We start from the raw sequence: 72,089 nt of genomic DNA, 5'->3' as shown, positions 1-72,089 counted from the left end.
AATTTTGTGTTGCACATAAGGGCATATTCTATGTCTCTTATAGCCTCAGCACCTAAGATTTCTTACGCAGTGAAGCCTCACAGTCCTTGGTTTCTGGCTGGCTGGCTGAGAAAGAAGAGGTCAAAGCTTAATATCTCTAATCTATATAGGAGGGTTTTTCTTCACTAAAGTAAAGGGAGATCATGTATTTTCTGATTTTATTTTTTTTAGTTTTGCTCCCTATGGTCCAGAGGAAGAAACTTAGTGATAGAAAAAAGATTATATTAAGAATAAGATCAAATAGGGACCCTTGAGATGGGCAACAGGGTAAAATGATGAGGATAAGCAGGGCAAGGAAGTTTGTCATGATGACCAGTTAGAAGGGCTATAATGCATTCAAAGTTCACTTCCAAGAGCTATAATAGAGTGATATTGTTTGTGACTGTTTAGTACTGTAGTCCGCTTTTGCTTTTGCTTCTGTGCAAAACCTGTGAAATATCAGACCTTGTACAAAGTGCTTATTTCTTAGCATCTGCAGTTTCTTTTCTTACGGAGTACAAAGATCAGATTGTGTTTATTTTTATCTTAACCAACAGTGGGAATTTAGCTTAGGGAAGTGTGCAAAAATAATAAAACAAAGTGCTGATTGAGTATAGTATTTCCTTTACAGAAGCTTTTTAAAAATGAGCCCTTTCCCTCTTCCATCTGAGGCTTCTAACCTTAACTGGAGAACTTTCAATTGTATGGATGCTGCAACATTTATCTGCTTTGAAAAAATGGAGGTTGGGGGTGGTGGGAGAGACAGACAAGAATAGCGGCTTCTGCCTCACTCACATGCCAAAGAAAGATGAGCTTCTCGAGAGCCTGTTGATACCGTCCTCTTGGTGTTAGATGCCAGATTGTACCACTTTGTTATTTTAATTGGAGTTTTTAGGTCATATTTCTGGGAATAAAAAAAAAAAACCCTATTCATTAGGACTTGTAAATAATCATAATAAATATAATCCTATTAAACCATTAATACTGGGGTGTCATGGAACCACAAATTGTCAGATTAGATATCAGGTATTTACCAGGTATTATGATGACCTTGCTGGTCATCATAAGAGCTGAGTCCGTGGATGCACCAGGAGGTGGTTGACATAGCCATGGTACCGAGAGATGTGGCTCCTGGGAATGGAAGCCCTGCTGCTAGACAGTGGATAGTAGCACTGAGTACCTTTATGAACCAAGATCTGAGAGAAGATGAGACAGGCTGAGGAGAAAGGGAACTGGTGGATCCAGAAAGAGGTGAATAAAGGTGGGTGAAGGCTGGATGAAGTAGATTATTAGTTGTATCTTAGGATGCAGTGAGGAGTAAAGAGTTGTGGAGATGATTATTCAGTCATGTACTTGGTCATTCAAACACATTACTTCACTGATTATTTCTCTCACCCCAAGAGGTGAGTGCTATCACTATTCATCAGTAAGTCAAACACTTAGTGGAAGAAACTGAATTTAAATTCACCTCTACTGGGCTCCAAAGGCTACATTCTTTCTACTGTGATGTGTTAGGGAAATACTAGATTAGATTAAAAAGTTTGAAAGCAGGCCAAGTATGGTGGCTCACTCCTGTAATGCCAGAAATTGGGAGACAGTAGGATCACTGGAACCCAGGAGTTCAAGACCAGCCTGGGCAATGCAGTGAGATCCCATCTCTCAAAAATCAATTTTAAAATAGCTGGGTATAATGGTGCACACATGTAGTGCCAGCTACCTGAGAGGATCACTTGAGCCCAGGTGGTTGAGGCTGCTATGAGATGTGATTGCACCACTGCACTCCAGCCTGGGTAACAGAGTAAGACCATGTCTAAAAACAAAAACAAAAACATTTGGAAACTGCATACACACCATCTGGGATTTTGTAGATGGAAATAAATTGTGATTCTTGACTGTCTAACTTGAAAGAACCCAAAGAAGAATAGCATTTGATTAACTGCCCTAAAACCAGGTTATCATCTCTTATTTGAACCAAGATCCAAAAGCCTTTGAATTCCAAAAGTTTTGTCCTAAGTTTGGGGAATAGTTGTTTGGCAGCAAAACCTAATCAGAACTGACATGAGGCTATTATAATCTTTACGAATCTCATTACATGTGATATTCATACATTTTGCTGCAGAAAGTGGATATGTTATAGCAAACAGTCTTACCCCAGACCCTGCTTGGAACATTATGATAAATGGTCTAGAATGTGCATATACCTATATAAAATTGGAAAATTCTGAATTCAGAAGCATAACTAGCCCCAAGGTTTCTGATGGACCCATGCAGCTTTGTGTTCTTCATCTTCATTTCTTGGAGGTAGCTACACTAGCCAATTGTTAGGACAGCCGTATCAGTGAAGAAAAATGAGAAGATTTTACCAGAAGAGCAAGCTATGACCCTAGAAGACTTGTCAGAAAATAGTACATGTTGCAAGAGGCTAGAGGTTGGGAAGGGGAGAGAAAGCAGAAGAGATGGGGGCACAGAGAGAGAGAGAAAAAAAGTGGGTTTATGAGTGGGAGAAAATTGCTTTGAGATTTTAATACTTTACACTTTTAATAGGTAAGAGTCTATTTATTTTTTTCCTTTAGATGGTACAGGAACAGACATTAGGAATCCTTCAAGTCCTGTAATTTTATAGGCCTGTATCTCTTTTATACACTTAAAATAAAATATGTTTTAAGTGTATGAAGGAGTTTTTGAAAGTTTAAGTGTATGAAAGTTTTTAAATGTATCTTTTTAAAAGCTTTATCTCAGTTTTGTTTGTATGATTGTATGGCATGACTCAATATAGTACTTAAGCATTAAATACAGCAAACATCTCTCCAAATCTTCTTCTCCTTGGAATTTGAGACTTTTTTTAAAGAAAATGAAGTAAGTTATTTTCTTTGTTTTATTTAACAGAAGTTTCATCTGCTCCTTTTCTTTATACTTCTAGAGTTTGATGTTCTTGCATCAGCAGCTGCAGACGAGTCTGAATAGTTTATATGTGTGATGAGGGCATTATTTTCATTGGTATTTCCCACGTCCTATGAGGTCTTTCTCCTAGCTGCATCTGAGCATGCCTCTGGAGATCTAAAAAGTGACAAATGATGACAGATGAGATAAATTCATCTCATTAGAGGGTTGGTCCATGTAGGACAGTTCTCCTGCACATGTGTGTAAGCATTTTCCCCCAGAGCAGTTTTGAAAATTAAGACCCATACATATTTATTAAATTATTTTATTCCACTAGGATATTTACACTTCGTTATGAGAAAATGCATCTTAATTATTATTATTTTTTTTTTGCCTCTTTAACCTTGAATGGTCAATGCTAAAACAGGGTTCTATTGCTATCTGAATCGCATCTTTTCCTGTTATTAAAGTTAGGGTAGTTTTTTTGTAACCTTTATTAAATGATTCATGAATTGTTTGCTCTGTCTGCTTTATAAGCTATTGGATAAAGGTCAGTACTGCATTTGCTTGTAGGAAATACCTTTCAGATCTAGCCTTAAGGTTTGCAAGTGTGAACTTTGGTTAGACAACAACCCTTGGTGTTACATATTTAACAAGAGAGATTGGGGATAGTTGATGACTGTGATAGCTCATGGATTGGGTGATGATGGTGTTTTGGGTATGGAGGTGAGGGACGTGTTAGGCAGCTCTCCAGACTTTTTTATGCACCATCTCTTGTTGGAGACTGTCCATTGCTCTCTAGTTGCATTAACTAGGACTAGCGGTTAATGGACAAGCAAGAAGGAGAAAAGGGAGTTAGATAAAATTGGGTGAATATGGATTAAGATGTGACTATTATTATTATTATTATTATTATTATTATTATTATTATTATTATTATTTGAGATGGAGTTTTGCTCTAGTTGCCCAAGATGGAGTGCAATGGCATGATCTTGGCTCACTGCAACCTCCACCTCCTGGGTTCAAGCAATTCTCCAGCCTTAGCCTCCCAAGTAGCTGGGATTACAGGTGTGCGCCACCACGTCCAGCTAATTTTTTGTATTTTTAGTAGAAACAAGGTTTCACCATGTTACCAGGCTGGTTTCAAACTCCTGATCACAGGTAATCTGCCCGCCTCAGCCTCCCAAAGTGCTGGGATTATAGGCATGATGTAATACCTCATCTGGCCAATGAATTTTAAATTATATGGGAGAATAAGAAAGAACAGGTCATTTGTGGTTATAGTTGTGGTCTCATCTCTTTTTAGTTAATCTTTTACCTGATGCCACTTAATCTTTTTTTTTTTTTTTTTTTTTTTTTGAGATGGAGACTCACTCTGTCACCCAGGCTTGAGTGCAGTGGTGTCATCTCGGCTCACTACAACCTCCTCATCCCACGTTCAAGTGATTCTCCTGCCTCTGCCTTCTGAGTAGCTGGGATTACAGGCTTCTGCCACCATGCCCACCTACTTTTTGTGTTTTTAGTAGATATGGGGTTTCACCATGTTGGCGAGGCTGGTCTTGAACTTCTGACCTCAAGTGATCCACCTGCTTTGGCCTCCCAAAGTGCTGGGATTACAGGCATGAGCCACTGCACCCAGCCTCACTTAATCTTGATAACACTCTTTTCAAGCAGTTGCTTTACCTATTGAGAAACTAAGACATGGATTTGATTCTTGTTGCTGTTTTTTGGTTTTTGATATGGAGTTTCGCTCTTGTTGCCCAGACTAGAGTGCAGTGGCATGATCTTGGCTCACTGCAACCTCTGCCTCTTAGGTTCAAGCGATTCTCCTGCCTCAGGTTCCCAAGTAGCTGGGATTACAGCTATGCACCGCCATGCCCAGCTAATTTTGTGTTTTTAGTACAGATGGGGTTTCACCATGTTGGTCAGGTTGGTCTCGAGCTCCTGGCCTGAGGTGATCCACCCACCTCAGCTTCCCAAAGTACTGGGATTATAGACGTGAGCCACTATGCCTGGCCTCTCTTAATTTTGATAACGCTCTTTTCAAGCAATTGCTTTACATATTGAGAAACTAAGACATGGATTTGATATCTTTGGTAAGCGCACACAACCACTAGATAGTTGAGAGAGAATGCAGCAATTTATCCAGAGCTGAGGAAAGACTATCCCCACTCTTAGGCATTTAAAGTTGACTCGGAAACACCAAACTGAAGAGCCACAGAGATGGGTGGTCCAGGGCCTGCTGTAGTTGAGGCATATCTCAGAAAGATAACATGTTGACATAGGCATGGATTGGAATGTATAGAAAAGGAGAATGGCGAGGCTTGTGTGCACTTGAAGTCCGGAGGTTGTGCATGGAAGGATGAGTGGCAGATGAGAGGAGGCCGCACAAGTGGGTGGAGAGCAGTAAAAAGAATTTATGGGTGATTGGTACTAACCAAAGCCTTGGTGGGTGAGGATGGACCATGATGAAAGATGTGTGAGGAACTGTAGATTCTTTGGTGAGGAAAGGAGAGAGGAAGAGTTTATTGGTGCTGAATTGGGAATGTTCTAGAGGTTTGTAATTTTTTTCCTACTCCAGTTTAAAGATGAAACAATGAGGAGCTTTTGAGTCAAGTGGATCTATACTGAATCTTCCAGTTTGCTACCTAAAGATCAAGTTACTTGATAATTCTGAGCTAAAAAAGTAAAGAATACTTTTAGAGAGTAGAGCCGGAAGTCAATCACATACACAGCCAGTGCCAGAATTCTCTTTTCCTTTTTTTCCTACTGCAAATAGCTTTGCTAGTATATTTTTATGGCAGGGGAATAAATAGGTTTATGTCCATTAGATGTAAATGAAAAGACTAGGATATACAAAGTTATGTTCAACTTTGAGGAAAAAGGTAGGGAAAGATAAAACTTGACCATTTTTAGGAGTGTCAGGCCACCTTTTGTTTTTATTGATGTTTAGCTGTAGGACACACACTCTATCAACAGAGCAATGGTGGCCTTTCATTTTTTACTCTCCCAGTGACAGAGAAAGGATGTAATTGTTCAAAGTCTTTCAGTGCAACTTTAACTCTACTGTAAAAGGGCTGTAAGTATTGGTGCAGTGTCATGTATAGCAGAGAGTTCTTGGCAACCACTTTGTCAATCAGCTGCTTTTCCTAACTGCGGTCCTCATAATTTTCTTATTGTTTGCCCAAAGCTGAAAGGCTCTTTCAGGTAGGTTGTCAAGTTGACTTAGGAGTAAAAGCCCATGGATGATAATGGTGGTTCAAGGCAGAGTGGCACAGATGGTCAGTTTCAGCCAATAGTTGTTTCAGAGACAGCAACTCAATGTGTCAGGCAAAGTCCTTAGAGTATGAATTCTGATTCCTGTTTTACCAGCATTGTGTTGTGACTTTGGGAAGATAAAGAATTTTGGTTGGCCTGTGATGATCTTCTTTAAGTGCTCTAATATATAGATATATGTTCTCTAGCAGCTATTCTTCTCAATTGTTGTGGTTTATTTTTTGTTCATCACCAAGAGCTGTGTTGTGGGTACGAGGGTAATGTCCAACTGTGACTGCATTATTGCTGCTCCTTTTCATCAAGCTTTTTGTCCTGTCTGCTCCCTGGTACCCAAATCTAAATGTATTCTCTAAGGAATTTGTGAATCTTATTTATTTATTTTTTTTTTTTTTTGTATTTTATGTATTCCCTAAGGAATTTGTGAATCTTATTTGTGAATCTTATTTGTTAAATCATGATCTTATGTATTGAGGAAAATAATTATTAAGCTTATTTTATTTGACTGTCAAAAATATAAAGCTATTCTAGGATTACTGATTAGTTGAAAATCTTAGTAATCTTTACCAATTGTGGGAAAAACGGTGGTTTCATTTGAGTACAGTATGACTAGCGGCTTTTAAAAATGAGGAATACATGGGAATTCTCGGGGCATTATATTTTACCCATGAAATAATTCTGTTTTTAGTAATAGCTACTTAAATTAATTTAATCTAAGTTTTGTTCTCACCTGATCTGTTTCTTAAGCTTTTTATTTAACATTATATTTTACACATGAAATAATTATGTTTTTAGTAATAGCTACTTAAATTAATTTCATCTAGGTTTTGTTCTCACGTGATCTGTTTCTTAAACTTTTTGTTGATTTGACATCGAATTCTAAGTACTACAGAAAGTACAAAAGGTATAAATGTGAAGCAATGGAGAGATGATGGCTGTAAATATAGAACAGTGTACGTACGAAAACACCACAGAGGCATATTCTATTTGTATAGGATTATTTTATTTTTAGAGGATTTGGTTTTTACCAAAATTCAAGCTAGGCTCCTCTACTTTTTATAGCATATTAGATTATCTGTGGAATCCAGTACCCTAGCCCTGTTTGTCATCATGGAAATAGTCACAGGGCAATGAACTGTGTACACCCACGTGTTTCTGGGCAGAAATGGGTTGGCTGCCTACTGGGTTGTGTCTTACCTGATTAGGAGCTTCTTCAGTATCAGGAAGCAAAGTTGTACTTGAGCAATTTAGAATGTGCATTTTGCCTTTTCCACTTCTGCACAAAACTATAAATGTTGGGATATGAGTTTTACAGATTTGGGTGCATGTAGGCATTGATGTTTCTCTGATGACTCTCCTGGCAACTTTGGTTCTCCCCAGTGTTGTTTTTGTTTGACTTTTATGTACAGAACAGATTTTAGTCTTATTTGGACACATCTATACCCGATTGGTTTTCCAAGGCTCATGCCTGAGCCCAACCGAAGTCCATACTCCTATTTGACCACTGAGTATTCTCATGGACACTGGAAAAACAATAATACAAAGCCATGCTAAGCACGCTGGCTACAAGGTTTATTGAAAGGTTTTCCAGCCACAGTGTTTCCATATTTTTATAGGATAGTGTATTTTGTGAGACACTTTTAAAAGTATTAAAATACATGGGGGAAACATTATGCCATCTGGATATTTTGCCACAAAAGGTAAGTGAAATGTGAAAATGCTATTTTTGACCACTGGAGTTATACTTTCTGGTATGTTGGCTGGCTTCACAGGAGCATATTCTTCTACTGCTTTCCCCTTTCCCCTCCCACCTACTCCTTCTGTGCCCATGGTAGGGACTAGATGTGTAGCCAAATCAAACATCAATTACCTGTATAGCCCTCTGTAACTCATCACCAGTAGTGCAGAAAGAGGAGGCATCACATGTAGAATCAACTTTAGTTACTGGTCCCTTTCTTAGAAAACTCAAACAATGTCATAACTGTCATAAGAAAACTGTTTACTTATCCCTGTCTTATCCTTTTGACATTGGTTGATCTATGACTTGAACAAATAATTCATGGAACCCATTGTGAGCAGGAAAGGAGTTACCTGAAAGACTTTAAACGACACTGATGTCAGGTTTTCCTGCCAGTGATGATAGCTGGAGATATGCTCAGATGCTGGCTGCTTTCTTGCCTTAGTGTGTTCTGCTGAATACACGATGCATGCACTTGTGAATACATGTACATACATGGGTGTAGCTGCTTGAAAGGCTGGATCTTTCATGGGACAGCACATTAGGCTTTTTTTTCCAAACAAGGTCTCATAATGTCATCCGGGCTGGAGTACAGTGATGTGATTATGGCTCACCGTAGCCTCAAACCTCTGGGCTCAAGCAGTTGTCCCACCTTAATCTCCCAAGCAGTTAGGATCACAGGTACATGCCACCAAGACTGGTTATTTTCTTTTATATTTATTTTGTAAAGATAACATCTCCCTATGTTGTCCATGCTGATCTCAAACTCCTGAGCTCAAGGCACATTGGACGTTATGTTGCTATGTTGAAACATACTTCCTGCTTCCTCGTATTGATACCTGCTTACCATACCTGTACACATGGATAATGCACAGCTCCTGTATCTCTCTGCTGTGGGGAATTAACTCATGCAACTTCCTGTGCACTCTCCATCTTACAGTAGAAGTGGTTTAGTTAAAAAATAGGAGAACTGTTTTTAAATATCCCTTTGGAACTGTGTAAATGTTGAATTAAAGTGTCCTTAAAAAGCAGTGGTTTCTTTAACTTTTGAGCATGTGTGATGTCCCCTGTGAGGTAAAACATTCTGCTTGCTTCCATTCACCAGTGGCTGATTTGCTGGCTTGTGCACTCTGTGGCTTACGCTGTTCTCTCTAAGGATGATTATGAGGAGTGGCTGAAAGGCTATCAAGAAGCCAGCACTACGTTGAAAAATGGAGCTCAGTGGTTGGAAGAGTGTGGTCAGATGATTGAGAAGTTAAACACACATGATAGTCTTTACAGGTCCGAGAAGGACTTAAGCAGCTACTGAACAAAATCTTTGAACAGGCATCCCTATACTATATAGTGACGTTCTCTTCTTGTTCTCTGTGTTTCCTGTTCTTTTCCTCTTCTTGTTCTGTTTCTTGTTCTTCTCCTATTCTCTTCTCTTGTTCTCTGAGACATTTCTTTGTTTGCTTTAAGAAGCACTTAATTTTCATGGCTATCTGAAATATCTAGCCACCCTCAACTAAGAATGATAGCTTAAGAACTCTCAGTCCAAAAACAGCATCAGTGACTTTCTGGCTTTGCTTAGGATTAGGCTTAATGAGATTAGCTCACCGTGTTGAGTTACATGAGCAATTAGAATTCTGTGGGCTGATTAGACAATGTACACACTAAGCATTCTCAGACTTACTTATGCTAATAATATTTAAGCTTTGCCATTGCTACTCTGTATTGCCTACTTCATTTTGTTGTTGTTGTTGTTGTTATGGTGGCTCTCTTCACTCTACCCCAAGGCATTAGGTAGCTTTCTTTTATGGGAGTCCCTCAAGTCTGAGAGCTGGATTTCAACTTTTTCTGTTTTATGTCAGCAACAATTAGACCATCCATTTTCCAATTTCTATAACTTTGAAGCCATCATCTGTTTGCTTTTTTCATTCCTTTTTTATTTTTTAATTCCTTTTAGTATTTTATGCTCAGTTTTTGTGTTTCTTATTCAATTGTTTATATTTAGTTATTTTCATGGAATTTGGGTAGGAATAGAACTGAATTCAAGTGTTCATTTGCCTTGATTTAGTGGAACTACCCAAAATTACTTTTAGAATCTGAAAACAGTGATTATATAGACTGGGCAACTTACAAAAAGAAAGAGGCTCATTGGACTTACAGTTCCATGTGGCTGGGGAGACCTCACAATCATGGCAGAAGATGAAAGGCACATCTCACATGATAGCAGACAAGAAAAGAGAACTTGTACAGGGAAATTCCCCTTTTTAAAAGCATCAGATATCGTGAGACTTATTCGCTATCATGAGAACAGCAAAGGCAAGACCTGTCCCCATGATTCGATTAGCTCCCACCGACTCCCTCCAATGACATGTGAGAATTCAAGATGAGATTTGGATGGGTACACAATCAAACCATATCAGCATTTTACTTGCAAATTGTATTTTAAAATTATATTAAGTTACTATGTTGCTAGTCAGTCACAAAACATTTAAACAAATTGCGATGCCAGAACTCATATATTGACATGAAGTGACTCCTGGAAATCAGTAGAGAAATGTATTAGAAAAAAAGTTCTGGCAAAGACCAGGCTGATTGTTGGCCTTATCACCCAACCTCAGGCATTGGTCACATTGGCTCACAGAGCTAAGAAAAATCAAGTACTAACCTTGTTACTCAAGACTTTAGGTACTATTGCTTTAGATAGATAAAAGATTTATTACAAAGTTATCCTGAAGAATATGTCCCTCATCCAGAGGACCCAGGAGGTTATGATAATCCCTGGAAAGCCTGACCAGTAGTAAGAGTAAAAAATTACATAGGGATGTGAGTGTATAAATATTATCTCTACTGAAAATAAGTTTTATACTAGGCAAGAGTTACAGAGTATATGTAAAACTTTAGCACACGGAGTCAAATCAGATGTATAAGTTCTATACGGTTTATGGTAAATCCACTATGTGTATGAGAAGTGAATTAGCACAAATGATTGGAATAGCAAATAACTCCAGGGTTCAAGATGAGTTAATTGCTAGAGCACAAAATAACCAAGACATCTCTGACTTATGATAGGGACGGGTAGCAGCAGTTTGGATGAGACAATACCCAAACATCATTCCCAGGTTAATCTAAACTAAAAAATGGAAGATTTTAGAAGAAGCCATTAAAATATCTCAAGAATATGGAAGATTATTATTAATGTCTGATGGGACAGTACTTTATAGAATACCTGGGAAATTTCCCATCAAAAATGACTTTTTAAAAAGTCAAGTTATTATATCCAAGATAAATCCAATTACTCACAACATACACATAATATACCATACTGAGGTGGGAAATTAAAGAAAAATAAAATTAAAAAGAAAGAGAAATAAGCTTTCCTGTAATAGGCTGACTTGCCCCAGAGGCAGCACCAGGCACAGCCCAGACCCAGGAAAAGTCTTGATAATATTATCTAATGTACTCTGGAGACTCTCCCAGCACTCCCTCAACTTAGGCAGAAGAAAAACAAATTTTCCTTTGTTTTAGGGTATGAGTTTATAGATTCTTGTTCTCTGAATTAGTAACGTCAAGTATTCTGTTTTATCTAAAAAGTACAGCGAAGGTCATGAGAAGCCTGAGCAGGCCTGAACTACAGCTGTCTAGGCACCATAATGAAGGATATGGGACAAGCCTAGGCAAATCTAGATAACAAACATCTGGGTTACACAGCAATGGTTATGTGCAATCCTGAGTTATGAACTTGTTACAATTTGATTAACTGTCTTTGTCCTGCCTCTGTATCCTGCTTTCACACCACTGTAATCTTGCTTCAAGCTAGCCTACCCCCTTTTGTAAAGCATGTATAAAAGTCAAGTGCTGTCTTTGTTTTGGGCCCAGTCTTTGGATGTGAGTCTGCTGGGCCTGAGTGCAGTCAATAAAAGATTCTCCTGTTTTAACTGGAGGTCTCTCTTGTCCTCCTAAATCCCACAACAATATAACACTGATCTTTTGACTGCCATAAAATCTTTCTTGCCTCTAAACCAACACTTCATTCTATAGTTTAATCTTCTTTCCACTTTTTCTGTTCTCTTAGCTTAAGAAAAGATTATGACAAACTCTTTGTATGTTTTTCATATGCACTTGCAAAAGATTATACAATTTTATTGTGATTATTCTTGCTTTAGGCTGAAACTTCCCTAATCTTCCCTTAGAGATTGTGGCATAGCATGCTAGTTTCGTTTTCATAGCCAATTGTTTCTTCTGCATTTATCACCCTAGCTATGTGATTATGTTTTCTGAGCTTCCCTGCAGCTTGTTATGGCTATTCAACTAAGCTTTAAGCCAGTGATTTGTAAGCACTGTGCTATGAGTACCTTCTAAAATCCTTCCGCCTTCTTCTCTTCATCTACCAAGCAATCTGGAATGAAAATAGAATAGCTGGACATCAGTAGCCCTCCTAGGTAATGCAGGCAGGAGTGATGGCAACACAGTCTGTTAACTCCTTTGCTAGAAGATAAGTTTCAGAACAATAAGAATCTTGTTTATGTTGGTCAAAGCAATATCCCCAGCACTCACACAAAGTGTATGGCATGTGCTAAGGGCTCAGGTATCAAATGAGTATTGAATGAATGAATAAATTAATTAGTTGACTCTGGAGTCATGAGTAAACAAGGTCTCAGCTTATTTCGCATAATCAAACTCCTGATTATTTCAAATCACATCACTCTATTATTTTTCTCTTTACTGCCTCAGCCTTGCCAATGTTATAGAAATATAAGATTTTTTAAAAATGTACATCAATATTCCTTTCCATTAAAATGTTTTGAAAGCTATTTTCATAACAATGCTTTCCAATATGTTCCTGCTTAGCAAGTTTAAAATTCTAGGACTTCAGACAATATTATTCTTAACACAGAATGTAGCCACTGGATCCTGAGGATTTCACTAGACATTAGTTACTGAAACTGAACTTTCTTGAATTCTTTTCCTTCCACTGTGGCCTCCCGCATTTCAACGTATCACCTATACTTGTCCTCAAATTTTATTTAAATTTTTCAACAGAATTAAATTAAATATTAATCATCACTCCTTCCCTGTTTTTTGAAGTGATCCTTTTCTTCCTATGATAACAATTCCTCTGGGTCCTTTTCATGGCCACTTTTGTGGTTATAGGGTTGGAAATACATTTTTTTGCAAATGCGTATAATTTTCTTAATTATTTTTTACTCTTCCTCCAAAGTTGTTGCTATTTAACTCTTCGTGAGAAAAATTAACTCGTGTTTTACTTTTGTTATATACTTATTTATACTTGAGCTCCTTGATTTTTGCTCACATTGCTTTTCAAGTTACTTTCCTTTTAGAGAAGACATCATTTGGTTTTCATTAGGTGTATCAAGTTTTTCTTGATAGGTGTATCAACAAGTGTAGACTTCTCTGTACATAATTTTCTTTTTCTGGAGTAGATTTTTGAAAAGTCTATTAAAATAGAGAAAAATAGAAGTCTTCAAAAGAACTCTTCCTAAACCTCCCCTCTACCAGAACTATTTCTATAGTCACATGGTCCTTTCTCCCTTCTTGCTTTTGTCTGAGTCCAAAACTAATCTGTCCTTGATCTGCAATTCATGCACTTGTGCCTTCTCAGGGTTGTTTTGTGTTTTTTCTTCTCTCTTGACTTCAAAAATGAGGTTTCTGTATTGGCTCTTACCCTTAAACATAGAACTATACCCACCCTTCTAAAAACTCTCAGAATAAAAAGGCTTGCTTTACCATATATCTCCTTTACTACCTCATCTCTCTTCTCAGTGAAATATTTGGGAAGAGAAGTCCTCAGTTTATGTCATCATTTTCTCACCTCCAGTTCACTTTCCCCACTGCCTGACATCCAGCTCACTCACACACATCCCTTGTCACTAACTTGCCATAGACAATATTTAGCTTTCTTGTCCTCCTGGCAAAATTTGACTCTGTGCATTGGGATATTATGTATTCAGTACCTATTGACCAGGCACTGTGTCAAGTCCTGCTGTTATAGAAATGAGAAGCAGGCATCCTCTCCATTCTGATGAGACTCAATGGAGCAGCTATTCCTGATTCACATACAGGTCCCTTGACTTGGCCTAGCTTTTGCAAGCTTTACTTAATGCTATGTCAATCTCCCTATTCTCCAAGTCTTTCTTTCCAATTCCCCTTACTATACACAACTTCTCAAGGCAATTATCTCCATGCTCATGGCTTCAGTTGTTTTCTCTATTCTCTGAGGACAATACAATTATAAATGTTTTCATTTAATAGCTTTATTTTATACAAGATGCCTCATTTGCTATAAACACAGATTCAAAGTTCCTCCATAAAAGTAATCGCTAAAATACGGTGATATTTTTAGCGTGCAAATTTTAGGGAATTTCCCAAATTACTCTTAATGGTTTGATTTAATATGTGTATTATTTTTGAAAACACATGTTGGGATGTCACAAATGGACTTAGCTTACAGAGATTTATATCCAACTCTTGACTAGAGAGCTCCATTTTAATGTGATGCTGAGACTAAAATCCTATGTTTTCTTTCTTACCTATTTTTCTTCCTACATTCTCTGCTAGGAGAAAGGCACCACTGTTTCCCCAGTCCCCTACACCAGAGCTTTAGCAGCTCTGTTTTCCCTCTATCTCCCCTCTTCACATATAATTACCAAACATTACCTGTTCTATCTCCCAAATGATCACAAAACTTTTCCCTTCGCTTTAATCACTGCCACTGCCTTTAACATTACTATTCTTTAAGATGAAGCCTGTTAGTTGGTCCTGTTGTTTCCCGCAATCCCTTGTTATTGTTCAGAGTGACCACACTGCACACACATCTGACAGTGATGCCTCACCAGTGATGGTTCGAAGATTCTCATGTTTTCAGAATAAAATTAAAACCACTCCAACACCAAATTTGGAATCAAATAGACCTGGGTTTGTATCCCAGGTTCATGCACTGTCCAGAAGTGTGGTCTCAGAAACTGAACTCTGTAAGCCTTTGTTTGCTTCTCTGCCTAAACTCACTGACAGTGGGGACTGTTTCACATATACAGTTCCTGGCATGTAGAAGGGACTTAATCAATTATTATTATGTCAAAGGATAATAAACAGAGACACAAACAGGAAGAGGCACAAAGTGGTGGATCCCATGCCAGCCTGGAAGAATGAGATGAGAGAGCAAGAGCTGGGCATTTAGGGAGGGAGGAAAGAATCTGACTGGACCCTATGGGGAAAAACTAAGGGGTGGGAATGCAAGGCAGAGCCAATCTTTGTTCCTGGTGCCCAGCCCTGGGAAAGCTGGCTACAGGCGTGAAGGAGGCCGATGTGGAGGATACCTCCCAGGGGACCCTGGAGACAGTGGCAGCCACTGAATGAAGAATGAAGGGGAGACATTTTAAAATCCAGATGAAAAAATCGTTGTTCTTCTAAAAATTATACTAACCTACAATATCACTTCCTCTAAAAGCTTGACTTCCACCTTCACTTTCTGATAATCAGGCTGGGGGAATTGGGGAATATAGACTACCTGGGATCAAATCCTGGCCACCCCTGGGCAGTCATGTGACTTTGGGGAGCTTACTTCTTCATCTCAAATTCTTCTGTAAAATTTGTAAAATGCAATTATTTCTGAGGGTTAAATGAGCATACCACAGTTGGAACACTGAAAGGTACCTGCTGCTTGCCAGTTGTTGACTATTCATCTTTATTGAATTAGGACTATGGTCCTAAGAGTAATAAGGACTACTTTATGGTTCTCAAGTTTGTATGAGAAAATCATGCTTAGTGCATTGTTAATCAAAGAAAGGAAATCAGAAAATCCCTGCCATGGAAGGAAGAAACATAGCGGGAGAAGGGATTTGGCTTGTTTCAGTATTTCAGAGCTTGTGGGGACAAGTTAGGTCCCTATGTTATAAATAAGGAAGTGGAAGCAGTATGTGTCCGAGGATCTCATGCAAGATACACAGCAATAACTCTTTATTAAGAGTAGAACTAGGGTCCCAGGAATTGATATGGACAAAGTTCTGACAAAAATTACCCCTTGGAAGACAGGAGGGGAGTGTTTAGATACAAAAACATTCAACAATTTAGGCATATCTAAATTCAGTGAGCGAATGAAAAATGTTCTACTTGGCAAAACGGACTTGCTAATGGGACCCATTCTACTAACTGGGACTTCCTGCAGAACTCACAGAGGAGGATGACTTCGAGTAACAAATTGGCCTGTGCTTTCCTTAGGACCCAAAAGCTCAGAAAGCCTATGATGAATGAAAGCCTTAGCCCCAACAGCACTGCACCAAGGGGCCAGGAAAGCAGCAGCATCATAAGTCACAGGGTGGGGTAGCCCAGGCTGGGACACTGTGAGCTGCGGGGCAGGGCATCACAATGCCCTGTGGGATGGGGCAGCCGGGTGGGGCATTGTGAGTCACATGCCTGGGCTCCCCCTGGGTCAGTGGGTTTCAGTCTGGAGGTGATTGCAGAAGGAGGAGCAGCTCACTCTGTAGTCTCTTCAGGCAGTAGTTGTGTCTCTTCAGCGTTTGTTGGGTTCACAACCTATTTAAAAACCACTGGTCTTCACCCTCCCAGACAAGTCAGCTCAGGGGAGGCGGTGGGGTGCGGGCCTTGGCCTGAGCCCCACCTGGGGCTGAGCTGTGGGGCAGGCAGGAGAGCAGCAGGCAAGACCATCTCTGTAGGTGCAGCAAAGCCCTGGCCTAGAACAGCTGGTGTGAGAGGCCAAACCTTCAAGCTAAGGCACAGGTAGGGGCAGAGAGGAGTAGAGGCACCCCATGGGGAACACATTGAACTGTTGTGTGTGCCCCAAGTGGAGGTGGCACCGGAGACGTGTGTGGCCCTGTGAGTCTGAGATCTGTGAGGTAGCAACTGGGAACACAGCGCCAGTAGCACCAGTGCCTGCTGCTGTAGAGCCTAGCGAATTTGCTTTTGAAGCTGTTGAGAGCCTCCATGTACACCACATCCATGACAGAGAGATACCAGAAGGTAAGGAGGTGATGGATGACATCTGCCCTTGGCACACCTTTGGCTGCCACCGTCCCCAGTGTCCCCTGGGAGGTATCCTTCACATCGGCCTCCTTCATGCCTGTAGCCAGCTTTCCCAGGTCTGGGCACAAGGAACAAAGACTGGCTCTGCCTTGCATTCCCACTCCTTCATTCTTCCCCACAGGGTCCAGTCAATTTCTTTCCTCCCTCCCTAAATGTTCTTGCTCTCTCATCTCATTCTTCCAGGCTGGCATGGGACGCTCCATTTGGTGCCTCTTCCTGTTTGCGTCTCTATTTATTATCCTTTGGCATAATAAGCATTATTTGAGGCTTTTTTTTTTTTGGTATATTCTTTCCTGTTTCTAAATAATGTCTCAAATACCCCAGTGTTCCAGTACCTATCACATTCTCTCTCTTTACCTATTCAGATGGTATCTAAATAAAGGAACCAGGTAAGTGCCCAAGTGTTCCCTTCCTTCCATTTATTAGAGTATGGAAGAAATAATACTAATACTCAGGACAATTCATACCCAAATATTTTGGAATTTCTTATTTAAATTCAAAATAGAGGTTGCCATGGTATTCTTAATAGGTTGTTTTAAGTCACCTTGATAGAAGCTGCTAATTCCTTCTAACTATAATTTGAACACAGAAGGAAAGAAGTGTGTGCTTAAAATAATTAGGAAAGATGTGAAATGTTACTGCCAGGGCTGCAGAAAAATTAGCGTGTTTTTCCCTCCAAAGGAATTTACTCATGAAGTTCTGTTTACTTTAAAATTCCCAGTTTATGCTGGGTGTGGTGGCTCATGCCTATAATCCCAGCACTTTGGGAGGCCTAGGCAGGTGGATCACCTGAGGTCCAGAGTTTGAGACCAGCCTAGTCAGCACGAGAAGACCACGTCTCTACTAAACATAAATAAATAAATATTAGCTAGGCATGGTGGTGGGCACCTGTAATCCCAACTACTTGGGAGACTGAGGCAGGAGAATCGCTTGAACCTGGAAGGGAGAGGTTACCATGAGCTGAAATGTGCCTTTGGATTCTAGCCTGGGTGACAGAGCGAGACTCTGTCTCAAGAAGGAAAGAAAGAAAATTCCCAGTTTAACACAAAATGCATCTCCAGATTTATTCTGGTGACTTAACAAACTTTGTTTACCTCCTTGTTCTAAAAGAGAGGTGAGGTGGTTCATGGTCAAAAGTTTCAAAGAGATGAAACATAAGGTGAGACTTCAATTTGTAATGTAAAGATTGAAAGTTAAAATGCCAGACCTTAACTATGCGACAGTGTTTGTTGCCATGGTTCCTCCTTCCGCCTCCTGCCAGAAGCATCTTGTTCAAAGATAAGAGAGTTGAAGTTCTTCAGACTTTAAACTGCTGGGAGAGGCAGGGGGATGGGAGGAGGTAGAAGAGAGGAAACATTTGAAATTTGCCTCTAAAATTTTGGAAAGAGATAAATCTAGGTAAAAATAATTCTGGGTAACAATATGTCTTGAATAAAAAGTAAATCTTCCAAAATAGAAAACACTGTATCATAAAGATATTTAAATCCAGTTGGTTCATTGGTTTCATTTAAATGTCAGAGATTTCATTAATTTAGAGGAAATGTCTTACAACTCTTCTATATAAACTTTGGTTGGGCTCTTAAGTTTTTATAAAGGTAGAATAATCAAGACTCATCATGAATGTGACTTTGTAACTGGGATGTACCATACTCACTTTTCAGGATATTTCAGAATTGTCTTAAAATAAATAAATACGTTATGTGAATTAATTGATTATACCTTTATCTGCAAAGCATGTAAGTACTTGTGTAACTTCTGCTTGGTTTGGAGGTGTAAGGTTAGACTCTGAGTGATTTTACACACGAGTTAGTAAATGGGTAGTTTTGGGTAGTTTTGGGTGAGAGCCCAAAATAGGCTCTCTCTTTTCATTCTTTAAGATTTACAACCCTTTCTTTTTTTTTTTTTTTTTTTTTTTGAGATGGAATCTCACTCTGCTACCAGGCTGGAGTGCAGTGGTGAGATCTCGGCTCTCTGCAACCTCCACCACCTCCCGGGTTCAAGCGATTCTTCTGCCTTGGCCTTCCAAGTAGCTGGGACTACAGGCACCTTGCCAACACGCCTAGCTAATTTTTGCATTTTTTAGTAGATATGGGGTTTCGCCATGTTGGCCAGGATGGTCTCGATCTCTTGACCTCATGATCCGCCCACCTCAGCCTCCCAAAGGGCCGGATTACAGGCATGAGCCACCTCACCTGGTCTACAACACATTTTACGTATGTCTCATTTGACCCCTCCAAATACAGATAAGGCCTGTGTATGTTCTCCCTATATGGCTAATGAAGAAACAAAAAGATCTTAAATGACTAGTAAGACAGCTACTAAACAGAACTAAGGTTTTTAAGTCCTGAGAATGACATGGAAATGATAGATATGCTGAATTTAGTTCTTTAAAGTTTTTAAAACTCCAGAATACATCTTATATTTACCTGTAAAGTAGACCTGTCTTTTAAAATGATTTTTTAAATGATTTATTCCATTTACACTTCATTTTACACAACTCAAAGACAACATTTACCTCTTCATTTTTTTTTTTTTTTTTTCTAAATAAAGGAGAGTCTGACTATGTTACCCATGCTAGCCTCAAATTGCTGACCTGGGCTCAATATATTTTTCCACCACAGCCTCCTGAGTTGCTGGGACTACAGGCATCTGTCACCTTGCCTGGCCCTATCTCATGTCTATACATTTATTTCAATGGGTAAGAATAAAAGTAGAGGTAGTGAAATAGCCCAGGTTTGTCATTCAAATAAACAAGTTGATAAATTCTAAAGAATTTCTCTTGGTTACTATGAATTGAAGCTGAGGGTGCATAGGACAGGAGAAGGTGGCAAGAGGCAGGTAAGGGACCAGGCATTAAGCATAGGGTGATAAGGAGTGTTACAGCAGAATAGCTCTTAAAAAAAGTTTGATCACGGAATTTCTCATTTTGTGTTGATTACCATGACCATTAAATTTTTATTTCAATTTGTCTTTTTAATTGTATTTGTGTGGAATTCGATAAAACAATAAGCGAAATCTCAATTTCAGCATTTGCCTATTAACTTTTCATAGAAACACAGCTGAACACCAAATGATAAAAGTATAGACACATTGAAAGGTTGCTTTTAAAATCTTTATTTGAGACAATTTTATATTGGTATTCCTGGAAACTGAGAAATTTCTACTTAGATGTGAAACATCTTGGTTTTTTATAATGAGGAATTGAATTATTTCGGTTGTTTAGGAAAAAAATAGACACAAATTATGCTCTACTTTTGTCTTCTCTCCTGAAACATTTCAGAAGAACATGATTTATTTAAGGCATTTCAAACAGCTGTTTCTAAGAACTCAGAAGTGTTTTTTACTATCTTACCTTCATTTAGCAGCATAGGTAATGTAACTCAAGGTAGTAACCGTAACACAAAATAAGGTACTGTGATCTTATTATCCAGTTTCACTATTACTCACCAATTTTTCATACAGCCTTTTATGTTCTGACTTTAGAAGCATTACTAATTTGGGGGGTAAAGGTGCTCTCCAGTGACCCATTTCTTTCCCCTACCCTGTGGGTGAGCGAAGGAAAGAATGGACAATATGAAGTGAAAAAGCCTCTGAGCAACAGACTTGTCCTCTTTTTGGTAGCTATTTTAAGCACTCCTTTCCATTGTGTTTAATGGAAAACATGCAGAAAATACAGAAAAGTAATTTGTTATACTCAGAATACTCAAAGCTAACATTCATTATGATTCTGGTATTAATTCTTTCTTAATCTTTATGCATGTGAATATACCATTTCTTCAAAAACAAGATTACTGTAGATGTGCTGCTTCCTAACTTTACCTAACATGGTGAAGTAATGACATAAGTTCCTGAAACAATGCTTGACACCTAGAGAGCACTCCAGGATATCTTTCCATGCCTGTGCACCTGCACCCTGTTCTACCTCATGCCTTCTAATAGAATCTTGGTATACCATGGACTGGTTGGAACATTACTTATTTACCTGTCATTTATGATTGGACATCGTTTATAGTAACATCATACACAGTTCCATTTTTTTTTATCCTGGGGACACAAATAAAAAATGTACTTTGATAATTGTTGCATTGTACTTCCCTATAAAATTCAGATGTACGTTTTTGTCTCAGAACATGAATCAATGGGATGAGTCATTTTGTAGTTAAGGTAGTTTAGTATTAAATGTTCCTTTGCCAAACTGAAGTTAACCATTGACTTTTCACTGGACATTAGAAATTCTCATTAAAGTTTTTGTGATTCTTGGTAGCTCTTTTGTGGTTCTTGGACGTTCTGAATAGCTGCCCCTTTAAGAGTTCTGATGCTGTCTTAGATGACCAATCAAGAGACAGCACTAGAAGAAATCTTAGAAGATGTAGGAAAACTGGGAGAAGCTTAACTAGTTTTAGGTACGCTGAAATATATCTAATGAGCATATGTGTTTCAGATGCAGGGCAAATGGTACTACACAAGACAGACTCCCCATCCTAACTCTGAACCTTACATTCTAGAGGGAGCTAGGAATCAATAGCACATGAATAATCAAGAATGTGAGGTGGTGAAATGTTTAGAAGAAAGTAAAACAGAGCAATAGATTGAGGAGGAGGGCAGTTTTACACAAGGGAAGGAGGCGGATGTTGGCTGCTTTCCTTAGGTGACATGTGATCAGTTCTAAAAGTGAGGGGAACCTTGTGAGGATGTGGGGAGCTTTCACACAGAGAAAAAACTGCTTTTGAGGTCCTTACATGGAAGCAAACTTGGTTTGACCAAAGGACAGAAAAACACAAGGGTGGCTGCAGCAGATTGAAAGACAGGCCAGGTGGTTAAGACCTTACAGAAAGACACAAGGATGGCTGCAGCTGAGTGAAAGGCAGGCCAGGTGGGTTAAGACCTTGTATGCAATGTGAGCCCTGACAAAGATTATAGACTTTGTGATGAGAATCCATAGGAGGAATATAGCCCAGGGAATACTGCTAGTTCTTTAAGAAAAAGATCAGATTAGCTGCTTTGTGAGAATATGCTGGGATGCAGGTGAAGGTGGAAGCAGGGAGACCAACTAGGAGGCTGATGGAGTGGTTCAGATGAGAGTCAACAGTGAACAGAAAAATAAGAAGCACCTAAAATAGGCTGACTTGAAGAAATTAAGTGAATCCAGAAGTAGGTAACAAAGTGATCAATAGGCAAGTCACAAAAAAATGCAGATGATCTTTAAATTCATATTAACACATAAGAGAAAGGCAAATGAAAACTATGTTGCAGTTTCTCTCTTATTGGGAGAAATTTCAGAAACTTTCCAATACATTCTTTGGTGTGGCTGTGAAGGAAGTTGTGTCTATATGTTGCTGGTGGAAATGCAAAGTGGTTTGGCTCCATGAAGAAAAATTTGACATAATCTTACAGCATTGTAAATGCATTTATTTATTTATTTTATTATACTTTAAGTTCTAGGGTACATGTGCACATATGCGGGTTTGATACATAGGTATACATGTGCCATGTTGGTTTGCTGCACCCATCAACTCATCATTTACTTAGGTATTTCTCCTAATGCTATCTGTCCCCCAGTCCCAACAGGCCCCAGTGTGTGATGTTCCCCATCCTGTGTCCAAGTGTTCTCATTGGTCACTTCCCACCTATGAGTGAGTAATGTGGTGTTTGGTTTTCTCATTTTGTGATAGGTTGCTGAGAATAATGGTTTCCAGCCTCATCCATGTACATACAAAGAACATGAACTCATCCTTTTTTATGGCTGCATTAGTATTCCATGGTTATATGTGCCACATTTTCTTAATCCAGTCTATCATTGATGGACATTTGGGTTGGTTCCAAATCTTTGCTATTGTGAATAGTGCTGCAATAAACATACATGTGCCTATGTCTTTATAGTAGAATGATTTATAATCCTTTGGGTATATACCCAGGAATGGGATTGCTGGGTCAAATGGTATTACTAGTTTTAGATCCTTGAGGAATGGCCACCAGTGGAGGCTGCAGAACAACAAAGATTGTCTGCCACAATGGTTGAACTAATTTACACTCTCACCAGCAGTGTAAAAACGTTCCTATTTCTCCACATCGTCTCCAGCATCTGTTGTTTCCTGACTTTTTAATGATTGCCATTCTAACTGGTGTGTGATGGTATCTCATTGTGGTTTTGATTTGCATTTCTCTGATGGCCAGTGATGATGAGCATTTTTTCATGTGTCTGTTGGCTGCCTAAATGTCTTCTTTTGAGAAATGTCTATTCATATCCTTTGCCCACTTTTTGATGGGGTTGTTTTTTTCTTGTAAATGTGTTTGAGTTCTTTGTAGATTCTGGATATTAGCCTTTGACAGATGGGTAGATTGCAAAAATTTTCTTCCATTCTGTAGGTTGCCTGTTCACTCTGTTGGTAGTTTCTTTTGCTGTGCAGAAGCTCTTTAGTATAATTAGATCCCATTTGTCAATTTTGGCTTCTGTTGTCATTGCTTTTGGTGATTCAGTTATGAAGTCCTTGCCCATGCCTATGTCCTGAATGGTATCACCTAGGTTTTCTTCTAGGGTTTTTATGGTTTTAGGTCTAATATTTTTGTTTTTAATCCATCTTGAATTAACTTTTGTGTAAGGTGTAAGGAAGGGATCCAGTTTCAGTTTTCTACATATGTCTAGCCAGTTTTCCCAGCACCATTTATTAAATAGGGAATCCTTTCCCCATTTCTTGTTTCTGTCAGGTTTGTCAAAGATCAGATGGTTGTAGATGTGTGGTGTTATTTCTGAGGCGTCTGTTCTGTTCCATTGATCTATATATCTGTTTTGGTACCAATACCATGCTGTTTTGGTTACCGTAGCCTTGTAGTATAGTTTGAAGTCAGGTAGCATGTTCTTTTTTGGTTCCATATGAACTTTAAAGTAGTTTTTTTTCCAATTCTGTGAAGAAATTCATTGGTAGTTTGATGAGAATGGCATTGAGTCTATAAATTACTTTGGGCAGTATGGACATTTTCACTATATTGATTCTTCCTATCCAAGAGCATGGAATGTTCTTCTGTTGCAGGAAGTCAGGGACCCCGAATGGAGGGACTGGCTGGAGCCATGGCAGAGGAACATAAATTGTGAAGATTTCATCTTAATATGGACATTTATCAGTTCCCAAATAATACTTTTATAATTTCTTATGCCTGTCTTTAATCTCTTAATCCTGTTATCTGGAGCCATGACAGAGGAACATAAATTGTGAAGATTTCATCTTAATATGGACATTTATCAGTTCCCAAATAATACTTTTATAATTTCTTATGCCTGTCTTTAATCTCTTAATCCTGTTATCTTCATAAGCTGAAGATGTACATCACCTAAAGACCACTGTGTTAATTGGGTTAACTGTAAAAATTGATTGTAAATCGTGTGTGTTTGCTGTAGTACCAGCTACTCAGGAGGCTGAGGCAGGAGAATGGTGTGAACCCTGGAGGCAGAGCTTGCAGTGAGCCAAGATCGCACCACTGCACTCCCGCCTGGGCAATAGAGCGATACTCCATCTCAAAAAAAAAAAAAAAAAGTGTGTTTGAACAATATGAAATCAGTGCACCTTGGAAAAGAACAGAGTAACAGCAATTTTTGTGGAACAAGGGAAGACAACCATAAGGTCTGACTGCTTGCAAGGTCGGGCAAAAAGAGCCATATTTTTCTTCTTGCAGAGAGCCCATAAACTGACGTGCAAGTAGGAAAGATATTGCTAAATTCTTTTCCTAGCAAGGAATATTAATATTAATACCCTGGGAAAGGAATGTGTTCCTGGGGGGAGGTCTATAAATGGCCGCTCTGGGAATGTCTGTCTTGTGCAGTTGAGATAAGGACTGAGATACATCCTGGTCTCCTGCAGAACCCTCAGGCTTACTAGGGTTGGGAAAACCCTAAGGCTTACTAGGGTTGGGAAAACTCTGCTCTGGTAAATTTGTGATCAGACCAGTTCTCTGCTCTTGAACCCTGTTCTCTGTTGTTTAAGATGTTTATCAAGATAATATGTGCAGTGCTGAACATAGATCCTTATCAGTGGTTCTGCTTTTTGCCCTTTGAAGCTTGTGATCTTTGTACGTACTCCCTGTTCTTACAGCCCTCCCCTTTTGAAATCCTTAATAAAAGCTTGCTGGTCTGAGACTCAGGTGGGCATCATGGTCCTACTGATATATGATGTCACCCCTGGGAGCCCAGCTGTAAAATTCCTCTCTTTCTACTGTCTCTCTTTATTTCTCAGCTGGCCGACACTTATGGAAAATAGAAAGGACCTATGTTAAAATATTGGGGGTAGGTTCCCCCAATATTCTTCCATTTGTTTGTGTCCTCTTTTATTTCATTGAGCAGTGGATTGTAGTTCTCCTTGAAGAGATTCTTCACATCCCTTATAAGTTGGATTCCTAGGTATTCTATTCTCTTTGTAGCAATTGTGAATGGGAATTCAATAATGATTGGCTCTCTGTTTGTCTGTTCTTGGTGTATAGGAATGCTTGCGATTTTTGAACACTGATTTTGTATCCTGAGACTTTGCTGAAGTTGCTTATCAGCTTAAGGAGATTTGGGGCTGAGACAATGAGGTTTTTGAAATATATAAGCATGTCATCTTCAAACAGGGACAATTTGACTTCCTCCTTTCCTAATTGAATACCCTTTATTTCTTTCTCTTGCCTGATTGCCCTGGCCAGAACTTCCAACACTGTTGAATAGGAGTGGTGAGAGAGGGCATCCTTGTCTTGTGCCAGTTTTCAAAGGGAATGCTTCCAGTTTTTGCCCATTCAGTATGATATTGGCTGTGGGTTTGTCATAAATAACTTTTATTATTTTGTGGTACATTCCACCAATATCTAGTTTACTGAGAGTTTTTAGCACGAAGGGCTGTTGAATTTTGTCAAAGGCCTTTTCTGGATCTATTGAGATAATCATGTGGTTTTTGTCATTGGTTCTGCTTATGTGATGGATTATATTTATTGATTTGCATATGTTGAACCAGCCTTGCATCCCAGGGACGAAGCCAACTTGATTGTGGTGGATAAGCTTTTTGATGTGCTGCTGGATTTGGTTTGCCAGTATTTTATTGAGGATTTTTGCATCCATGTTCATCAGGGATATTGGTCTGAAATTCTCTTTTTCTGTTGTGTCTCTGCCAGACTTTGGTATCAGGATGATGCTAGCCTCATAAAATGAGTTACAGAGGACTCCCTCCTTTTCTATTGATTGGAGTAGTTTCAGAGGAATGGTACCACCTCCTCTTTGTACCTCTGGTAGAATTCGGCTATGAATCCATGTGGTCCTGGAGTTTTTTTTGTTGGTACACGATTAATTATTGCCTCAATTTCAGAGCCTGTTATTGGTCTATTCAGGGATTCAATTTCTTCCTGGTTTTGTCTTGGGAAGGTGTATGTGTCCAGGAATTTACCCATCTCTTCCAGATTTTCTAGTTTATTTGTGTAGAGGTGTTTATAGTATTCTCTGATGGTAGTTTGTATTTCTGTGGGATCAATGGTGATATCCCCTTTATCATTTTTTATTGCATCTTTGATTCTTCTCTCTTTTCTTCTTTATTAGTCTTGTTGGGGTCTATCAATTTTGTTGATCTTTTCAAAAACCAACTCCTGGATTCATTGACTTTTTGAAGGGTTTTTTGTCTCTTTCTCTTTCAGTTCTCCTTTGATCTTAGTTATTTCTTGCCTTCTGCCAGCTTTTGAATTTGTTTGCTCTTGCTTCTCTAGTTCTTGATGTTAGGGTGTCAATTTTAGATCTTTCCTGCTTTCTCTTGTGGGCATTTTGTGCTATAAATTTCCCTGTATACACTGCTTTAAGTGTGTCCCAGATATTCTGGCACATTGTGTCTTTGTTCTCATTGGTTTCAAAGAACATCTTTATTTCTGCCTTCATTTCATTATTTACTCAGTAGTCATTCAGGAGCAGTTTGTTCAGTTTCCATGTAGTTGTGTGGTTTTGATTGAGTTTCTCAATCCTGAGTTCTAATTTGATTGAACTGTGGTGTGAGAGAGTTTGTTGTGATTTCTGTTCTTTTACATTTGCTGAGGAATGCTTTACTTCCAATTATGGGGTCAATTTTAGAATAAGTGCCATGTGGTGCTGAGAAAGATGTATGTTCTGTTGATTTGGGGTGGAAAGTTCTGTAGATGTCTATTAGGTCTGCTTGGTGCAGAGCTGAGTTCAAGACCTGGATATCCTTGTTAACCTTCTATCTTGTTGATCTGTCTTATATTGACAGTGGTCTGTTAAAGTCTCCCATTATTATTGTGTGGGAGTCTAAGTCTCTTTGTGGGTCTCTAAGGACTTGCTTTATGAGTCTGGGTGCTCCTGTATTGGATGCATATATAGGATAGTTAGCTCTTCTTGTTGAATTGATCCCTTTAACATTATGTAATGGCCTTGTTTGTCTCTTTTGATCTTTGTTGGTTTAAAGTCTATTTTATCAGAGACTAGGATTGCAACCCCTGCTTTTTTTGCTTTTCATTTTTTTGGTGTCTTTCTCCATCCCCTTATTTTGAGCCTTTGTGTGTCTCTGCATGTGAGATGGGTCTCCTGAATACAGCACACTGATGGGTCTTGACTCTTTATCCAATTTTGACAGTCTGTGTCTTTTAATTGGGGCATTTAGCCTATTTACATTCAAGGTTAATATTGTTACATGTGAATTTGTTCCTGTCATTATGATGTTAGCTGGTTTATTTTGCCCATTAGTTGATGCAGTTTCTTCAATGGTCTTTATAATTTGGCATGTTTTTTCCATAGGCGGTACCAGATGATTCTTTCCATGTTTAGTGCTTCCTTCAGGAGCTCTTGTAAGGCAGGCCCAGTGGTGACAAAATCTCTCAGCACCTGCTTGTCTGTAAAGGATGTTATTTCTCCTTCACTTATGAAACTTAGTTTGACTGGATATGAAATTCTGGGTTGAAAATTCTTTTCAAGAATGTTGAATATTGGCCCCCACTCTCTTCTGACTTGTAGAGTTTCTGCCGAGAGATCCACTGTTAGTCTGATGGGTTCCCTTTGTGGGTAACCTGATCTTTCTCTCTGGCTGCCCTTAACATTTTTTCATTCATTTCAACTTTGGTGAATCTGATAATTATGTATCTTGGGGTTGCACTTCTGGAGGAGTATCTTTGTGGTGTTCCAGTATTTCTTGAATTTGAATGTTGGCCTGCCTTGCCAGGTTGGGGAAGTTCTTCTGGATGATATGCTGAAGAGTGTTTTCCAAGTTGGTTTCATACTCCCCATCCTTTCAGGTACACCTATCAAACATAGATTTGGTATTTTCACATAGTCCCATATTTCTTGAAGGCTTTGTTCATTTCTTTTTACTCTTTTTATCTAACCTTGTCTTCTCTCTTTATTTCATTAATTTGATCTTCAGTCACTGATACCCTTCCATCCTCTTGATCAAATTGGCTGTTGAAGCATGTGCATGTGTTATGAAGTGCTCGTGCCATGTTTTTCAGCTCCATCAGGTCATTAAAGTCTTCTCTACACTGTTTATTCTAGTTAGCCATTCGCCTAACCTTTTTTCAAGCTTTTCATCTTCCTTGCAATGGGTTTGAACATGCTCCTTTAGCTCAGAGAAGTTTGTTATTACCGACCTTCTGAAGTCTACTTCTGTCAACTCATCAAAGTCATTCTCCATCCAGCTTTGTTCCATTGCTGGCAAGGAGCAGCAATCCTTTGGAAGATAAGAGGCACTCTGGTTTTTAGAATTCTCAGCTTTTCTGTTCTGGTTTCTCCCCATCTTTGTGGTTTTATCTTCCTTTGATGTTTGATGCTGGTGACCTACAGGTAAGGTTTTGGTGTAGCTATCCTTTTTGTTTATGTTGGTGCTATTCCTTTCTCTGTGTTAGTTTTCCTTGTAATAGACAGTTCCCTCAGCTTCAGGTCTGTTGGAGTTTGCTGGAGGTCCACTCCAGACCCTGTTTGCCTCGGTATCACCAGCAGAGGCTGCAGAACAGCAAATATTGCAGAGCGGCAAATACTGCTGCCTAATCTTTCTTCTGGAAGCTTCATCTCAGAGGGGCATCCAGCTGTATGAGGTGTCGGTCAGCCCCTACCGGCAGGGGTCTCCAAGTTAGGCTACACAGGGGTCATGGACCCACTTGAGGAAGCAGTCTGCCCATTCTCAGAGCACAAACGCCCATACTGGGAGAACCACTGCTATATTCAGAACTGTCAAATAGGGACATTTAAGCCTGCAGAATCTGTCTGCTGCCTTTTGTTCAGCTATGCCCTGCCCACAGAGATGGAGTCTATAGAGGTAGTAGGCCTTGCTGAGCTGCGGTGGGCTCCGCCCAATTCGAGCTTCCTGGTCACTTGTTTAGGTACTCAAGCTCTCAATGGCAGATGCCCCTCCCCTAGCCACACTGCTGCCTCGCCATTCGCCATTGGATCTCAGACTGCTGTGCTAGCAGTGAGCAAGGCTCCATGGGTGTGGGACCCACTACGCCAGGCATGGGAGAGCATCTCCTTGTCTGCCAGTTGCTATGAACTTGGGAAAAGCACAGTATTTGGGCAAAAGTGTCCCATTTTTCCAGGTACAGTCTGTCATGGCTTCCCTTGGCTAGGAAAGGGAAAGCCCCCGGGCCCTTGAGCTTCCCCGGTGAGGCAATACCCCACCCTGTTTCGGCTCTCCTTCCGTGGGCTGCACCCACTGTCCAACCAGTCCCAGTGAGATGAACCAGGTACCTCAGTTGGAAATGCAGAAATCACCCATCTTCTGCATCAATCACACTGGGAGCTGCAGCCCGGAGCTGTTCCTATTCTACCATTTTGGAATGGATCCCCTGTAAACGCATTTAAATCCAGAAATTGTACTGTGAATAATTTTTCCTGAAGGTGTACCCATGAATATAAAATAACATAAACACAAAATTTTTGTTCTATTATTTTCAATAGCAAAATATTGGAAATAACTCAAATGTCTAGAAAGGGACTGGCAAAATAAACTGATAAAACCATGCAGAGGAGAACTATGGAGCTGTAAAAAGAAAGAAGTCTCTCTTTACTGCTATGGAGTGATTTCCAGGTTATATTATGTAAAAAAAGGCAGGAGGGACTGGGTACGGTGGCTCATGCCTGTAATCTCGCACTTTGGGAGGCCAAGGTGGGTGGATCACGAGGTTAGGATATCAAGACCATCCTGGCTAACAAAGTGAAACCCCATCTTTACTAAAACTACAAAAAATTAGCTGGACGTGGTGGCAGGCAAGTGTAATGCCAGCTACTTGGTAGGCTGGGGCAGGAGAATGGTGTGAACCCAATAGGTAGAGCGTGCAGTGAGCTGAGATTGCACCATTGTACTCCAGCCTGGGCGACAGAGCGAGACTCCATCTCAAACAAGACAAACAAACAAAAAGCAAGGAGGAAAATGTACAGTGATATACATAAAAGCAGGCAGGGAAGATATATATTTGCTTATTGTTAAAAAAAAAAAAAAACAAAAACAACACTGGAAGGGATTCTTGATGATGATGTGTGACAGTTTTTCCCTTAACTTCAGTGGGTAGACAAAGTACATATTTGCTCAAGATGTTATTTTGGCATTGGTTTTCCAGTGAATGCTAACCATTCATTTTTTGCTTTTGAGTTAATTTGTGAAAGCTTTTCTTTTTTTTTTTTTTTTGAAACGGAGTCTCGCTCTGCCACCCAGGCTGGAGTGCAGTGGGCGGATCTCAGCTCACTGCAAGCTCCACCTCCCGGTTTTACTCCATTCTCCTGTCTCAGCATCCCGAGTAGCTGGGACTACAGGTGCCCGCCACCTCACCCGGCTAGTTTTTTGTATTTTTTTTAGTAGAGACAGGGTTTCACCGTGTTAGCCAGGATGGTCTCGATCTCCTGACCTCATGATCCGCCAGTCTCGTCCTCCCAAAGTGCTGGGATTACAGGCTTGAGCCACCGCGCCCGGCCGTGAAAGCTTTTCTTTTTAATATATTGTGCATTTTTTAGTATATAGATTGCTCTTTCATTTCATTTGATCCTCATAAAGTTTTGAATTTGTTTGATATAAGAATTATACTTGTTTTACATGTTAGGACAAGGCCTTTGAGAAGTACAAATCAGATTTTTCAAGGTTTGGATATATAAGACTTGGTAAACCAAGAGTGTAAATTCTACGTAAGACTAGATAGAATGATTCATATGAATTTAATTGAATACCCTTTTTATTTTACCTTCTTAACGTTTATTAAAGTAATTAGGCTTTAGAGTTAAAACTGTAACATTCAGTGGTGAGAAATGAAAAGGAAGTACTTATAAACCAGAAGTGTTCTTTTTCTTTTAAAGACAGATTATTGCTCTCACACAAGCTGGAGTGCAGTGGCATGATCGTAGCTCACTGCAGCCTTGAACTCCTGGGCTCAATCTATTCTCCCACCTCAAAGCATCTGAAGTAGGTACGACTATAAGCGTGTACCACTATGCCTGGCTAATTTTCAAAATATGTTATATAGAGATGAGGGTCTCACTGTGTTGTCCTGGCTGGTCTCAAACTCCTGGTGTAAAGCAATTCTCCCACATTGACTTCCCAAAGTGTTGGGATTACAGGCATAAGTCACCACACCTGGCCCAGAAATGTTCTTAAATGCATAAGAAGTAGAGTTAAGTGCTCTTAAGACATATATAGGCCAGGTGCCGTGGCTCATGCCTGTAATCCCAGCACTTTGGGAGGCCGAGGCAGGCGGATCACGAGGTCAGGAGATCGAGACCATCCTGGCTAACACCCGTCTCTACTAAAAATACAAAAAATTAGCCAGGCGTAGTGGTGGGTGCCTTTAATCCCAGCTACTGGGGTAAGGCTGAAGCAGGAGAATGGGGTGAACCTGGGAGGCGGAGCTTGCAGTGAGCCGAAATCGCGCCGCTACACTCCAGCGTGGGTGACAGTGCAAGACTCTGAAAAATAAAAATAAAGAAATACATAAAGGGGGAAAGTATACTACCTAATATGAAATGCCACAGCTCAGTCACAGTCACTAAAACAGATCGAGGAGTTAAAAAGATATGGCAAGACTGAGAACTGACATGGAGGAACTGCAGTGGTTAGGAAGCCGGAGGTGGGTTTGTCCAACCTGGGAAAGCAGAATCAAGGCATGAATGAGCCTGAGACCGGCACAGAGGAGCTCCACGTGTGCCCTCAGGTGATACAGGCAGGCCAGCTCAAGGCTATCAGGTAGATAGCATCTGAAGTGAGAAAAGTCTGGCATTAGATAAAATCTCAAACTGCATCATAATTGAGAGTCTTGGAATGTTTTTATGGGCCATAAAACTAATACCAGGTACAGTATAGGGATGATAGAGCAGGTCGGTAAATGCAGTAAGCCTTTACATAAACAGATGCCCAGCAGTTGGCTAGAAAGTGTTGATGTATTTTATTTAATTTGGATACATGAAAGTAATATGTTGAAATTAACCTCTTTCTCTGAATAGTCTCCTTCTGTCAGTCAATTCCTTAATTACTGCCCTCTCCCTTTAATATTTTGACAAGAAAAATTATTTCTTGCCAGTTTTCAGTTGCATAATTTTAACACCTTTGGCCTTTAATAATGCATTTTACTTATTCTAATTGCATACATTGTTTGTTACATTTTTAACATCTTTACAATTGAGATAGATCTTATGATTAATAGAATCTTAGAGAAAAACCAGTACTCAGGGTCAGTGGGTCTACAGATTCCTTCTTCTGAGGGATGTTTACATTTAGACCTGAGCATAACTTTTTTAAGTCATACATTTCCCCATCATTCTATTATGCTGCCAGATTACATTGTAATTTAAATTGATAATACAAAAATGCTGGGTCTTAAAATACAGTGATAGTTATAATCCCTAATCATGAGATCAAAAATATTTTCCTAGTTTCAAACATTTTAGGAGGTTACAAAAATAATTTTTGAAGGCATTCACATGTAAGTTGTGTAGTTATTGTGTTTTCATCCTCTGGATGTCTCTAAATCTCTACATGTGCCTGTTTATGGGGTCTAATATTTTATTTAATGGTTGGCCACCTTTTGTGACAATGAAAAACGGGTAGTGTGATTTCTCAGAGTCTTCTTAGGCTATTGGGAAAAGAGTTAATGGAGAATGCAGAAATAACAGTGTATGTGTATAAGTTTACTGTCTAATGACTCAAGTGTCCGTTCTATAAAATAGCAATATGTGGTATTTGCCATCAGCAGAAATTACAAGTTATATAGAAAATTGTGGTAGGCTATAGACATAAAATGAATATTTTCTGTAAACCCCATACAAATAAACACTAGTAAATTCCTAGTGAATTCAGTACATACAGTATGTACAAATGATATGAAACTCATCAAAGTTGAAATAACATTGTTAACTATGGAAAAATGGTCAAAGTGTATAATCTAATAAACAAATACAAGCTAGAGCCCCAATAGTGTTCCTCCTTCACATCAGTAAGAATTTTTTTTAAGTATCCGCAGCTGAACTAGAAGCTAAAACTGGTGTGATTTGTAATCCCCTAATATGCCCATATCTTCTTTAGAAAGCAACTTAGCGCTGTATATTGATTCATGAAAACAACGTCACCTTTGTTCTAGTCATTCCACTTTTGAAAATCTTTCCTAAGGATCTCTAAGAAAAGTACAAGATACTATACATGAAGGTTTTCCTCATAAGAACAAAACTTTGTAAATGCCTAAATCACCAACAATAGGGCATTGGCTAAGGAAAGTATAGGAATAACACTTGATGAGCCAATATTTTCCAAAGGGGTCGAGGTCATTTGTAAGAAAACAAAACATAAAGGGTGTACTGATTAGAGCTATTTTTTTACCATGCATAAGGAAAACAAAAAGTAACGGTTGTGAGTTTTAAACAAGGAATTATCTTGGCTCTTGCAAATTTCTGTTCTTGATAAGACATTTCTTAAAGAAGTAGGCAAGAGACTTTTGCCTATTCCTACCTTTAGTGTAACCATCAATACTATCAATAGTGCTGACTAACCAGGTCTGTTACAGTTGCCAGTTGCAGAAAATCCACCTCACAATAGTTAAAAATGTTTATTGAAAAATTAACTTGTATAGCCAGGGAGTTAACAGGAGTCAGTGAGGCACTACTTGACCAAGGAATCAAATGATATCCTCAGAACCTTCTCAGTTATGCTCTTTTCTGTTGATCTCTCCTGAAAATGCCCTTCTCTTGATGGCAGTGGAGCCACTGGCAAGTCCTGGTCAGCTACCAGTCCTGTGAGTCAGTTCTTCCTTTTTCCTCTAGTTCTTGGGAAGTCCCAGATGAACTGTGATTGACTGGCCAACCCCTTGGTCAGATGCCCAGCATAAAACCCCAGGAATGGGGGTTGTTACTTGGGTGATCTTATTTTATTTCCTGTATGTTCTCATTTCTTCTTGATTTTCATATTGAAATACACAGTAGCACGTCTTGGTTTTATGTGCGGGGTATATGTGTATGGGCATAAGCCTGCTACTTTTGGAATCTTGTACATAATTTTCCTGGGCTTCCATGGAAAATTCCAAATTAAACATTATGACACAGGTACTGAAACATAATATGAATCCTGCAAACTTTACTTGTTATGTTTCACACTGAAATGATAATATATTTGCTTTTTTGATAGAAAGTAGTCATGGACTCTTTCAGAAGCTTTAGGTTAGGGACAGGTATACAAGTTTCTTTCTGTCATGTTGTGCACAAACAATTTTTATTTTTCCACATAGCTAACATTATATCATCAGATTTTCAAATATGTGGGAAAAAGCTTGAAAATGACTTTTGTGTAAATTTTTTACATAAGAATAGTTTTCTCCCAATGAACTTCAAATCATGGAGAAAAAACGGATTTTTTAGCTATGTAATATGCTTGTGAGATGGCAGTATTATTAAAATGGATGATTCGGATTTCTGCTAAATCAGAAACTCCCAAATTATTTTTATACTAGATTCTAACCACTTTAGTTGGAGGGAAGAAAAGGATCCTGGGTAGATAAATTTGTGAATTGCTGAGTTGGACAGTATTCACTAATAGACTGATTAGTTTTTACTATATCACTGTGCACTTTGATTCTGTAAAAGCAAGGGATAGAGTGGATTGCAATTTGCCCACTAAACCCCTTTTTAAAAAGTAGAACAGTTATTAATATGTGATTTGGAAAATATTGCCTTAACTATTACTCTGTGTGGCTCTTCACCTAGTTTCTTACAAGATTGCTTAAGATAAGTGGGTTGAGATGGACAGTGCTGAGAAGTGTCATAGGTTTGTATTGTTTTCCTTTATTACAACTTGTGTTATGTGATGACAAAGTTTGTGTAATAAAAATTCAGAATATTATTTTTAGTCTTGCTTAAATGGATTATCTCACATTGGTGCAAGGTGGACTATAAACAGACCTACCTTGACATATGTAGGGCCAACATTTTTTAGAAGCAGGTCTAAGTAAGATCTGTTTCAAAAGTACTCTTGATGAAGTCCCAAATGAATCATGCTGTTGGAAAGAAGTGAGATTTTAGCTTTGGAAATTTAGGGCAAAAGTTAAAAATCATTTTCTGACATGAAAGTGTCCTTGTAGATTAGAGCATTGAACTTTTCATGCAGTCCACTTAAATCTACCTTGATGAATTGCCCCTGAATAAATCACAGCTAAGTAAATGAATTAGCCATGTTATTTTCGGAGGGATATTGGCCAAAAAACAGTTCTCTTTATTTTACCATATTTTATATATTTAACTAGTTTCTGACAGTAATTTTTCCACAGCATCACTTACTGCTTGAGACTATTCCTAAAATGTACTGCAAATATCAGTAGAGAGGCAAGTGATTATATTTTTATTTGATAAGTAGAAGTGGTAGATGCAGGAGGCAGATGAGCGGCAGGGTCCCTGGAGAATCTGTGACCTGCCTATGCACTGGCAGAATGGGGTGGGGTCATGGGAAGTTTGCATCTTGTGCAGTGGGGAGGAGCCTGGCCTTTTCAGCTTGCGTGTGGTGGCCTGGTATTCAGTCTGTGAGTTGGGAGCCCGCTGGAAGGATCCCCTCTCGCTTTTCTGAGATTATTTTTTTTCCTTTTTGCCAAATAAATTCTGTTCTACTCATCCTTCAATGTGTCCTTGAGCCTAATCTTTCTTGGTCATGTGACAAGAACCTGGTTTTAGCTGAACTAAGGAGCAGAGTTTTGCAGCAGCAGGAGTAGGGCATATCATATGACTTCTCTTTTGCATTAGATTATTTAGTTTTAGTCTCTTTGAAAGTCCTTGACATAGCTCAGTTTTATTCCATATATATACAGAGACTATAATTTTGCATTCCCAAGTAGAATTATTATATTTTTGCCTTTATTTCCTTCATATTTATTACTAGAAACTTTTTTCAGGACTATTTAAAGTGATTAAAATGAATATGTAGCTATTTTAAAAATCATTTTTTCTGTTCACATAAATTACCACATTTTTTTTCTCTGTAGATAGAGCTTTGGAGCCAAACCCTTCTGATGATCCAAGGGCAAGCACAATCTTCCTGCGAAAATATCAAACAGATGGTGAGACGACTTTGTTTTTCCACCAAGAAGACAACTGAAAACTCTCTGTCATAATGAGTGTATTACAGAAAGTATTTAGAAAAACTTACACTGGTTTAAATTTTTCAACTTTTCATATATTCAATTGTCCTGTTTTAATGTGTGATGTACTTTAGTTGTTACTGTGTGAGTGAAAACATGTAAACTCTCTGTTCACACATTTTGCTACCTTTTAGCAATACCATTTGTTGTGATTTAAGAGTAGTCATAGATTTATCTATATTCACAATTTTATATGATTTATCATATTTATAATTTTATGATATGAGTTTATCACATCCAAGTTTATGCTACTCAAAACTTTTAAGCTATTAAACTTTTCCTGTTAATGTAATATAAATTTAAACATCCAGTACTACTGCTTATTTTTAAAATGTTATGTTAAATTCTAGTTTATTTGATTAAAAAGCCATACACAACCAAGTTTTTTAGTTGATTTCAACAGCAAGAATATACATGAGGGTTCCATAATAATATTTGAAGTAATGCAGCACAATAAAATATGGGTTTCTAATTGTGTTTTTATGGTTTGTGTAGATTTTGCCTGACTTAAGTCAGTCATTTCTGGTCAGGACTTGTGTTTGTTCATTTTTGCATTGCTGTAAAGACATACCTGAGTCTGGGTAATTTATTTTTTAAAAAAGTTTAATTGTCTCCTAGTTCTGCAGGTTTTACTAGCATAGCTTCAACACCTGCTTCTGCTGAGGGCCTCACCAAGCTTACAATTATAATGGAAGGCAAAGGGACAGCAAGTGGTTTCACATGAGAGAGGGAGCAAAGGAGGGGGAAGGGGGAAGGTGCCACACTCTTAACTAGCTCTTATGTAAATGAGAATGAGAATTTGCTCATTATTGTGAGGATGGCACCAAGCCATTCATAAGGAATCCACTGCCATTACCCAAACACCTCCCAGGAGGCTCTGTCTCCAACATTGAGGGTCGCATTCTCATATGAGATCTGGAGGGGGGAAAATACCTAAACTATATCAGAATTGTATTTATCAGTTTCTTCCAGAGCCATGGGCTTCTCACAGAGTGTGTGGAAGCAGTGAAGTCTATTTCATGTCCCTCAAGTCTTCAGTGGTAGGAATGTTTGCCTTCAAGGCCTTCCAGCATCAAAGGAGGAGGCAGTGTAGGAAACAAAGCATGGCCCAAGTCCCTCTTGGAGCTTTTATTATTCTGGCCTTTGTTAGAAAAAAAAATGACTTCCTTTGCTGCAGATACTATGTCAAATTAAGTTTTGCAAACTCATTTTAAAATTTAAATGTAAGATAGGTTACTTTCCAGTTGTGCAAAGACACATTTTTTTTGTTAGTGACATATTAGTAGATGACCAATAAGTGGTCTGAGATGCTTATAGGGATTCTGGTGCATCTACAGATTTGTACCTGGCCAGGAACTAGTTCTTAGAGACGCTAGCTCTTAGATTCTGGTAATTAAAGTAAGCCATGTGTAAACGCAGAGTGAGAAAATACCAATGAATCGTGGCTCATATATGCAACAGTTAAACTTATTTATTAATTAAATTTCTCATCTGGCTTCATTTGTTATGCCCATTTTTTTCTACATGAGTGTTATTTCATTTGACTGTAGAATATATACATATATAATTATATAATATATATATATTTCGCCCCCCTCCCTGAGACGGAGTCTTGCTCTGTCGCCCACAGCTGGAGTGCAGTGGTGCAATCTTGACTCACTGCAACCTCCGCCTCCTGGTTCAAGCAATTCTCCTGCCTCAGCCTCCCAAGTAGCTGGAATAACAGGCGCGTGACACCATGCCTAGTTGTGAATGTAATAGAACATCTGTTAGGACAAAAAGTAAAGCCAAGTTTTAAGATTTTACTTTATGAGATTTATTATGCCCTATAATTTAAATTATAAATAGTTGGAAATTATTTTTAAATGGAATTTTGTCTCATTTTGCATAGGGATAATCAATCAGATGCTAGCAACTATTTTATTTTGTGATATTTTTATCAGAACTAACTTTTTTTATTCTTAGTTCAAGAAAAGAGAAAGAGCAGCTGCACAAACCATGTAAGTAAATAGTCACAAAGTTAAGAAATTCATAGTTTGAAGTAAAATATGTCTATCTTGATTCCTTAAAAATAAAATGGGGACCCAGTGCTATTAGCATGGAACTCTCTTTGTGGACTTTGTAAATGTCTTCTATCTTTCCAAGTATCAGATTTATGCAGAAAAGTCTTTTGCTTAGTGTGTCCACCTTTTAAAGGATGTGACATGCAAGTTAAATTTTAAGAATCTGGTTGTGGTATAAAGATCTTTATTTAATCTTAAAATAAATCAAACAACAAAGTTAGAATAGCTAAGTTAATTTTCCACACTATCTATTGACTTTCTGGTATAGCAGGTAAAAGCACAGCTTTCTGGGTACACCATGATGTTATTTTTTTCCCACTGTTTTTTCCAATTGTAGCACATTTTTTATTAAATCAGTAATATTTACATGATTCTGCTTATGCCAGTATTATTTACTGCTAAGTCATATGGTGTTTCAGCTGTGCATCTGCATTACATATCCTTCATTCATTTAAATGGTTCTGACATCTGAGCACTTCTGCACTTCTCCCAGATAATCCTTTTCCTCGCCTACATTAGTTTACCCAGCCAAATGCTGGATGTTAATGTAATATAAATTTAAACATCCAGTATTACTGCTTATTTTTAAAATGTTATGTTAAATCCTAGTTTATCTGATTAAAAAGCCATACACAACCATGTTTTTTAGTTGATTTCAACAGCAAGAATATAAATGAGGGTTCTATAATAATATTATAGTAATCATAGTAATAAGAGTAAGTAGCCCTGGGCTGGTCTCTCTGCTTTCACATCCTGTAATTTTTAGCATAGAATTAATTGTCTGACTATATTCATTTGCCTGTTCTCTAACAGTTATTCTTACCCCAAGTGTTGTAACATTTGTCACATGCATATCAAAAATATTCATCAGCTCAAATACATCTGTTTTATATTTCTCTTAGGGCAACTTTCCTTGGCCTTTTGTCATCATAGTTCAATGTAGAGTGGCTTTCCTAGATATGCTACATGCTTACTTTTCTAAGGTATCTCTTGATGTCTCTTTCTAAGACATCTCTTGAAAGTCTTCTGAGATCTCACATGACTGCCCTCCTCTGAGAGATTCCCTGAGTCCTAGATTCTGTGTTTCCTTCTGCCTTGTTACCGTCTCTAGTTGTACTAGAGCACATTTTCCTGGGAAAAGGCACGTGGGAATATGTTTAGAGACCCAGCCAGTCTTAAAACTCTTCCTCGTTGATACAGAATAAAATTTTAGGTTGAAACTAAATGTTACAGTTCTAAAGGTATTTTGTAATTCTGATCTCATTATAGTATTGTTTTTTAATCTGTTACCATTGTGTGATACATTATTTGTAACTGGGTTTTACATATCTCTAGAAGCTTTTTAGGACCTTCTTTCTCTCTGGGATTCTGAAATTTTAAAATACAGCTTAGTGTGGGGATCTTTTCCCTTTACTGGAGCTACTAAGTCTTCAGATTATCTCTTCAAGAGAATTTCTTTTCTTCTCTATTTTCTCTATTAATTTTTTTGATATTCTTGTTATTCAGATGCTGGGCTGCTTAGACTCGTGTATCCACATTGGTTTTTAATCCCCCCACTCCCTCCTACTTTCCAGTTTGTCTTTTCATTCTACTTCTTGGATATTTTTTACTTTACACTTTAATATTTCTATTGTTACTCTTGTTGAGGGTATTTTTTTTTAAGTTTTGCTTCTGAATTTTTACTGGTCCCATGAATTATTTTTTCCTGTTGTTTTGATCTCTCTTGTATGGTGGTCCTTGACTTTCACTGGAAGCAGGACTTCTGTTCACTAAGGAGAGTCTGTGAGATTTTGGAAATGAAGCCAGCATTTCATCTGGGGGACTTCAGTGTATTATCTGGGGATCTTTACTCTGGGACCATTCAGTTCCTTCTGAGAAGGATCTCCCAGTTTTCTGCCTGGGATATAAAAGCATGGCTACTTGCTTTCCAGAAGCAGAGGTGGAGTTCTGCTTCTTGATGTACAGTTTTTTTCCATCTCTCGGGTTTTAGCTATGGTATCTCTGAGCCCAGAAATTTCAGCTTTTATATATCCGGAGAACACACAGTTAAATTCCTTGTAAGATGGAAGGACAGGTGGACTTGGGGCTCTAACCACAGATTTTTCAATTGACCTTGCTGGCTTTTATTTTATGTTTCACCCTACTTTCAAAGGTGCCATTTCCCTCTAAGTTGAAGTCTGCCTTGGGTTCTGGAAGACAAACTGGCTTGCTTGTTTCTGTTCCAGTCACTTCTTGTAGGCACCAAAGTTGTGCTACCATGCCAGACACCACTCCATTATCTACTTTTTAAAATTCAGCATTTATTAAAAATCATCACTGTCAATCTTCTCTATTGGTCCTGCATATAACTTTTATGAGTAATTCTAATGAGATTTCAGGAGGGAGAGAGAATAAATTTATTGTCAATCTATTATATTTAACTCAAATTTATGACCTATATTTAAAGTGTAAATTATGATTTAATTTCAGTATAATTAATATTAATCCAGAGAATTTAACATATATATTTACAATAAACTTATTACACTTTTCTACCAAGGCCTTTTTTAATTTTCTTTTTATTTCTGAGACAAGGTCTCACTCTTTCATTCAGGCTGAAGTGCAGTGGTGCAATCTCACCTCACTGCAACCTCTATGTCCCAGGTTCAAGTGATTCTCCCACCTCAGTCTCCTGAGTAACTGGGATTACAGGCGCCCACCACCATACCTGGCTAAATTTTAGTAGAGACAGGGTTTCACCATGTTAGCCAGGCAGTCTCTGATTCCTGACCTTGAGGATCTGCCTGCCTTGGCCTCTCAAAGTGTTGGGATTATAGGTGTGAGCCACTGTGGCAGGCCCTTGTTTAGTATTCCTATCCAAATTTTATACCCTCTCATATTGTTTCATCACTTCACACTATAAATGGAGCTGTTTTCATTAATGTCCAAAGTGTTGGAAATATTAAATTAAAATGTGTTCATTTTTAGCCTGATCAGCATAGCAAGACTTCATGTCTACAAAAACATTAAAAAAACAAATTAGCCAGGCATGGTGGCATGTGCCTGTTGTCTTACCTACTCAGCAGGCTAAGGCAGAGGATTACTTGAGTCCAGGAGTTTGAGGCTGCTGTTAGCTCTGATTGTGCCATTGCACTCCAGCCTGGGCAGCAAAGTGAGACATTGTCTCAAAAAAAAAAAAAAAAAGGTTAATTCTTTAAAAACGTACCTAAAATTTGTCCTCCCAAAAAGGAGAGAGACAAAAGTAAACTTCAGAATTTTCAATGGGCTAAAATAAAAGGCAACAGGTACAACGACAAAAATGTCAGTATAGGAGTTCAACAGATACTGGACCTTTGATGGTAATGTTTTGGTTTTGGCTTACTAAACTATGAGGTATGATGATTTTCTAGTCTTTGTTATTCAACCTTAAGACTACTAAGTAACACCTTCCATTTTGTGTTAAAGTTTGCAAAATTTTACATTCTTGGTATTTATGCTGACTGAATAAAGATAATTTGTTCCTTTCTAGTTTTGACTACCTGAAATAATACCTATAAATAGTAAACTGTTAGTGTTTTTGATATAGTAAGATTTATTTTCCAAATTGGAATTGATTTAATTAATTTGTCAAGCACTTGTTGAACTTTTAAACTTGTCCAAAATTCTGTGCTCAGCATCTCCAGGTAAAGAAGAAAGGACTCTTCCTTCCTTGGAAAGACCTATTTTCTTATGAGGAGAGTACTCTCTAAGAATTGGTATCATGTAACGAGTCGTGAATTAGACTGAGTAGTTTACAAAAATGGAAATATTTTGTGGTGTGGTTGCTGGCAAAGGAATCTCAGAGGGTAAATGGGGTCATGCTTGCTGGGACAAAGAAAAAGAATCCTAGGCAGAGAGCACCAGGAAAATGTGTGGCAGGAAAATGTGTACCAGCAGGTCAAATGACTTGTAGAATAAAATGAATCAACTTTTGAAAGAGTATTATTTGTTTATCCATTCATGAGAGTGATGTCCTGGCAGTCTTATTGAAACATGAAGTGAAAGTTAAATTCCTAGAGTTGTTTTTGTTATCTGTTTTCAGAGTGTGAGATAATATTAAAGTCATAGTCTTTTTATCTTCCATGTAAGAAAACAGGACTTGAGAATCCTATGACTTTCTCTATTGTTGGTTATGGAGCAGCCCTGGCACACAGAGCTTCTGAATCTAAAACACTTATTTTGTCCTGCTGTCTCCTGGAAGATTACATTTAGGATTAGTAACTTAGTAATGTAGCATTAATCTTCATTCATTGGCATAAAATGCTCTTGTGCCAATATTATTTAATGTATTACAGCTTATTGTAGTAAGTAAATAATAGAAAATCTCAGCTGCTTTATATTGCTTTAAAAACACTGAAATCTTAGACCTTTCTCATTATTTATAAAGGGGAATTCACAATAGATGCTTGCCAGGTCTGATGATAGGTACCATATTAAGGGCAGCCTTTTATAACCCATTTCTCAAACATCCTCTGTTGAATTTAAGAGCCTCCAATGGGTTTCCCATGGAGTGCACATGATTCCACACTCAGTTCATGAAGTATAAGAAGTACCTTAGTACTTTGTCATTTTACATTTTAATCAATGGGAAAAAATACACTTTTATCGGTTTAACTTACTGTGATGTTTTCTTCTATTTCCCTTCCCCTTCAGGTACCTACTAAGCATTTTACTAAAAAGTACAGCTCGTGTTCAACCATATACCTAGATGACAGCACAGTCAGCAAGCCTCATTTTACAACCACAGTAAAATCGTGAGTACAACTATGATGTCAAGGGACACAGCCCCTTTTTCTAAAATCATCCCAGCCATCCTCAGTTATTTCAGTCATTTGATTGTGTTTTTCAGCAATCAGTCTAAGAAATTGTTATCAACTATATATTGATTTCCGATTCTAAATATTAATTTTCAAAAAAAATATTAATTTTCAGTTTCTCCTTTAACTTTAGACTTCACATTGGAAGGGAAAATTGGTTAGCAAATAATCAATCCCTGGAAAAGTGTAGTTACTTATTTGATGCTTTTTTGCCTTATGACAATGTTGAATACAATAAGTAGGATAGGTGTCCTTTATAGGATGTTTTCCACCCCAAAAAAAGGTTTTTTTATGAGTTACAGGCCTAAATCAATCAATATGTACTACTTTTGACATTAATCTTGGAAGAAGGAACAACTTTTTCTCTACTGGCACCGTAGTGTATCTGCATTTGACTTCCCTTCATTTTGCATGAACACCTCATAGGGCACAATTGAAGATGCACTTTTAGAACAACCCAAGATGAGCCTTTCAAGTTTATTTTAAAAGCAACAAAACCACCACCAGCTCTGTTGGGGCTGCCTAGAGAACATCATTATCATCTGCTTGGATTATGAGTGTTTAATTTTTAGAACACAGTTTTAGAACACAGTTTGGAAAGTGCTAATTTAGAATATTAACGTCTTTATCTTTCATTTTACTTCTTTTTCTTCACAAGAGGATGGTTGTCAGTTTTACTTTTCATTCTCTAAACATAGCTGCTTATAAACAATTTTGTTTCTAATGCACTAGCTTTCCTAGCCAAACCACTTGTCAGTAACTTCTATTCTAATTAAAAGTAGGAAATTTACACTCATACTAATGTCACTTTTCTATCTCACTTCTAACAGTGGTTGAGATAAAATTGTGTTTCATCAAGAACGTGACTCAAACTCTGTCTAAAGTCTTAAGCTTTGTGACCTATTAATTAATCACTAAACATCTGTGTTCAACCAAGTCTCTAAATCCTTGGGAAAAAAAAAAATGCTGTACTTTGGCTAGAGTCCCTGGCTTCTACTCAAAAGATTGTAATATGTTAATATACAATTCAAAAGTAGTTTTAAAGATTAATCCTGCTCAAACAAGTATTAATAAATTTTATCTTTTTTCTCCATCATTCTAATTTTTAGGATTCTACTTTAAGTGTAATTTTAATTTTTTGTCAGCAAGTTTGATAAATGATCACCTCGTATATTCACTATTGGTAAAATAAAGGTTTATTGAGCAAATTAATAGGACAAAGTGGGTTTATGAACAGATTTTGGAAAATGTTTTATGTAAGTGAGTAGAGCATTGTTCTCAATGGAATGCATGGACCACATTTGATTACTTATGCGAGTTTTCTTAAAATGTATGTCTGCAATCACGTGCTTCTTCCTACCTCCACCTCTCCTTCAACTCTAGGCACTCAGAAGCCTTTTAAGAAAATAGGGATGGATGTGAGGCACTCTTACATGGATAAAAGCATCTCAGAAGGTTCTGATTTGAACCCCAACTCAATCATTCCAAAACCCTGCTGTACATTGGAATCACTTGGGACATTTTAACAACAACCTGATGTTCAAAGTTATACACAATGCTAATTAAATCAAAATGTTTCATGTTAAAAAGAAGGCAGTTTTTAAAGCTCCTCAGTTGATTCCAATGTGTAGCAAAGTTCAAGAGCCACTGCCTGATTTGAATTTAGGACAACAAACTGTTCCTATGTGGTGGGACATTGGGCAAGTCAATTTTAAACATTGTTTTTCTTATCTTTAAAATGGTGTTGGAGTAAATGTCATTTAGATCCTTGGTCCTTTTTAGCAGGTAACTTCAAATTCTGTTATTTTAAAATTATTTTAGAGATTAAAAACTTCTTGAAGCACTATAGAAATAGCCATCTTAGATACTAACGTTACAAGCTTTTTAAAAAGTGCTAATATTGTATAGACCTACTGTTAAAATTCAGATTTGCCTTCCTTCAATTATTTGAGCCTCTTGTGGGCAGATGGAAAAACATAATTTATGTTTCCTGATACACAGTGTCTGAAAATAAGAATGCAGTAACATATATTTGAAGAGTTTTATTTGTTCATAAATATTTCATTTAAACTAATTGAAAGTACCTGCCCTTAATATTATATTGTGTAGTGCTATGCTGCATTATCGTTAGCACTGCTTATTTTCAGAGAGCTATGATTGATTTTGTGTGTACTTAGGTTTACTAACATTAATTATGCAAAAGTGGTTTTAAGTGATTTAATTTGCTATAAAACACTTCTATCATTAATTTTTAGGAAATAATAAAACATGGATGGGTAGGAGATAGTTAATTAAATCAACTAAAGTGCAAGGCCTAACAACTTTAAAAAAGCACTAGTGTATGTCTTAAATTTAAGCATATGTACACATGGGTATAAGTTGCATGGGATGAAAGGTTTTGTGGGTAGAAGAGCATGTAACAGGGAAATATGTTATGATTTATATATTATAATCATCAACAGAAACATGTCTTCTAACAGTATATTACCTAGCATTTTGATCCTCATATTTTTGTTGAAAACCAAAAAACTAAAACAAGAATGTAGTGCTCTAATAGTAGTGTTCTGAAGTAAAAGATTTAAATTTCAGAGCCACTGGGATAATTTCTTCCTCCTCCCTTTTAAAAAAGGTTTTTAGACCCAACAAATGATAAAATCTATTGTTATGATTTTTTTCTCTTTCTATAGTGTGGCCTTAGCAATATATTATCACATGAAGAAAAGGTGAGCTCTTTTAAAACCTTTCTTGTTATTCCAACTGATTACATTTTATAATATCAAGTTCAGTGTTAGTTCATAGCTATAGACATCATCAGCTGTATTGTGCCTACTAAAATATTGAAGCAGATTATTTGTGTTTTCTTTCACCCTTAAGACTGTTTTAAGTCCTAACTTACTAAGAATCCCAAAGAATCTGTGTAAGAAATTAAAATTGAGATCTTTTAAAAATCTATTTCTGGTTTAGATTTTACTACCTTAGCACTATTGATATTTTGAGCTAGATAATGCTTTGTTTTGAGGAAATAAATGCTTTATTGGTGCATTGCAGAAAGTTTAGTAGCATTGATGGCTTTTACCCACTAGATGTCAGTAATAAGCAATAACCCAGGGTGTGACGACAAAAATATTTTCTGAGAAGTAAATCGTTAACATAAATAACATTTTTTAAAGAAAAATAACTTCTCTACAATAAAAAGTAGAGTAAAAAGTGTGTCATATATTGATATTATTGCAAACCTCTAAAGTTTGGCATAATAGAAGACAGCTGTATTCTCTTTGCAATTTTTTTAGAGAAGCAATAAGATGATCAAGCTTCATGCAATTATGTAACTACCAAAAGATGTATCTTTAAAGCTTTTAGATAATTGTGAGTGTTCTTTAATACTACCTCAAAACTCCACAAGTGCTTGTTTCTTAGTTACAGGGGAATTTTACATTTATTCCATCAATACTCACTGATTTTTCTTGCACAGTAAATGGGTCTTTTCCCCATGCTTGTTTGTATAATAGTATGCATTGGTTATTTGGGAAATAATGGTTTATGTCTTGTTGTGTCAAAAACTCACTTTTGTTAGTATCACCATGTCTTATTAAAAGTTCTTTAAGTACTAAGAAGCTGTCAAGTTTACAGTAGAAGAAGTGTGTTTTCCAAAGTTCTGGTTTTTAGCCTGAAAGCTTGACTATTATCATTGAGAACAGTTATTGTCTTTTTTTGTTTAGATTTTATATTAAGTTCATGGGTGTATGCACAGGTTTGTTACCTAGGTAAACTTGTGTCATGGGGATTTGTTGTATATATTATTTCATGCCCAGGTATTAAGACTAGTACCCAGTAGTTATTTTTTCTGATCCTCTTCCTCTTCTCATCCTCCACCGTCCAAAAGATTTTAGTGTGTGTTGTCCCCCTCTATGTGTTAATGTGTTTCCATCATTTAGCTCTCACCAATGGGAACATGTGATATTTGGTTTTCTATTCTTGTGTTAGTTTGCTTAGGATAATGGCCTCCAGCTCCATTCATATTCCTGCAAAGGGCATGATCTTGTTCTTTTTATGACTGCATAGTATTCCATGGTATATATATGCCACATTTTCTTTATCCAGTCTAACATTGATGGGCATTTATGTTGATTCCATATCTTTGCTTTTGTGAATAGTGCTACAATAAACCTATGTGTGCATGTGACTTTATAATAGAATGATTTATATTCTTTTAGGTATATAGTCAGAAATGGGATTGGTTGGTTGAATGGTAATTCTGTCTGTAGGTCTTTGGGGAATCTCCAGACTGTCTTCCACAATGGTTGAACTAATTTACACTTTCACCAGTAGGGGAACACTTATTTTCCATGATGTAAAAGGCTCACTTTATTCATTTTTGAGAATGATAGTTGTTTTACTTTTAAGTAAAACTAACATTTTATTTAAAAAAGTGATTATTCAGTTTACATTTAAATCACCAGTTCTTTTTCTTAACACAACCATACTGCAGTAAGAAGAAGTGCTTCTTGTTAACTTTCCAGTTTTTCAGAGTATTAAATAGGAAGGTCAAGATTTAATAATACCATTAATTTTTACTGCTTCATCAAAGACATTCTTAACTAAATCAGACTCTCTTTTTTAACTGTAAGGGGCTGTGGAGAATAGAATGACTACTAGTGTAATTCGATCACCTTGATTTATGCTGAGAAACCAGCTATTTCACCCACTTGCTTTTATAAAATCATGGCAAGTGTCAAACAGTGAGAAAGCAGGCAATGCCTTCATATCCTTTTAAAAATTACATTATTTTTTGTTTTTAATCAGCTTTCTCAGGCTGAATTAATATTTTTATCAGAACAGTTTTGGCTGCTTGGGCCTCATGAAAAATAGTGTAGGGGATCTCCAGAGGTCCACAGAGTACATTGCAAGAACCATTGGTTTCTTAAACAGGCAAAATGTATTCACTGTATTAACCTCTTAAATTCATCAAAGACTGGCCTACTTAAAAATAAAAAAACAGATAAGTTTTTAATTCGAACTACTTAAATAAATATACCATGAGAATCTAATACCAAGAAAATGATAATAAAGAGAATAATTATACTATTCTCAGTAATTGATAGTCATTATTATATTATTAATACTTTTAAATTAGTAATTATTAAGAGAAAAAGACTATAAAATCTGAAACGCATTCACATTTATTTATTTATTTATTTATTTATTTATTTATTTATTGAGACGGCGTCTCGTACTGTCAGTAGGCTGGAGTGCAGTGGCACGATCTCGGCTCACTGCAACCTTCACCTCCCAGGTTCAAGTGATTCTCCTGTCTCAGCCTCCTGAGTAACTGGGACTACAGGCGCATGCCACCATGCCCAGCTGATATGTGTGTGTGTATGTTTGTCGTAGAGATGTTTCACTATGTTGGCTAGGATAGTCTCGATCTCCTGACCTCGTGATCCACCCGCCTCGACTTCCCAAAGTGCTGGGATTAAGGCGTGAGCCGCCGCACTCAGCCATATTCACGTTTATTTAAGTTCTAAATACTTTATTGCCCATTACTACTGCTTTCTAAAACATTCTTGTGTTCCAATGTCAGGTTAGAGGAGTGAAAATATAACAGGTTCATTACCATGGCCTGTTAGGAAGGGTCAGTATTTACTGGCAATTCTGACTGGTTACTGTAATAAAAGATTTCACAGGACTTGATGTGCTGAGTGATAAGAGTCCCGGAGACCCACTGAAGGTCAGGCTCGAAGAGAAGGATTTGTAAAACGGTTTGCCTTGGTGAAGCAAACACCAAAGCATACAGGAGGCATTATTTTACTAAACAGATATTTTACTAAGATATTAATCATTTCTGAATTAATTTCTTAAATGCAAATTTTTACTTTATAGAGATGCAGATAAATCCCTCGATATATTTGACGAGCAGTTACATCCACTTACTGTAAGTGTCATTTTTATTGAGGCCGTATTTTTCTTACAGACTTGTGTTTATTTCATGCTGAAGTCAAAGACATTTTTAAGTCTTCTTCCCCATGTCATGTGGCATGTAATCATCTTATTTAAGAAGTGTTATAAAAAGGATGTGCTGGAATAAAAAATGACCTGCAGCTCTGGTTAATTAGTGAGCTAATGAGAGTAAATATATAATCCAAATAACAGAAAATGTATCTTTTAAAAAGATAATTGTCAGTAGCATCAAATGATATAAATTTTTGTAAATGCCTTTAACACATATACATGATTTCTGTGAATAGAAATAAAAAAATTTAAATTTAAATAAATGGTGTGTAAATTAAAAGATGTACTTCCTCAGGTACATAATAGCCACATGTGGCTAGTGACCATTGTATTGAATAGTGCAGCCTTAGAGCCTTTTGGTTACAGAAAACTAAATGTGTTTTTTCAAAGTTTACTGCAGAGAAGAATGAATTATTGTAAATAAGACTTTAAAGCCTAAAAGCAGTTTACATGTTTATAGAATTATGTGGGGAAAAGAGTAGAAAGGAACATAAAAATTTTCTGAGCTTCAGCCCATTTTTTTCACTGAATGTTGATGAGTATTGAATTATTGTGGTATCTTAGTCCCACTGTTCATATTTTAGAAACTAAAAGACATCTCCCCAGTCCAAATTGTTCTAAGCGACACATAGGCATAAGTATGAATACTGCTGTGTTAAGAATACTTCATTTTTTTTTTCTGATGGATACTTATATCACATCCTTTCTTCTTTCAGCAAAAAAAGATGCCAAAGGAATACTTTGAGTATGTTCCTGAACACAAGTTTATTTACAGATTTGTCCATGTTCTTTTTAAAGCCACAAACCTAACAGCTGAATTTGCAATAGTAACTTTGGTAAGATATTTCTTATTTATAAAGTATTTTTAGAAGTTGGTATTTGTACACAGGGTCTGGTGCTGTTTTTAAATAAAAGTTGGCTTCTGGGCCAGGCATGGTGGCTCACATCTGCAATTTCAACACTTTGGGGGAGGCTGAGGCAGGTCGATCACCTGAGGTCAGGAGTTCGAGACCAGCCTGGCCAACATGGTGAAAACTCATCTGTACTAAAATTACAAAAATTAGCCAGGTGTGGTAGTGGGTGCCTGTAATCCCAGCTACTCAGGAGGCTGAGGCAGGAGAATCGCTTGAACCCGGGAGGTGGAGGTTGCAGTGAACCAGCCTGGGTGACAGATCAAGACTCTGTCTCAAAACAAAAACAAAAACAAACAAACAAAATGTTGGCTTCTGAAATTATTATCCAAACTTTAAGAGAAACTTATGAAAGCAAAGTAAAACAGACGTTCGAGTTGAATCATCATTATGGCTTACAGTGTTGCCATTGCATTTTTCATAATAGAACCATTGCTATTAAAAGAAGCAGGAGAGATTCCTGATTTCTCCCCCCACACTTCAGTGCATATGCAGTGTGCACACACGCAAGGCCAGCGGAGGTGTTGGGATGGGGAGCAGTAACAAAACCATCCAGTCCATGGGCAGAGACGGATTCCAGTGGAGCTCTGAGTCCCAGGCTGCATTCCTCAGGCAGTTCTCATGCAGGCTGTGATTGAGAGCTGCTGCCCTGTCAGCTTTGTTCCTTGGGCAATGAGTCTTAATCTACCCCTACTGATCACTTGTGCCTGCTCATGAAATTGCCCAGGAATGTGGTTCCAGTAGGCCTGGGACAACAAGCTTTGCTCATTAGTCTTCCAAGCCGTAGCTGTTTCCTTACATTTACATCATCCCTACAGAATTCCTATTGTAAAAAATATCATTTTGAATAATAAATTCTATTCAAATTGTTGAAATTATTTTACTTCTCTTCACAGCAAACCTATAGAGGAAAATCAACTGCATGGCTGGGAAGGAAGGAATACTTAGGTCAATACTTATTTACCATCCAATTAGAGTTTAGGAGAGAAGGCTTCTGATGTGCACTTGAATCAAAGCCCTCAATGGGTGCTGGACCAGACAGAGGCCTTTTCAAGGAGCTGCAAGTCATTTGGAACTCTTAGCACATGCTGGAGGGAAGCAGGAGTGGTGCTTCCAGATTTAGAGAGATAGGTGATGCTGGAGGGAAAGCTGGATTGGAAAAGGGAGAGTTTTGTACTCAGGCTAAGCTAGATGTGCCTTTTAGATGGCAGAGTAGCAGTGTCTAGTCATCATTTGGATATAAGGAACTAGAGTATGAATTTGAGGTAGAGATGCAGAATGAAGAGTAATAGCAACTGTTCAAATGCAGAGTAAGTGTGTAGAATAAAATTGGACAAGCCAGGCATGGTGGGTCCATGGCTTTAGTCCCAGCTACTTGGCAGGCTGAGCTGGGGGGGATTACTTGAGCCCAGTAGTTTGAGTCCACATGGTGAGGACCCGTATCTTAAGAAAAGAAAAAATAAAGCCAGGTGTGGTGGCTCACCCTTGTAATCCCAGCACTGTGGGAGGCCATGACAAGAGTATTGCTTGAGCTTAGGAGTTCAAGAATAGCCTTGGCAATAAGGTGAGGCCTCATCTCTATAAAAAAAAAGAAAGAAATTAGCCGGTCATTGTGGCACATGCCAGTGGCCCCACGTACATGGTAGACTGAGGCAAGGAGATTATTTGAGCCAGGGGATGGAGAATGCAGCGAATCATGATCATGCCACTGCACTGCAGGTCGGGCAACAAAGTTAGACCCTGTCTTTAAATAGATAAAGAAAATTGACAGACGATAGATCTGTAAGGACTTATAGTGAGTAAAGGACAAGCCCCCAGAGGAGTAGCTACTAGAGTGGGAGGAGGAAAAGCAGGAGAGGATATTAAAAGAGTTAAAAGAGGCTGTGGTCACAGTGCTGAATGCTGCCAAGAAGTGACTCATTTCATAAACACTCACTGGATGCTGACTCTGTGTCACTCTTCTAAGTGCTGGGGTAGAAGGGAGAACAGGCTGAACACAGCTCTTGCCTTTATGAGCTTATGTTCTAGTGAGAGACAAGTAGTTTTTTCAGGTAGTGTCAAATAGCAGGAAGAGGAAGCAGAATGAAGGGATTCAGAGTGTTGGGGTGCTCAGTACTTTAGACAGAATGATAAGGAAGAGTCTCTCTAAGAGGGAGCCAACATTTGAATAGTGACCTGACCAAAGCAACAAAGGGAAGGAGTGCTGGTATTACAGGCAGCAGAGACAGGAATGTGTGTCACATGTGTTCACAGAACAAACAGCAAGATGACCAGTGTGGTCAGAGTGAGGAATAAGAGAAGCAGTGGCAATAAGACCACACAGGCAGGGCCACAGCTCACAGGTCCTTTTGGCTTCAGGCCATAGGAAGATGTTAAGGTTTTATTCCAGTTTGATAGTGGACTCATGTAGATCTTGCACAGGGAAGTGAACGCTGTTAATAAAGAGGCTAGGCTATGGTGACTGCTTTGGGGAAAGTAAGTCATGGTTGGGAGGCAGATTGGAGACAGAGAAAAGGGCTAAAAAGCAATTAGAGTGATAGAGGTGAGCAATGAGAGATTGTGGCTCATAACCCAAGCAGACTACCAGTGAAGGCAGACATAACAGGCATTGGAGACAAATTGCAGAAGAGTAACTCAAATGCAGGTATTTGGCAGATGGCAGTGTCCTGTACACGATTAGAAAAGGCTTATGGAGGCCGGGCGCAGTGGCTCAAGCCTGTAATCCCAGCACTTTGGGAGGCCGAGACGGGCAGATCACAGGATCAGGAGATTGAGACCATCCTGACTAACCCTATGAAACCCTGTCTCTACTAAAAAATACAAAAAACTAGCCAGGCGAGGTGGCGGGAGCCTATAGTCCCAGCTACTCAGGAGGCTGAGGCAGGAGAATGGCATGAACCCGAAAGGTGGAGCTTGCAGTGAGCTGAGATCCGGCCACTGCACTCCAGTTTGGGCAACAGAGTGAGATTCCGTCTCAAAAAAAAAAAAAAAAGAAAAGGCTTATGGAGTTGACTGTTGGGCTGGAGACTTCCAGTTTTTAAGTGTGAAGGCACCAGAAACCTAGGCAAGAGAACTGTTGGAAGAGTAACATCAGTGGGGCAGGCAGTGTACATTAAAGAGAGATGGAAGATGAAGAGCTGGCATGAGTGCATGGTGCTGTGAGCACCAATGAGAGGACACAGCTGGAGGAGTAGTGGGGAGTGAGATGGGAACAAAGGAACAGTTAGATTGGGGAAAATCGCTACTAGAGAGGCATAAAATCTTCAAAAAGAGCTGATTATAGGAACAGTGTTCTGCAAAAGTGGGATGGGATCAACTGCCCTGAGAAGAGTTGGCATCAGTGGGGAAAAAGAATTCTGTGTCACACTGACCCAGGAGGAAAAATACCAATGAGTGTCAGTCAGCCGGTCAGCAGCTTAGCAGTAAGGCAACCGGAAGTTGAGCGCCCGCTAGTGTTGTTTCAGTGCTCTCTGATTCCTATACAGAGAGCGAGGTCCATTCTCAAAATACTTGAGAGTTTTGAGTTTGGGGGAAAGGGAGCAGAATCTCTGTAAAACATGTCATGCTCAATAGCCATTTATTTTTGAAAACAGGTGAGTTTGGAGAACACTTTTACATCTGAGCTGACGATCACAACCTTCTGACAAGAAATAAACTCATATAAAATAAATGTTTTCCCTTTGTTTTGACATAAAGAGTTCAAGTAGCTCGCAGACATACTCTTCTGCAGAGCGCCCTCTGAGGTAACACCTCCTCACAGCTCACCTTTAATCTTCACTCAGCTGTTCACTTTGCCCAATTCTTTGTATAGCAGATGTTTGATAGATGTAAACTATCAAACATGTGCTAATTCATGAGACTGTCTCACAAACTACTCGGCAGGCTTAGAGGAATCCCAAGGATGCAGAAACTGGAAGCTGTTTCCACCTTTAAACCAACAGAATTGACTAAGTTGCAGGATGTAAGAGAGAATAAATTTTCATGAAGTGATCATGAAGATGGGAAAATAGGAGCTGAGAGGAGGACCATTCTTTTATATACATGTGTTTTTTATCAAGCAACTGAATATTGGTAATGTTTTACAACCCCTTAGACCTGCACCTGCCATGCTGCTCTGCACAGCGGCCACTGGGAGGCTCTCTTGACCAGCAGTTTTTTAAGCTAGCACCACAAAAGGGTTAGTTTTTGTGAAAAAGGAGATTAACATTTTGTGAAAAAGGAGATTATCACATGGGTTTTACATATTCAAGCCTGACATACCCATAGAATTTCTATCTACCTCCCAGCTAGGAGTGAGACATTACGTATGGTAGGCACTTGAGTATTTCCTCAACAACTTTAATCTATACTGGTCCTGTGTGTGTGCTGCCTTTTATGAGTGTAAAGATGATGACACTGCCTGTCTTCATGATGGCCTTGGCTGACATATGCAGGCATTCTTGTCACCAAAATTGGGCTGCAAATTCCCATAGACAGAGTAGGCAGCAGAAGTATCTGACCTATGATTAGTAATGTGGTCTCTTGCTTTGCCTGACCAAGCAAAGTCTGTAGAGCATAAGACTAAAAGACACTTTCTGGTCAAAACCAGAAGAAATTTGTCATTCTAAAGAGTTCTTATCACAGCACTTAAAGTGAACTAAATCAATGGCCAGTGCTCTATTTTGCAGATTTACATAGAAAGACTCTTAAGTTATGCTGAGATAGACCTTTGCCCGACCAACTGGAAGAGGATTGTCATAGGAGCCATTCTTCTCAGCTCCAAAGTTTGGGAAGATGTGACTATACGGAATAGGGAATACTGCAAGCTCTTTGTGAACACTAGCATTGAAGACATGTGAGTTTCTAAGGTTTTTGTGAACTTTCTAACCATTTTCATTACCTTATTTGCTCCCATAAATTTAACACTTTAAGACATATTTTTAAAGGCTACAGTGTGCAGATAGGGAAAACACATAAAACCACATACTTCTTTCTATCCAGCTTTAGTATAAAAGTTCATATTTTTTCACTGTTAATGGGTAGGTCGTGGTGAGTTACTGTTGTAATAATCTGCTCTGCTCATAAGTATTTTTCTGGTGGTTTTTGGCAAATACTTCACAAGTGCACCACCAGAACAGCACAGTACAGTGAATATCTTTATGGCTTTTTAGAAGCTGTCTGTAAGTCCCAGTCTCTTTTTAAGGGACACATGTCCGGCTGTTGAAATAATTGACCACTCTTAAGGTCTAGAGCCTCTGGATTATGGAGAAGTTATAGCCTCAGCCTCAGTCACACGTTGTAAATTTGCTTTTGCTGATGTTTTCTCCTTTTTATTTAAAAGTCTGTTTTTTATAGAAACCTTGAGATGCAGAATAGTCACAGATCCCTGTGCCCTCCCCATTAGGAATGTTGCATGTGTTTAGAAATTGGGTCAATGAGTTTGAAGTTCCAGTGTTTCCCTGAGGCAGTATGCAAAAAATTGCCGGGGCATCACACAATGCCCACCACACTCAAGAGGCTCCTGAGGTACTCATACAACCACAGCAGCAATTTGTGGGACTTGAGTTACTAAGGAGAGTGCAAGAAATCTTGCTGAGGTGGTGCCAACATGATACTGAAACATGGGCTTTATGGGGGCTTTCTTCAAGTCTGGCCTTACGACTGTTGTAAAGGGAAGAGCCTTGGAGCGTGTAAGCAGGGTGAGCTAGGGAGGCATTTCCAGCAAACACTCTAGCAGTGTCCACAGGACAGTGAGAATAGCTATGTGGGTGACACTTCAGAAAATATAAGGGAACACATGTTGCGGTCATTGAGCAGCATATGAAGATCAAGATCACGACAGGAAGTGGCAAGAGTTTGTTTTTTTACATTTGCCCATTACTCCAGATAAGACTGTCATGTAGAATGTATGTGATCACAAAGGTGGAGCCTGATGGCTGATTAGAAGTCTCTGCCAATTGCTCTTCTCATAGGAATGACAAATTGAGTAACTATCTAAATAAAAAACACTTTTTTTAGAACTAAAAATAGCTAAATAATTATAGCACCTGGTTTAAACTTTCTATCACTGAAAAAGGCAGTGAACAGGGTAGGAAATACAGTCTTGAGTTGTTGATGCCAGCCCTCCCTTATGTCCTACCAGTGGCCACGTGACAAGAAGAGAATCTGCATGCTTTGGAGAGGGAGAGCACAGCAGTTGTGAGGCTTTGCATTGAACTCAGTGCTGCGTTCTCATAGCAGAAAGCAAAACTGGGCTGAACTCAGCCAGTGCCCACCCACGGATGGGACATTTCTGGTCCTAGCATGAAGGGAATCACCCATTCCAGTGGCTGAAACCTGAGTTGTGGAAAGCCTCACTGCTGTGGGATAAAGTATTCTGGGGTCCTTAATAAACTTGAAACACTGTCTAGGCCACAAGGACTGCAACTCTTAGGCAAATCTGAGAGCGGAGCTGGGCTTGGAGCCAGTGTATTTGAGGGGCATGTGACCTAGAGAGACAGCAGCTGGGGCAGCTCAGGGAGTGCTGTACCACCCCTCCTTCAATCCTAGACAGTGTAGCTCACAACTCTGACAGAGACCTCTGTCTTCTGCTTGAGAAGAGTAAAGAGGACTTTGTCTTGCAACTTGGATACTAGCTCAGCCACAGTAGGAGAGGGCACTGGTCAGAGTCATGAGGCTCCCATTTTGGGTCCTAGCTTTTGGATAATACCTCTAGACAAACCCTGGGCCATGAAGGGAAGAGACTACTGCCTTGAAGGGAAGGACTCGGTAAGGGCAGGATTCTTTACTTTCTGACAAAAGAGCTCTTGGACCCTGAATAATCAGCAGTGGTAAGCAGGTAGGACATGTCACAGGTCTTTAGTGAGACTCAGAGATCTGCTGGCTTCATGTGTGACCCAGCACATTCCCGGCCCTGGTGGCTATGAGGAGAAACAACTTCTGCTTGAGAAAAGCCGAGGGAAGAGTACAGAGGACTTTGTCTTGAACTTAGACATCAGAGCAGCCACAGTGGAGAAAAGCACCAAGTGGCCTGTTAGGGGTCCCTGAATCAGGCCTTGGCTCTTGGATGGCATGTCTGGGCTTACCCTGGGCCAGAGATGAGCCCACTGACCTGAAGAGTGAGTTCCAGGCCAGGCAGCATCCCTCGGGCCTTAATGAACATCAGTGGTGACCTGGCAGCACACCCCATGGGATTGTGATGCTGGTGAACATGGGGACAGACTACTCTGCCTGGGTAATGGGGAGGGGAGAGTGGAAAAGTGTTTGATGGTTTTAATGCCAGCTCAGTCACAGTAAAATAGAGTACCTGGTGATTTCTAAGGTTTATGACCCCAGGCCTAGCCCCCAGATAGCACCTCTGAACCCATCCAGAGGCCGGGGGAACCTGCTACACTTAAGCAAAGGACAGAAGGCTCTCTGGCTTCACTACCTGCTAACTGTAGAGCCTTGGGGCTTTGAGCAAAGTAGCTGGCAGCCAGGGAGTTGTTACAGTAGGGGCCTTGGGCAGTCACAGTGCTATGTGGGCTTCAGATCAGACCCAGTGCTGTCCCAGTTGTAGCAGCCACAGGGGAGCTCCAGGAAGCTTAGCACAGAGAGAGAAACTCTTTTTGTTTGGGGGAAATTAAGAGAAGAAATGAGTCTCTGGCTGCTAATGCAGAGAATTCTTCCAGATCGAATCCAAGATCACTAATGTGCTACCTCTACATATCTGCAAGAACTAATGACATTCTTCATAGACATAGAAATAGAAAAGACAATCCTAAAATTTTTGTGGAATCACAAAAGACACAGAATATTCAAAGCTATTATCAGGAAGAAACGAACAAACAAAACAGAAAGAGTCACATTGTCTGACTTCAAATGATACTCTACAACTATAGTAACCAGAACAGCATGGCACTGGCATGAAAACAGACACATAGACCAATGAGACAGAAGACAGAACTCAGAAACAAATCCACATATCCACAGTGAACTCATTTTCAACAAAGATGCCAATAATATACAATGGGGAAAGGATGGTCTCTTCAATAAACGATGCTGGGAAAACTGGATATCCATATGCAGAAGAATGAAACTAGTTTTTATCTTCACCTTATACAAAACTCAAATCAAAATGCATTGAATATTTAAATTTAAGACCTCAAACTATGAAACTAAAATAAAAGATTAGGAATATTTTTGAAGACATTGGACTGGGAAAAGATTTTTTAATACTCCATAAGCACATGCAACCAAAACAAAAATGGGCAAATGAAGTCACATCAAGTTAAAAATCTTATGCACAGCAAAGGAAACAACAAAGTGAAGAGACAACCCACATTCTGGGAAAAGATATTTGCAAACTATCTGTCAAGAGATTAATTACCAGAATATATGAGAAGTGCAAACAACTCTGTAAGAAAAAAACGAATAATCTGATTTTAAAATGGGCAAAAGATCTGAATAGACATTTCTCAAAAGAAGACGCATTAGCTGCTGATGGCAAATGCTTCTGGTTCCTGCTGCAAGGGAGCTCTAGACAGGAAAATTACCTGAGCTCAGAAGGTCAAGCCTGTGGTGAGCTGTGATTGTGCCACTCTCCAACCTGGTGATAGAGTGAGACTCCATTTCAAAACTTTAAAAAAATACATACAAATGACAAACAGATATGTGAAAAGATACTCAGCATTATTAATCATCAGAGAAATTCAAACCAACACTACAGTGAGAGATCCATCTCACCTCACTTAGAATTACTTTTATCCAAAAGACACGCAATAACAAATGCTGGCAAGGATATGGGAGAAAGGGAAGCCTTGTACACTGTTAGTGGGAATGTAAATTAGTACAACCCCTATGGAGAACAATTTGGGGGTCCTCAAAACTAAAAACAGAGCTACAATATAATCCAGCAATCCTGCTACTGGGTATATACCCAAAATAAAGGAAATCAGTATATCAAAGAGACACCTGCACTCTCATGTATGTTGCAGCACTATTTACAATAACCAAGATTTAGAAGCATCCTGAGTGCCCATCAACAGATGAGTGGATAAAGAAAAGGTACATGTACACAATGGAATACTATTCAACCTTAAAAAATAATGAGATTCTGTTATTTGCAACAACAACATGGATGGAAATGGAGTATAATGAAATGAAGTATTAACTCATTATGTTAAGTGAAACAGCCCAGGCACAGAAAGACAAACTTCCCATGTTCTCACTTTTTATGGGAGTTAAATGTTGAAACAATTTTACTTGTGGAGATAGACAGTAGAAGAATTGTTACCAGGGACTGATAAAGGTAATATGGGGGATGGGGAGTAAGAGGTAATTGTTAATGGGTACAAAAATGTATTTAGAATAAGATGTAGTATTTGATAGCACAACAGGGTGACTATAGTAATTATTTAATTGTACACTTAACAATAATAAAAAGATTATAATTTGATTATTTGTAACACAAAGGAGAAATGTGTGATGGATACTCCATTTACCTTGGTAGGATTAGTACACATCATTGGCCTGTATCAAAATATCCAATATACCCTGTGAATATATAAAGCTATAATGTATGCACAATTTTTTTAAAAGACTATCATTCAGAATTACTACACTGTATGTATACAACTGAAGTAAGGATGTTGTGACTAAGAAAAGACTAGAGACTGTTGGTTGCTGTTGAAATGGCTGTTGGTGAAAATGACCACTTTACTGATAGTATAAACGGGTGATGATGTTTGATGTTGCTAGTAGCCATTTTAGCAAAAGATGTGGCAGAAAATGAATTTGAAACAATTAGAAGTACTTTGAAAATTGCAGACACTAAACTGACTTTGATCACTGCCGTCATCAGTCTGCAGACTGATTTCTCAAAGGAAACAAAATTTGTAATTATGAACACCTAGCTCTGCTATAATTGTGGCTAAATTATTCTCAAAATTTGCAACTAAACTGGCTGGGCTCTAGTTCTAGTTACAAGGTCAAGGAATATGCAAGTTCCCACAGATGTGAGCTCCAGGAGCAGTGGTGGTAAAGGCCGGCTGTAAGAAAACCAATTCTACACAATTCTGTTTGTGAATGCGGAAGCACCAGAAGCAATGCTCTGAAAAGGCTGCTTTTGTTCATGATCTTTGGAAATTGGAAAGCATTACAACAAAGTGTTTATTACACATTTACGTTGTCTCCCTGCTGTTGATTATGCATAATAATCTTGTTTTGACTGTAAATTGGACCATTTAATAATGAGTGTCTATCAGGTTTTTCTTAAAACTCTTCAACATCTTCATGTCTTGTTGAAATATATTTTCCTTCAAAATATCAGTTAAAATGAGCAGCTGCTCTTAAGAAAATTTGCTGTACCTGTAAAGGGTATGCTATTCAGTCACTTTAAAAAAAAAAAAAAAAAAAAAAAAAAAAAAACTAAGAGGTTCCATATCCTGCAGGCATAATGCTTATCTTCAGTAACTAAACCTCTATTAATAGGCATAATAATTTAATAAAATATTATATTTCTAAACAGTCAAAATGTGTTCATGGAAAAATATAATATAAAAGACATAAATACAAAAGTCCTGTTTAGCTGATTATTAAAACATTGTCTGATTTACATTTCTATAGCCCTGTGGTCATATGAACAGGTAATTGATGTTGGAAGTAGTTTCAGATAGGTTTTCAGTTAAACAAATGAGAAAACTACATCTCTGTGCATATTTTAACTGCTCTTCCAGAGAACATCAAACATTTGTTGACTTAGCCAGTGGATAAGATATTAAAACTTTAAAACCAAGAAACTAAATATGTTGTTCAGGTATTGATTATTTTTATACAATTAAGTCTTTACAGGGATTCCTGTGAAAGTAGTTCTATATTATTTTATATTCATTTGTTTAAACATTTAACAAGAAGCCAGGTACACTGGCTGACACCTATAATTCCAGCAATTTTGGAGGCCAAGGTAAGAGGATCACTTGAGCACAGAAGTTTGAGACCAGCTTGGGCAACAAAGACCCTGTCTCTAATTGAATTTTTATTTTAAATTAGCCCAGCTCAGTGGCACAAGCCTGTGGTCTCAGTGACTTGAAAAGCTTAGGTAAATGGATTGATTGAGCCCCGGAGTTTGAGGCTGGTGTTGGCTAGGATCATGCCACTGCACTTTAGCCTGAGTGACAGACTGAGACCATGTTTCTTTAAAAAAAAAAAAAAAAAAAAAAAAGGTGAAGGCAGCTGTATGATCATCTGACAGAAAGCTGCTCTCAGCCTTTCTCTCTCTCAGTGCCTTCAACTCATCCCCAACATTCTGTTCTGGCCATGGGTGACAGAAGCTGAGCACCTTGGGGTTTTATTTCCAGCTCAGGAGAAACACTGAGTGTGTAAGTCCCGTGCCCTACCAGAAGTCATATCATAAAGTGAGTTTAGTCTAGCCAAGATGTCTCTCTTTAATCTTTCTGCCTTCCAATGTTTAAAGAGTATTCCTGTCACTAGACACTAGTGACAGTTTCTCATCTTCGTAATTTCAAGGTGAGTAGAAACTGGCGTTATGCCCTTTGACATAGTCTCATGCACTGAGGCAGAGGGAGGGGATTCCCTTTCCCATCAAATGTAGCTTATATACGTATTTGGGATGAATCCTTGTTGTATCAGAGTTTTTCCTCCTCAGAAATAACAGGGTGGCTCTCTCTGGATCCATTTGTTGCCATGGTGATGTGCCCATGGCTTTTGTTGGTGCTTTTCGACTTCAGTAAGCCTCTTTCTGTTATCCTTGTGAAAATGTCTGCAAGTTCTTCAGAGCTAATAAATGGCATTCATCATTCCTGTCATCTGATCACTATTAGGGGGCCTTGTGAGTGAGCATGGAGTCTGAGCTGTGCGCCTGCACTAAGGGAACTCTCAAGAATGAGCCCCGAGTCAGCAACACAAATGCATAAGAGGTGGTCACCTTTCTCCTCATCCCAGACTCAGGGTGCTGGATGCAGAAGGGAGTGCAAGCAACTGTGCCTTGTTTGGACATTACCATAGGAATCCAACTGGGTAGCCTTTATTTGTTTCAAAACAGAATTTAGAGATATCTTAGTAGCTCAGAATATATTTTTTAATTAATAGAAATAAATTTTATTAAATGACTTAACAGAAAAAACTACTACATGATTAGTACATGAACTAAACTTATGTAGTATTGTTTGAAGGGTATCTACAAAATTCTCACCCTAATGTTTTCTTGCAAAAGAAGTGAAAATATAAAGTGCAGAGACATTCTGTAACAAGGAACCACTGAGAAACACAAAATATTTAAAAGTCATGTAAAATTTATATGCATTTTTGAAGATTATAAAATAATCAGTTGGCATCAGATTTTTCATTTTAGCAACATTTATAGAATTATTTTCTAGTGGAAGTTTTCACACAGCTTTTGAAAAAAATATTAAAACTGAAAACTTCCTTGTATTTTGTAAACTACTGGGGTTCCAATTCAGTGTGCTTTTTTTATATTTATGAGGACCACCTACAGCATGTCATATCATGGGTCTTTGAGTGAAAATGAAATAAAGGCATTCTCACATTCTGTACATTCATAGGTTTTACCTCAGAAATGAGTTTTTTTCTTGTCTTCAGGTGGAACTGGAACAAGTAAAGGCATTACCACATGTTTGTATTTATAAGACTTTTCTTCACTGAACCCTGTTATGTTTTCAAAGAGAAATGACAAAAACTGAAGATTTTACCATGTTTCTTAAAAGTTTGTGTTTTTCTCCATTTTAAATCCTAAAATGTCTTTAAAAGCAAGTGGGAAAATTAAGTTTATTATCACGTTTCTTACATTTATGATTTTTCCCCAGTATCAGTTTTTCTAAGTTTTCAAAGAGAACTGAGAAAATTGCAGGCTTTCCCGTGTTTATTACATCTATAGGGTTTCTCTTCAGTGTGTGCTTTTTCATGTGTTCTAATAGAACTAGAACATATAATTGCTTTACCACATTTCTTACATCAGAATGTTTACAAAAATATCCCAGTGGGCTAACATTGTCTATGTTGGTTTTGTTGTGTTCCCCCTCCCACAGAAATGAGCTTGAAAGACAGTTTTTGCAGCTAATTGACTATAACATCAAAGTTTCTGGAAGTGTTTATGCCAAGTACTATTTTCATCTTCGATCCTTGGCAAAGGACAATAGCTTGCATTTGCCAGTTTATCTTCTCAACAAAGAAAGAGCACAGAACCTGGAAGTAAGGCGATGAAGTCACTAAGGAGGGTTTTCTGTCAACCACCAAAGCCAACATCTGTAACTAGATTAGATTAAGTAGTGATGAGAAAAATGAAAAGCTACAAAATTAACTTACATGCTGAAGAGCTTATTAACCTTTTGGTATCTTATTTCCTGTATTATTTATGGTTTATACAATAATTCACATTATTTAAAAATTATAGATCTCTTCTGTGACCATAATTCAGAATATTTTTTAACCAAATTTAATTCATGCTTAGTGGTATTCTTTTTGAATTGCTGCCCTTTCAAATAAGCATACATGAATAATTTCTTGTAATTCCATTTTAAATGATATGTGCATATATAATGCACTTACCACTTTTGCCTGTTTTTTATTACTTAGTTTGCAAATTTATGTCATTTTCTATTGTATATATTACAGTACAACCAGTCCCATAAGTTTGTTAGGCAAAGAATTAGTACTTAAGCCAAGAGACCTACACTTAGTCTGTATAAGGTATGAGCATCTCAGGTAGTGGATGCAAGAAATACATGGGTTTTACTGGAAATGGTAACTTTTGGGGGGCAAAGCAATATTTATGGTTTGTGACTTCTGGTTTCAGTTGTGAGCAAAGTTACAACTGAAATGGATGCATATTTAAAATTAGTACTTTCTGTGGTACCTTGGAAGTACTTTCAAATAATATACCTTCTACCATAATTAATGTGTCAGGTTCTGCCTTTTGATGCTTTACTCGTTCGACCTCTTTGATGTTCCAGTGCACGCCAGCACACATCTGCTTCATTCAAATTTGCTTTGAGGGTATAATAACTACTGCAGATTGGGTAGAATCTGAATACATTAATAAGCTATAAATTTTCCTTTGCTCCAGCAATCTAATCATAGCCCTTAAAGGAGATTACCTTAGTGAGGTGGCAGGGAGTAGCATCCCTGGAACCTGGCAGTGTGAACCTCAGCCAAAGTAGCTGTAACTGTGAACTATCTAAAGGAGTGTGCATGTGGGGCTTATCATCAAAGGTGTTTGTTAAAAGGTTGGAGCCCTTTTAAAAATTGTAACTGTTTTCTGTTTCATTGACTTTCTTAGGCTGTTTCAAGGATAGAAGACACCAAAATCTTTTATAGTGCTACCATGAGAAGGTCCTTCAGCGCTGATAATTTCATTACTCTTCAGCGCTCTAAAGCCATTATCTCTTGAAAGAAGAAATGAGGGGCTATATCATCTGAACCCCTCATCAAAAAAGACCGGAAAATATTACCTTTCCTGCTCAACAACTAGAAAAGTTAGTATTTTCAAAAGAAGAAAGATCTCAAAGTTGAGAGACTTGTGGACAACTAGGATGTACTCCACAGGAAAAAAATGGGAGGGCGGAGCAAGATGGCCAAATAGGAACAGCTCCAGTCTCCAACTCCCGGCGCAAGTGACACAGAAGACCAGTGATTTCTGCATTTTCAACGGAGGTACTGGGGCCATCTCACTGGGGAGTGTCGGACAATCGGTGCTGGTCAGCTGCTGCAGCCCGACTAGGGAGGGCTGAAGCAGGGCGAGGCATTGCCTCACCTGGGAAGCACAAGGGGGAAGGGAATCCCTTCTCCTAGCCAGGCGAACTGAGACACACAACACCTGGAAAATCGGGTAATTCCCACCCCAAAACTGCGCTTTAAGGAAACGGGCACACCAGAAGACTATACCCACACCTGGCCGGGAGGGTCCCACGGCCACGGAGCCTCCCTCATTGCTAGCATAGCAGTCTGCAGTCTAACCACAAGACAACAGCGAGGCTGGGGGAGGGGCGCCTGCCATTGCTGAGGCTTAAGTAGGTAAATAAAGCCGCTGGGAAGCTCGAACTGGGTGGAGCTCACAGCAGCTCAAGGAAACCTGCCTGTCTCTGTAGACTCCACCTCTGGGGACAGGGCACAGCTAAAAAAACAACAGGGGAAGCAGCAGAGGCCTGTGCAGACCCGAACTCAACTCTGTCTGACAGCTTTGAAGAGAGCAGTGGATCTCCCAACATGGAGGTTGAGATCTGAGAACGGACAGACTGCCTGCTCAAGTGGGTCCCTGAACCCTGAGTAGCCTAACTGGGAGACATCCCCCACTAGGGACAGTCTGACACCCCACACCTCACAGGGTGGAGTACACCCCTGAGAGGAAGCTTCCAAAGTAAGAATCAGACAGGTAAACTCACTGTTCAGCAATATTGTATCTTCTGCAACCTCGGCTGCTGATAACCAGGCAAACAGGGTCTGGAGTGGACCTCAAGCAATCTCCAACAGACCTACAGCTGAGAGTCCTGACGATTAGAAGGAAAACTACCAAACAGGAAGAACACCTATACCAAAACCCCATCAGTACGTCACCATCATCAAAGACCAGAAGCAGATAAAACCACAAAGATGGGGAAAAAGCAGGGCAGAAAAGCTGGAAATTCAAAAAATAAGAGCGCATCTCCCCCTGCAAAGGAGCGCAGCTCATCGCCAGCAACGGATCAAAGCTGGTCAGAGAATGACTTTGACGAGATGAGGGAAGAAGGCTTCAGTCCATCAAACTTCTCAGAGCTAAAGGAGGAATTACGTACCCAGCGCAAAGAAACTAAAAATCTTGAAAAAAGAGTGGAAGAATTGATAGCCAGAATAATTAATGCAGAGAAGGTCATAAATGAAATGACAGAGATGAAAACCCTGACACAAGAAATACGTGACAAATCCACAAGCTTCAGTAACCGACTTGATCAACTGGAAGAAAGAGTATCAGCGATTGAGGATCAAATGAATGAAATGAAGTGAGAAGAGAAACCAAAAGAAAAAAGAAGAAAAAGAAATGAACAAAGGCTGCAAGAAGTATGGGATTATGTAAAAAGACCAAATCTACGTCTGATTGGGATGCCTGAAAGTGAGGGGGAAAATGGAACCAAGTTGGAAAACACTCTTCAGGATATCATCCAGGAGAACTTCCCCAACATAGTAGGGCAGGCCAACATTCAAATTCAGGAAATACAGAGAACACCACAAAGATACTCCTCCAGAAGAGCAACTCCAAGACACATAATTGCCAGATTCACCAAAGTTGAAATGAAGGAAAGAATCTTAAGGTCAGCCAGAGAGAAAGGTCGGGTTACCCACAAAGGGAAGCCCATCAGACTAACAGCAGACCTCTCGGCAGAAACTCTACAAGCCAGAAGAGAGTGGGGGCCAATATTCAACATTCTTAAAGAAAATAATTTTAAACCCAGAATTTCATATACAGCCAAACTAAGTTTCATCAGTGAAGGAGAAATAAAATCCTTTACAGATAAGCAAATGCTTAGAGATTTTGTCACCACCAGGCCTGCCTTACAAGAGACCCTGAAGGAAGCCCTAAACATGGAAAGGAACAACCGGTACCAGCTATTGCAAAAACATGCCAAAATGTAAAGACCATCAAGGCTAGGAAGAAACTGCATCAACTAACGAGCAAAGTAACCAGTTAATATCATAATGGCATGATCAAGTTCACACATAACAATATTAACCTTAAATGTAAATGGACTAAATGCTCCAATTAAAAGACACAGACTGGCAAACTGGATAAAGAGTCAAAACCCATCAGTCTGCTGTATTCAGGAGACCCATCTCACATGCAGAGACATACATAGGCTCAAAATAAAGGGATGGAGGAAGATCTACCAAGCAAATGGAGAACAAAAAAAAGCAGGGGTTGCAATCCTAGTCTCTGATAAAATAGACTTTAAACCATCAAAGATCAAAAGAGACAAAGAAGGCCATTACATAATAGTAAAGGGATCAATTCAACAGGAAGAGCTAACTATCCTAAATATATATGCACCCAGTACAGGAGCACCCAGATTCATAAAGCAAGTCCTTAGAGACTTACAAAGAGACTTAGACTCCCATACAATAATAATGGGAGACTTGAACACTCCACTGTCAACATTAGACAGATCATCAAGACAGAAAGTTAACAAGGATATCCAGGAATTGAACTCATCTCTGCACCAAGTGGACCTAATAGACATCTACAGAACTCTCCACCCCAAATCAACAGAATATACATTCTTCTCAGCACCACATCGCACTTATTCCAAAATTGACCACATAATTGGAAGTAAAGCACTCCTTAGCAAATGTAAAAGAACAGAAATTATAACAAACTGTCTCTCAGACCACAGTGCAATCAAACTAGAACTCAGGACTAAGAAACTCAATCAAAACCGCTCAACTACATGGAAACTGAACAACCTGCTCCTGAATGACTACTGGGTACATAACGAAATGAAGGCAGAAATAAAGATGTTCTTTGAAACCAATGAGAACAAAGATACAACATACCAGAATCTCTGGGACACATTTAAAGCAGTGTGTAGAGGGAAATTTATAGCACTAAATGCCCACAAGAGAAAGCAGGAAAGATCTAAAATTGACACTCGAACATCACAATTAAAAGAATTGGAGAAGCAAGAGCAAACACATTCAAAAGCTAGCAGAAGGCAAGAAATAACTAAGATCAGAGCAGAACTGAAGGAGATGGAGACACAAAAAACCCTCCAAAAAATCAATGAATCCAGGAATTGGTTTTTTGAAAAGATCAACAAAATTGACAGACCGCTAGCAAGACTAATAAAGAAGAAAAGAGAGAAGAATCAAATAGACACAATTAAAAATGATAAAGGGGATATCACCACCGACCCCACAGAAATACAAACTACCATCAGAGAATACTATAAACACCTCTATGCAAATCAGCTAGAAAATCTAGAAGAAATGGATAATTTCCTGGACACTTAAACTCTTCCAAGACTAAACCAGGAAGAAGTTGAATCCCTGAATAGACCAATAGCAGGCTCTGAAATTGAGGCAATAATTAACAGCCTACCAACCAAAAAAAGTCCAGGACCAGATGGATTCACAGCTGAATTCTACCAGAGGTACAAGGAGGAGCTGGTACCATTCCTTCTGAAACTATTCCAATCAACAGAAAAAGAGGGAATCCTCCCTAACTCATTTTATGAGGCCAACATCATCCTGATACCAAAGCCTGCCAGAGACACAACAAAACAGAAAATTTTAGACCAATATCCCTGATGAACATCGATGCAAAAATCCTCAATAAAATACTGGCAAACCGGATTCAGCAGCACATCAAAAGCTTATCCACCATGATCAAGTGGGCTTCATCCCTGGGACCCAAGGCTGGTTCAACATTCGCAAATCAATAAACATAATCCAGCATATAAACAGAACCAAAGACAAGAACCACATGATTATCTCAATAGATGCAGAAAAGGCTTTTGACAAAATTCAACAGCCCTTCATGCTAAACACATTCAATAAATTCGGTATTGATGGAATGTACCTCAAAATAATAAGAGCTATTTATGACAAACCCACAGCTAATATCATACTGAATGGGCAAAAACTGGAAAAATTCCCTTTGAAAACTGGCACAAGACAGGGATGCCCTCTCTCACCACTCCTATTCAACATAGTGTTGGAAGTTCTGGCTAGGGCAATCAGTCAAGAGAAAGAAATCAAGGGTATCCAGTTAGGGAAAGAAGAAGTCAAATTGTCCCTGTTTGCAGATGACATGATTGTGTATTTAGAAAACCCCATTATCTCAGCCCAAAATCTCCTTAAGCTGATAAGCAACTTCAGCAAAGTCTCAGGATACAAAATTAATGTGCAAAAATCACAAGCATTCTTATACACCAGTAACAGACAAACAGAGAGCCAAATCATGAATGAACTTCCATTCACAATTGCTTCAAAGAGAATCAAATACCTAGGAATCCAACTTACAAGGGATGTAAAGGACCTCTTCAAGGAGAACTACAAACCACTGCTCAGTGAAATAAAAGAGGACACAAACAAATGGAAGAACATACCATGCTCATGGATAGGAAGAATCAATATCATAAAAATGGCCATACTGCCCAAAGTTATTTATAGATTCAATGCCATCCCCATCAAGCTACCAATGAGTTTCTTCACCGAATTGGAAAAAAACTGCTTTAAAGTTCATATGGAACCAAAAAAGAGCCCGCATTGCCAAGACAATCCTAAATCAAAAGAACAAAGCTGGAGGCATCACGCTACCTGACTTCAAACTATACTACAAGGCTACAGTAACCAAAACAGCATGGTACTGGTACCAAAACAGAGATATAGACCAATGGAACAGAACAGAGTCCTCAGAAATAATACCACACATCTACATCCATCTGATCTTTGACAAACCTGAGAGAAACAAGAAATGGGGAAAGGACTCCCTATTTAATAAATGGTGCTGGGAAAATTGGCTAGCCATAAGTAGAAAGCTGAAACTGGATCCTTTCCTTACTCCTTATACGAAGATTTATTCAAGATGGATTAGAGACTTAAATGTTAGACCTAATACCATAAAAACCCTAGAAGAAAACCTAGGTGGTACCATTCAGGACATAGGCATGGACAAGGACTTCATGTCTAAAACACCAAAAGCAACGGCAGCCAAAGCCAAAATTGACAAATGGGATCTAATTAAACTAAAGAGCTTCTGCACAGCAAAAGAAACTACCATCAGAGTGAACAGGCAACCTACAGAATGGGAGAAAATTTTTGCAATCTACTCATCTGACAAAGGGCTAATATCCAGAATCTACAAAGAACTCAAACAAATTTACAAGAACACAACATCTTATACTTCCTCATTAAACAACAACAGTCTCCAAGCCTGGGATGGCTGAGTCTGCAAATCATATTTGAGAGTGAGAGGATGTCAGAGCTGGAAGGGGTCTCAGTCTTCTCTTAAAGAAAAGATGCTGGGCCAGGTGTGGTGGCTTATACCTGTAATCCCAGTACTTTGGGAGGCTGAAGCGGGCAGATCACGAGATCAGGACATCGAGACCATCCTGGCTAACACAGTGAAAGCCCGTTTCTACTAAAAATACAAAAAAAAAAAAAAAACTGGGGACGGGGGCAGGCACCTGTAGTCCCAGCTACTTGGGAGGGCGAGGGCGGCGGATGGCGTGAAGCTGGGAGGCGGGGCTTGCAGTAAGCTGAGATCACGCCACTACCTGTAATCCCGGATGAATGAGCCAGTCACTGTCTCAAAAAAAAGAAAAAAAATGATGTTGGGCAAGCCACTCCCTTGGACCTGAATTCTAGACCTTCCCTGACACCCAGGGGTTAAGTGCTTTTTTGAGAAGCTGGTTGATGTATTTTTTTTTTTTTTCCAGGTTGCACTAGCTTGGTCTAGACAGCTCCCAGGATCTGGTTCTAGTTGCGTCCCTCTGTAACCTCACCTTCCACTCCCACCTCCTGGCCCTCCAGCCATAGGAACTTTTCTGAACATATTCTGATCCTGCTGTTCATATGCTTTTCTCTACACCAGGCCGAGAGAGGGACAAGGCATCCTTTAAACCCAGATCCCTGTCCACTGACCTTCCCCTGATCTTCCAGGTGGGGTCGCTCTTCCCCCGCTCCCTCTGTGCATTGTACACACTGTGTGGATTCTGACCACACTCTAGGGCTACTCACAAGGCCCAGCAGACCTGCAGGGTGTGTTCCCAACCTTCCTCCTAAAGTGAACTCTCATCACTCCCATAGCAGTCCCTCAGATGCACCAGGACCCCTCCTGCCACAGGGCCTTTGCACACACTGTGCTTTCCCTAGAGTCCTCTACTCCTCTTTGCAATGGCCTTGGATTATAGTGAAAATGGTCCACATCTTTGTTAGGATTATTTGTTTAATGTCTGTGCCTTCACTGAGCAGCAAGCCCTGTGGGGCATAGACTATGACTTTTTTTCTCTAGTGTAGAGCCCAGCGTGTAGCAGATCTAACAAAGACTTGGTGACTATATGTTAAATCTATACAGATGATCCTCCATGACTTTAGGAGCTCCTCAAGGGTAGGGTCTTCTTAATTTTGTATCTCTAGCACTTAGAACAGAGCCTGAGATCAGGTACTATTTTGCTTACCATTCATTGACTAAATAAGTGAACTTAATTATCCTTTCCTAGAGTTTAGTTTGTCAACTAGAAAACTTGGGAGGTAAACAAGATCAGGGTCTCTTACACTCTTTTTTAAAATGGTCATAGCTTCTTGGATGGGGCAAAGAACCCCTTTTTTTCTAAGCTAACTTGTCCCACTTACCAATAAAAAAATGACAAGCCAAACAACAACAAATTGGATAGAAATATAATAATTTAAAATATTCACTCATGCTTTTTTTTTTTTTTTTTTTTGGCTGGCAATCCTCTTGTTCTTTTTGCCTTCTTTTTTTCTTTTCCATTCTCTCTATTAATTGTTAGATTCCAACTAGATCAGAGTTTTCCATCACCTTAGGAAAAAATTGTTGCTTCAGAAAGGCAAAGAGAAAAAAGTTCTCACCTCTCAACTTCAAATTAGACTGTTGAAACCAGTGGCTTGGTGTCACCAGGGGCCCTTCTGGAAGCAGACACACAGGTGAAATTGAGGAGAATTGAATGAGTTAAGGGGCTATTTACAGAGGTTTGGGCCACATTCAGGGAGACACATAGCCACTGGCACCAGGACATCTTTA

At 38.8% G+C, this 72,089-nt stretch overlaps 1 protein-coding gene across 1 annotated transcript; it reads left to right on the top strand.

Annotated features, from left to right (window-relative positions):
• The first annotated feature begins 16,683 nt into the window (after positions 1-16,683).
• LOC111529995 (cyclin-Y-like protein 2) lies at positions 16,684-64,748 on the top strand. Its single transcript, XM_023197030.1, has 10 exons — positions 16,684-16,894; positions 36,392-36,466; positions 38,513-38,547; positions 43,282-43,382; positions 46,133-46,168; positions 49,326-49,377; positions 50,171-50,290; positions 55,033-55,199; positions 63,388-63,550; positions 64,638-64,748. Exons 1-10 carry the CDS (start codon positions 16,684-16,686, stop codon positions 64,746-64,748), a joined length of 1,071 nt encoding a protein of 356 aa, XP_023052798.1.
• The last annotated feature ends 7,341 nt before the right edge of the window (positions 64,749-72,089 follow it).

This window comes from Piliocolobus tephrosceles, chromosome 21, assembly GCF_002776525.5.
Source record: "Piliocolobus tephrosceles isolate RC106 chromosome 21, ASM277652v3, whole genome shotgun sequence".
Lineage (NCBI taxonomy): Eukaryota > Metazoa > Chordata > Mammalia > Primates > Cercopithecidae > Piliocolobus > Piliocolobus tephrosceles.
This window is presented reverse-complemented; position numbering and strand designations above follow the sequence as displayed.

Coding starts and splice junctions, on each gene's coding strand:
- LOC111529995 (XM_023197030.1), top strand. CDS start 16,684: ATGGGGAACACATTGAACTGTTGTGTGTGCCCCAAGTGGAGGTGGCAC. Junction 16,895..36,391: donor TGACAGAGAGATACCAGAAG/GTAAGGAGGTGA, acceptor TTTTCTCTGTAG/ATAGAGCTTTGGAGCCAAAC. Junction 46,169..49,325: donor TATTATCACATGAAGAAAAG/GTGAGCTCTTTT, acceptor TTTACTTTATAG/AGATGCAGATAAATCCCTCG.